The sequence below is a fragment of the Triticum aestivum genome, chromosome 3B, assembly GCF_018294505.1.
Source record: "Triticum aestivum cultivar Chinese Spring chromosome 3B, IWGSC CS RefSeq v2.1, whole genome shotgun sequence".
Classification (NCBI taxonomy): domain Eukaryota; kingdom Viridiplantae; phylum Streptophyta; class Magnoliopsida; order Poales; family Poaceae; genus Triticum; species Triticum aestivum.
Genome location: NC_057801.1, coordinates 414,735,387 through 414,807,475, shown reverse-complemented (window position 1 = coordinate 414,807,475; position 72,089 = coordinate 414,735,387).

Sequence of the window (72,089 nt, the reverse complement as noted above, 5' to 3'; positions counted from 1 at the left end):
GGCTTGGTAGGTTGAGATATCTGCACGCACCCCAGAGTTCAAACCTCTCAAGGGTTTGTGGATCCCTTAATCCAACATTTGGCGCGCCAGGTAGGGGTGCGTCGGAATCTTCTACCTCGACTACCATATTGTCGGATTTCGGGTTCCGGCAGACCCTTGAGGTTCAAACACTGGGGTGCACGCAGAGATTCAACCCTCTACCGGCTCGCTCCTCGCCGAATCGCTAGGACCTAAACTACCAAACTGAACAGCACAAGAGACACAAGATTTATACTGGTTCAGGTCACCACTGTGGTGTAATACCCTACTCCAGTGTGTGGTGTGGTGGATTGCCTCTTGGGCGGATGATGAACAATACAAGGCAGAACAGCCTCGCGAGGGTCCATTCTTGGCTGGTGCGACGAACTGCTGGGAGGAGTTCAATCGCTCTATCTAGTGGTTTTTTAGTGAGGATCCCGATTGCTAGATCAGGTCCAGATGCCTCTACCCTGGGGGTGGCTAGTCCTATTTATAGGCAAAGGCCCTGGGCCTCTTCCCAAATATTGAGCGGGAAGTGCGCCAACAATTGGCCATTTTGAAGGGGAACAACGGGTACACTTATCCTGACTAAAGTTGGTCCTCGCCTGTCAAAGGCTCTGGTGGTGACGCCGGCTTGGGCTCCACAATGACTTCCTTCCGGCTGTTGGGCTGGTCTTGGTCTTGTTGCACCGAAATGGACGCCTTTGCTTGATGCTCTCGCCTGCGCTTGCCCCCTTTGCACCAAAGAGGAAAGGAGGACACTGCGCGGGCTGGCGCCCGACTGGAGCCCTTGGTCGTCATGGCTTGCGTCATGGGCACCTCGTGAGGTACCCTGCCTTGAACTCTCCGCCTCCTTGTGAGCCAGCCTGATGAGGCCGTGCCTGAAGAAGCCCCTCATCGTCCGCCCCGCGAGGCTTGGCCCCTCGCGAGGGTCTTGAGCTTGTGTTGATGAAGATGGGCTGTGCTGGGCCTCCTTTGAGCCACGCCGCAGGCCGCAGGCAGGCAAGTCTGGGAACCCTCGTTCCCAGAACGCCGACAGTAGCCCCCGGGCCCATGGCGCGCCTGAACTTGGCCGAGCAGAGAGGCGAAAGGGCAAGTGCGAAGCGTCGCGGGCCCTAACAGCCTGCGGCCTTGGGCGCCGCGTGGTGGTTGATTGGATGTGGGCGCCTCTGCTTCCCCACGACGCCTTGGTAACCGCACGGATTCGACAAGTCCCTGCATGCAAAGCGGGTCATGATTACCTGTGATCATGGAGGTCGATGGTTGGACTTCGCTGGCTACAAGTTCGGAACGGCGCGCGCCCTTCCGGTCTATCCCTCTGCTTCTCCTTCCTGGGCCTTGCTCCGTCTTGCTGCAATGGCTCCGATCCGCCGGTTCTCTGCGGAAGAGAAGGGAAAAGCTCCCCAAGAGGATCCTGACCCGCTTCCCCCGAAGAAGCGGCCTGCCCTCTGGCGTCAGGGCGAGGGCACTCGCCAGGAAGCGTCAAGACCCTGGTGTGAGCGGCCACCACCAGGGTTCCCTCTTCCCTTGTACGCACACATTGGCGGCTCTGAAGGAGTCGATGCGGAACGCCACGAGCGGCGTCGCCGACGACGCCGGCGGGTCACGAAGGTGTGCGCCTTCCCCCCTGGAGTCCACGCCGAGGGCTCCTGCCAAGAGTTCGTGCTTCACGCCGCCACGCCTCCTAAGTCTTGGATTCGTCTCCCTCTTTCTTCGCCTCCATTGTCTGGCGGGGGGAACCCCTCGGGCTTTGGCTGCAGCACGCCGGCTGCGGCACCCTCGCGACCGGGGCAGAGGTCGCGGTCGTTGCCCCGGGCGAGGTCTTCATGACTCGTGGCTGGGGTGAAGTCGCCCGGGTCTGCAGGACGAGGGGCGCCCTCATGATCCATCTGGAGTACGACGGTGCTTCGGTGATGTCCTTCAAGGTCTTCGATGCGGAGGGTCGCCGGCTGGAGTGCTGCCCCGGGAGAGGCGGTCAGGACCCTGCTGCGGCGAGACAGAGGCCGGCCGACCGCTCCCTTGTCCGCTCCTCAAGCGACGGAGGCGCCGGAGGATCCAGTGACTCCACCGAGCTCTTCGCGACTCCGGAGACGAGCGACGACAGCTACATGCCCCCGAGCCTACACCGTTCCCGGAGCAGGGCGGGCTCGTCAGGCCGTCGCCGCCTCTGATCTGGATGGGGTTGGCGTCGGTGCTAGACCGCCCAGTGTTGATGATGGCGTCTGCCGCAATGCCCCCTGTAGTTAGGACTCCTTAGGATTCGCGCCTTTTGTTCCTACGAGGGGCCAAGAATATACCCCATGGGGGCTTGTAAGATGTTTGTAGCTCCGTCTGTCAATATGATCCTTATTTTGAAGCGGTGCGAGATGCTTATTCCGTTTTAGCTTAGTTTCCTCCTTTCAAACCTCGCGAGGGCTTGGTGCTCTGTGCCGACAGGTCCCAGTCCTAAGGCGGCTTCAGCCATCGCTGGTATGCCAGGTCGCGATGCCGTGGTCAAGGCCAGGAGGTGAGCGGCCCGAGGTCCGGTAAGAGCCCCTGAGTCGCGATGCTCAGGAGGTCCCCCTTAGCGCTCAAGCAGCCATCATTCGGTGAGGAAGGAGAGCGACGTTGCTAACACGGGATTGCACTTGGTGCGGGGGCGGTGCTGCGATAACCAATGCTTCCGGAAAGTGACTTATGTCGAGGGTCAGAAAAACGCTTCCTGGTGCGGCGCTAGATCCGTGCCTTGGCCGATGTGAGGTTGCTTGCCGACGCTCCTTGGAGGGACCCTACAGGCTCATCACAGAAGGAACGAGCGTTTGTTGCGACAATCGATAGTCAGCCGTTAGTTGCTGTGGAGGGGCGTGAAATGCCTTGCGAGGTGTATTGGGGTACCCGTGAGCCAGCGCGGGACTCACGGGGCCCTACCTCAAGGCGGGTTGCGCCTGGCTCTGGGCCTTATCTTCGAGTGTGTTCCTGCAAATTTGGCCAGATGCCGGTGCTCTATGTCTTCCGGTCCCGGCTCTCGGGCTGGTCTCAGCCGTCGCTGGCATGCCAGGTCGTGATGCCATGGACAAGACTAGAGGGTGAGGGCCAGAGAGCCAGTAGGAGCCCTGAGTCGCGATGCTCAGGCACCCCCCTTTAACGCGCAAGCTGGGTTAGATGGCGAAACTCTACGTCCTCGGGTCCCGGCTCTCGGGCTGGTCTCAGCCGTCGCTGGCATGCCAAGTCGCGATGCCATGGACAAGACCAGAGGGTGAGGGCCGGAGAGCCGGTAGGAGCCCTGAGTCATGATGCTCAGGCACCCCCCTTTAACGTGCAAGCTGGGTTAGATGTCGAAACTCTATGTCCTCGGGTCCCGGCTCTCGGGCTGGTCTCAGTCGTTGCTGGCATGCTAGGTCGTGATGCCATGGACAAGACCAGAGGGTGAGGGCCGGAGAGCCGGTAGGAGCCCGGAGTCGTGATGCTCAGGCACCCCCCCTTTAACGCCCAAGATTCTGACACCCAGGAGAGAAAGGCACCAAATAACAAGCATGGTGGATCAAAAGCATAGTCCTATGATAAACGCAAGAAGGGTACATGCCATTGGGTCAGGCCCGAGCGGCTTGGGGATGATGCAGCCCGAGGGGCACCCCCAATAAGGTAAGTAAGGACATGAAATAAAAGGGATACATGCCACAGGGACGGACCCACATGGCCTAGGAATAATGCGGCCCTGAGGGCGCTCCTAGCCAAAAATGAAACTTAAAAGATGTCACCTGATGATGTTGGGGACAAAGGGGTGTCGGTGTAGCAGACTCGATGGGCTGCGGGAGCCGATCCTCATGAGTCCCCAGGCCCAGGGGCCTCTGGAGGCTCTGGAGGCGCTGGCGGCTCCTCGCGGGCCATCTCCATCTCCGACAGGGCTGCGGCACGCCTGACCTCTTGAGCCTCCAAGATGGCCCTCATGAGACACTGGTGCGCAGCAGCCGCGTTCGGCAAGCCGTAAGGCATGCACACATAGCTGTGGGGCGGACCCTCGCAACGTCCCACTCGCGAAGGCCAGAGGCACTCTTGAGACGCGGCTCGGTTGAGCCCCGGTATGTCGATGCAGACGCGCAGCCCACCATCCTCGCCTGGATGGGGGGCCACATCAGGTAGGCGGCGGCTGCCTCTCATGACCCTTGACTCCTATAACTCCCGAATGGCCTTGCTGACGAACTCCTGAGGGTTTGGCCCTCCTTGCCTTGCTCCTTCTTGAGGGAAACGTGCTTCGAAGCACGCCTCCACGTGGTGCCCAAGCGCCTCCCTCATGACCTTGGCGAGGTCGGCGGCCCTCCAGGGGAGAGTCCCTGAGCCCTGCCTGAGGAGGGCGCCAGGCGTGCTTCCCTATGCGATGGAAGGAGGCTCCCCCTGAGCAGGCGCGGGCCCTGAGGGACCTGCCTCCTGAGGGGCCGGGCTGGACGATGTCTTCTTCTTCTTGGGGGCGGCCTCAGCAGGCCTCCTGCTGCCGCGGTCTGGGTCTTCCAGTGATGCGGCCTGAAAGGCTCGCTCCAGGGAGCACACTGCGTCTCTCTCTTCGTAGGGCACCGTGATGACCCCGCCGCTTCCTAGAATCTTGAGGACGTTGTAGCCGTGGTGGGTTACGGCCATGAACTTGGCCAGCGTCGGGTACCCAAGGATGGCATTGTACAGCAGGCGAATGTGGGCGATGTCAAAGTCGATGAGCTCGGTGCAGTAGTTGTCGCGTGCCCCAAAGGTGACAGGAAGGCGGACCTGCCCGATCGGGACCGTGGAGCCGTCGGTGACTCCGGAGAAGGGCTTGGTTGGCTGAAGCTGACTGTAGGGCACTTGAAGATTGTTGAACTTTTCCACGAACAGGACGTTGAGCCCTGCCCCGCCGTCGATGAGGGTCTTGGTGACTAGCACGTTGCTGATGATTGGGGAACAAAGCATCGGGAGAACTCCGGCTGTGGCCGCACACTTGAGTTGATCCGCTGAGCTGAACGTGATGGCGCATGCCGACCACCTGAGAGGGCGCGTGGCCTCGAGCTTGGGGAGGACTGTATTCACTTCGCGGGCGAACTACTTGAATATGCGCTGAGAGGCTGGGGCTTGAGCTCCGCCCAGGATGCAGGCGATTGCGCGCGGTTCCTGGAAGCCCCCAGCCCCCTCGTCCTGATGACGGTCTTCATTTCTCCTTGGTTGCGGCGGCAGCGGAGGGAGGCATGCGTTCCCTTGCGGGCGATCCTCGCGAGGCTGATCCCTCCAGCCTCCCTCGTGAGGCGGGTCCTACCAGCGATCCTCGCGAGGTTGGTCGCGCCACCCTTGGCGCGGGCCGCGGTCTTCCCAATGTCCTGCATTCCTTCCTCCTCCTCGGCCGTAGCCCCAGTCGCTGCGGTCGGGACGTCTGCCGACCCTTAGTTCACACACGGCCCGGAGCTCTTGGCATTCATTGGTGTTGTGGGTGTGGAGGTCGTGGTACACACAGTACCGACTGCCCTTGGAGGATTTGGGCTGATCTCTGCCCCGCTTGGTGTCTGGCTCGGCCGCGAGTACGGCTACTCCCTTGCGCTTCACGTCCTTGGCCTTGGGCTTATTCTCTTCAGGGTCTGCGGTAGGCAGCTCGAGGAGGGAGAGGCGCCCCTCCTCAGCCCTGGCGCACTTGGTCGCCAAGTTGAACAGCTCCATGGAGGTGCACAGGTCTTCATGCATCGCCAGCTCCTCCTTCATCTTGACGTCGCGCACGTCGTCGGAGAAGGCTGAGATGATGGCCTCCTCCGTCACCCTGGGGATCTCGAGGCGCGTGTTGTTGAAGCGCTGGATGTACTTCTGCAGGGTTTCCCCTGGTTGCTGCTTGATACGGCGCATGTCGCTCACGCCGGGTGGCCGGTCGCGAGTACCCTGGAAGTTGGCGATGAAGCGGGTGCGCATCTCATCCCAGGAGGAGATCATGCCTGGGGCCAGATTCAGGAGCCAGGTGCGGGCTCCGTCCTTGAGCGCCATGGGAAACCAGTTCGCCATGACCTTTTCGTCTCCGTTGGCAGCCTCGATGCCCAACTCGTAGAGTTGGAGGAACTCTGCAGGGTCAGCCGTGCCGTCGTAGCGAGGAGGGAGGTCTAGCTTGAACTTGCTGGGCCACGCGACGCTGCGCAGCTCGGAGGTGAAGGCGCGGCAGCCCGCCGTGGCCACAGGGGGCCTTGGGCGACGGAGAGCTTGGTCCTGCGGGTCCCCACACGCCGCGGCTGGGGACAGCGCAGGGTCTTGACGTGCTGGAGTAGGGAGCGCTCGGGAAGCTTCTCGAGGGCGAGGGACTTCTTGGCAGCTCTTCTCTTGCCGCGCTGGCTCCTGACGGAGCGGGTTCCGCCCAGGGGCCGCGCACCTTGGGGCCAGGGCGCCTTCTTGAGGGGGAGGTGGCTGAGGCGCCCCAGGAGCTTCATTGCCCGCGCAGGGCGGGGTGCAGTGCAGCGAGAAGGACGGCGCGGGGGCACCTCCGGCAGCGCGGACGAGCTCGGCGAGTTGGTCAAGCCATTCTTCATAGACGTCGTCGATGGGGCAGTAGCGCAGGAGCTCGTTTGCCATGATGAGTGCAGCTCGGGCCTCCATGGCCGCGCGGGGCACGCGTGACGAAGAACCAACGGGGGTGAGCGAGGGCGTGGCAGTGCGGCCGTCCCGCCTCATGGATGGATGCTGAGACGATGCTTGCTGTTCGTTCCCCGCCGGGCCGGTGGCGGCGTTGACGACAGGTGACGGGGAACGACGAGGGCGCCCGCCGATGGGAGCCGTCTGGGCGACATGGGAAGGGAGGGCGGCTCGACGCTCGGCGCGAGCCCAACGAGCGTCAGACATGGATGCGATGGTCGGAGAAGAACGAGACGATGGAAGGCAAATTCCGGCGCACCCCTACCTGGCGCGCCAAATATCGGATTTCGGGTTCCGGCAGACCCTTGAGGTTCGAACACTGGGGTGCGCGCGGAGATTCAACCCTCTACCGGCTCGCTCCTCGCCGAACCGCTAGGACCTAAACTACCAAACTTAACAGCACAAGAGACACAAGATTTATACTGGTCCAGGCCACCATTGTGGTGTAATACCCTACTCCAGTGTGTGGTGTGGTGGATTGCCTCTTGGGCGGATGATGAACAATACAAGGCAGAACAGCCTTGCGAGGGTCCGTTCTTGGCTGGTGCGACGAACTGCTGGGAGGAGTTCAATCGCTTTATCTACTGGTTTTTTGGTGAGGATCCCAATTGCTAGGTCAGGTCCAGATGCCTCTACCCTGGGGGTGGCTAGTCCTATTTATAGGCAAAGGCCCTGGGCCTCTTCCCAAATATTGAGAGGGAAGGGCGCCAACAATTGGCCATTTTGAAGGGGAACAGCGGGTACACTTATCCTGACTAAAGTTGGTCCTCGCCTGTCAAAGGCTCTGGTGGTGACGCCGGCTTGGGCTCCACAATGACTTCCTTCCGGCCGTTGGGCTGGTCTTGGTCTTGTTGCACCGAAATGGACACCTTTGCCTGATGCTCTCGCCTGCGCTTGCCCCCTTTGCACCAAAGAGGAAAGGAGGACACTGCGCGGGCTGGCGCCCGACTGGCGCCCTTAGTCATCATGGCTTGCGTCATGGGCACCTCGTGAGGTACCCCGCCTTGAACTCTCCGCCTCCTCGTGAGCCAGCCTGATGAGGCCGTGCCTAAAGAAGCCCCTCATCGTCCGCCCCGCGAGGCTTGGCCCCTCGCGAGGGTCTTGAGCTTGTGTTGATGAAGATGGGCTGTGATGGGCCTCCTTTGGGCCATGCCGCAGGCCGCAGGCAGGCAAGTCTGGGGACCCCCGTTCCCAGAACACCGACACATATTGTGTCGCTGACTCCGATGGCGGGCGCTCCTCCATCGGCCCAGTCGACACGCGCTCCCGAAGAAGCACCGGGGCTGCACTGCTTCACCCTCTTCCTACGGCAGGTGCAGTGGTTGCCCAAGTTCTGACCGGAGTTACCGCTGCGTTACGATGGCGCGGCGGATCCGACCGCCTTTCTTCAGGCGTACGAGGAGGCAGTCTAGTCGGCCGGTCGAGACAACAAGGTGAAGGCCAACTGGCTCCCCGTGGCCCTCGTAGGTGCACCACGTGTCTGGTTGCTCAACCTGCCAGCTTCTTCTGTGGCCTCCTGGGAAGTGCTGTGCAACCTCTTCCTCGCCCACTACACGGCACCGGCGCTGCTGGTTGTCGCAGCTCTCCTAGGTGGCTCGTAGGCACCACCCTTCGACCGCCACATCAAGAAGTTCTACCAGCAAGTAGGCGCCACTCAGGCGGGCTCCGGGGCTCCCCCAGGCTGGGCGGCGCCCAAGGCCGACCTCACCTTCAACCCAAGGATCGTCCTGCCGCCACGATGGGAGCAGGCGTGCTCCCAATGCTTTGCACCCCCACCATCTGCCACGTGGCAGTCACCAGAACCCACATCGACGGCGGAGCCGGTCTCAACGTGCTCTCCCCGGAAGTGTTCGGCCTGCTGCACGTGTCGCCCATTCGGCTCCGCCCCTCCAAGCCTTTCTCTGGGTCGGCGGCTCCTCCACTAGCCCCCTGGGGTAGATCTGCCTCCCTGTCACCTTCGGGGCCCACGACAACTACTGCACCGAGCTCATCGACTTCGACATCGCCAGGATCAACCTGCCGTACAATGCTATTCTGGGGTACCTAGCATTGGCCCAATTTATGGCTACGACTCACCCTGCGTACAACCTCATGAAGATGCCCGGCAGCAATGGTGTCCTCACGGTGGCGGGGGACACCAAAGGCGCACTGTAGGCCCTCAAGCTCGCCTTCAGATCAGCCACGTCCGTGCTGCCCGACAAGAAGGGGGGTCAGGAGGCACCAGAAGCGGCGCCGGCCAAGAAGAAGCAGTTGTTCTCCCAAGACTGAGCCAAGACGAAGCAAGTGCTGGTCAGTGAGGATTGGGCAGCCAGCGCCACCTTCACCATAGGGGCTGGCTTCCCTCGGGACCAAGAGGAGGCATTGATCAGCTTTTTGCGAGCCAACAAGAATGTATTCGCTTGGGAACCCAAGCACCTTGCTGGGGTCCCAAGGGGGATAATCGAGCACCACCTGAGGGTATGCCCAAACGTGCGGCCGGTGAAGCAGAAGGCTCGCCGTCAGTCCACCGAGAAGAAGGCATTCATCATCTAGGAAACCCGTAAGCTACAAGCCGCAGGGGTCATCAGAGAGGTACGATACCCTGAGTGGCTGGCAAACCCTATCATAGTCCCCAAGAAAGGAGGGAAGGAACACATGTGTGTCGACTTCACCAACCTCAACAAGGCATGCCCGCAAGATCCCTTCCCGCTCCCTCGCATCGACCAGATCGTCGACTCCACTGCTGAATGCGACCTGTTGTGCTTCCTGGATGCCTTCTCAGGCTACCACCAGATCAAGATGGCCGTGGAGGATGTGGAGAAAACGGTGTTCCTCACCCCTTGCGGGGTGAACTGCTACACCTGCATGCTCTTTGGGCTGCATAATGCCGGGGCAACCTTCCAGTGACTGATGCATATCGCCCTAGGCTTGTACCTCGGGAGGAATGCAGAGGCATATGTTGATGATATAGTGGTGAAGTCTCGGGAAGCCGGAACCCTTATAGGAGATCTGGAGGAAACGTTCGCCACCCTGCGCAGGGTGGATCTTCAGCTTAATCCCGAAAAGTGTGTGTTCGGGGTTCCCTCCGGGAAGCTACTGGGCTTCTTGGTGCCGCACAGAGAGATCGAGGCCAACCCATAAAAGGTCAAGGCGATAGAGGACATGAGCCCCCCACAGACCCTGACGGAGATGCAGAAGCTGGCGGGCTGCGTAACCTCACTTGGGCATTTCATTTCCAAGCTGGGGTAGCGCGCCCTCCCGTTTTTCAAGCTGATGAAGAGGAAGGAGCCATTCGAGTGGACCCCAGAGGTGGACGCAGCCTTCCAATACCTCAAGAGATATTTGACCAGCCCGCCAGTGATGGTGGCATCGCGCCCTCTCGAGCCCTTGGTGCTCTATCTGGTAGCCACCCCTCACTCGGCCAGCGCCTCCCTGGTGGCGCTAAGGAAGGAACGCCCGATCAAGAAACCTCAGCAGGATGCACAACCATCGAGCAAGGCACATCACCCTCAGGACGATGCGTCCAGGGCCTTGGCCGACCCAGTAGTCGACATTCCTCCTGAGGCCACGGTTGACCCGGCGGCTACCAAGTCTCCCGAGGACAGGCCTCATGGGGCTATGGAGGACCCGCGCCCTCGTGAAGAACAAGACTCTGCTGATGCTTCCCCCTCTTCGAGCACCATGTCTACTTCGTCAGCACGGTACTGAGGGAGGCCCGGGTGCGCTACCCCATGCCTCAAAAGCTCCTGCTCGCACTACTAGTCGCCTCCAGGAAACTGCACCACTACTTTCAAGGCCACCCCATCAAGGTTGTTTCAGCGTACCCGCTGGAGAGGGTACTCCGGAGCCCGAACGCAGCCGGGCGAGTTGCTGAATGGAACATCGAGCTTCAGGCATTCAATCTCGAGTTCAGCACCACCAAGGTCATCAAGGGTGCGGCCCTCGCGGACTTCATGGCGGAGTGGACTGACGCTCCCTACCATGGAGTAGGCGAGGACTGCTCCCTCCTGCCAGGAGATGAGGAGCCGGACGGATGGATCATGTACTTTGACGGGGCATTTGCACGGCAAGGCGCAGGAGAAGGGGACATCCTCATTGCACCCACCAAGGACAAGCTCTGTTACGCGGTGCAACTTTGCTTTCAGTAGGGTGAGAAGGTCTCCAACAACATTACATAATTCGAAGGCCTGCTCACCGGACTCAGGGCTGCGGCCGCACTGGGCGTGAAGCGCCTCACCATCAAGGGCGACTCCAAGCTTCTCGTCAACTTCTCCAACAAGGAGCACACGCCTAAGGACGAGCACATGGAGGCGTACCTAGAGGAGGTGCGCAAGATGGAGAAGCAGTTCATCGGTGTGGAGCTGCAGCACGTGCCGCGCGGAATGAACAAGGAAGCGGACGACATCACCAAGAGAGCCTCCTGCAGGCTCCCTCGGGAGCCAGGAGTGTTCGAGGAGCGGCTCTTCAAGCCATCTATGACCCCTCATGCCACGACTCCACCACTGCCTCAGGAGGAACTGCCACAGGCACCCGAGACGGGCGCCCTAGCCTATGGTCACCCCTCGGGAGCCCGCCTGCTGCTTGCACTCGAACCTTAGGAGGGGTGCTGGACCGAAGAGTTCAAGACGTACTTGCTTCAAGGGACCCTGCCAGAGAAGGAGGAGGACGCCGAGCGCGTGGCCCGTCAGGCCACTTTGTACTTCATCAAGGATGGTGAGTTATATCGCAAGAGGCCCAATGATGTTTCGTTGCGGTGCATCTCCAGGGAACAGGGGCTCGAGCTGCTAGCAGACATACATGGCGGGGACTGCGGGCATCATTCCTCGTTACGCACTCTGGTGGGCAAGGCATTCCGCAGCGGTTTCGACTGGCCCACCACGCTCAACGACGCTGCAGAGTTGGTGCACTCTTGTGAAGCATGCCAGTTCCACGCCAAGCAGATCCACCAGCCCGCGCAGGGCCTCCAGACAATCCCGCTCACATGGCCATTCACAGTCTGGGGGATGGACATCTTGGGGCCGTTCCCTTGGGCGCCAGGGGGCTACCGATACCTCTACGTCACCATCGACAAGTTCACCAAGTGGGCGGAGGTAGAAGTCGTGTGCACTATCCCATCTGAATCCGCCATTAGGTTCCTCAGGGGAATCGTGAGCCGGTTTGGGGTCCCCAACCGCATCATCACCGACAACGGCTCGCAGTTCACAAGCAACCTTTTTAAAACATATTGTGCTAACCTTGGAACGCAGATATGCTACGCCTCAGTAGCACACCCATGAAGCAACGGCCAGGCCGAGTAGGCTAACGCAGAAGTCCTAAGGGGCCTCCAGACCAGGACCTTCAATAAGAAGCTCGAGGCCTGCGGCAGGGGCTGGCTCGATGAGTTGCAGTCCGTGCTGTGGTCCATCAGCACCACCACGACCAAGCCAACGGGAGAGACGTTGTTCTTCCTCGTCTACAGAGCAGAAGCGGTTTTCCCTCATGAGGTCAAGTATCGCTCCACACGGGTCCTGGCGTTCGACAAGGCGCAACAGGGCACCACGCAGGGGATGGATCTCGTGCTGGGGGAGGAACTCCGCTGTCAAGCCTCGCTCCAAGCGGTGAGGCACTAGCAGGCACTGCGGTGGTACCACTGCCGCAGCGTCCACTCCAGGACGTTAGAGGTGGGCGACCTCGTCCTAAGGCGGGCGCTCTCCAGGGAGGGGCTGCACAAGCCCTCTCCCAAGTGGGAGGGCCCATTTAGGATTGCCCGTGTCTCCAGCCCTGGCGTCGCGCGCTTGGCGACATAGTACAGGGTCCCCATCCAGAATGCCTGGAACATCCAGCACCTCCGGAAGTTTTACCCCTGAAGAAAGGCTCCGGCCTGTGAAGCAAGGCTCCAACCTATGAAGGTCTCCACTCGTGACACTCACGTAATAATGAGTGGGGATGTACACGCCCCGGAGTCTCTTGAGTCGCCCTGGGGCCTCATTGGGGCTCCCTCCCATGTCTTAGTGGTCGCACTTAGCTCAGCGCTGGTGAGAAGACTAGATTAGGTGCCGAACACGACTGTTCATTTGCTTTCCGAAGTTGCTTGTAGTTTTTTAGTAACATTTAAATGGATTTGGTATTTCCGAGCTCCGGTTCCTCGAGGTGTTTCCCTCTCCTGAGCTGTTTTTGGCCTAAGGGCATGAGAGAGGTGGCAGTTGCCTGTCACTTCTTCTCGCGCGCCTCGCGCGTGGGGCTAGGCAGGTGTGTGTGTGTCAGGCCTGCCCTTGTGCACACGCATCGCGCCGAATCTTGGTGTTTTGGCTTCATCCTCGCAAGGAGCCCTAGATCAAGCTCACGGGCACTAGCACCCCTCATGCCCGTGCCTCCCGGGCATCGCGACGCTGTGCGTCAAGTCCGAGCTAATCTATGGCAGGGGGCTCACAAAAGAAGGAGTGAGCTGCTCGTCAGCCTTTTCTTTTTCTCTTGAGAGCAGCCCTGCAGTGGCTCCGTGATAGCTCTTGAGACCCCACGCCCCCCCGAGAAGGGGGCCCCATCGTGTACCTGAGGCCAAGTCCTCACGAGGCGGAAAACTGCTACGCACATACCAAGCTAAGTTATCCTACCCTAGCCTATCCAAGTCACAAACATCACAACACAACATCAAGATAGCAAGCATAGCATAAAGGGCATAACTGCCATAGTTCATTACATGCCCCCGTGGGGTACATCTTCTTTTTCGAATTACAGGAGAAAGGAAAGGCTAAACAAAGAGGACCCGAAGGCGCACGAGCTCGGCACCAGCGTCGCATCCTCCAGCAGCGCCTCAAGGTGGCCCGACGCTTCACCAGTTCTCCCATGGGTGACCTGGGGCCGTCGGCCTTGATTCCAAGTTTGCCGGTCCCCGGCCTCACATCGGGCTCCTCTCTAGCTTCACTGGGGTGCCGCGGCGAGATGAACCACCGGCGTCCTCAACCCGAGCATGACGACGTGGGGGCCGGTCGTAGCCGCCACTACTCGAGCTCTCATCCGAGGAAGAGCTGCCGTCACGAGAGGAGGAGCGCGCGTTGCCAAGGCCAAGCTCGCCGTCGTCACCATCGTTGTCGCTGCCATCCTCCGGGCAGCACCCCACGAGGCGACCGTACTCCCTGAACACCCTCACAGAGAGGGTCGCCAGGGCATCATACTTAAAGTGGAGGGTGCACCTTCTGCCCAGGCCACGCGCGCGGGCGAAGGTCTGCCAGCCACGGGTCAGGACCACGCTGTCGGAAGCGGTGACCTCGGCCCTGATCCATGAAGCTCTGCTACAGCACCAGTCAGCCTACAGCAAGAGGCCATTGAGCCCCGAAGAAGGAAGCTCGCTGGAGAAGAAGTGCGGAAGGTGGAGCGAGGTGCCGGTCGGGCTCTCCGACCACACCACGAACTCTAGGAGCACATCCAGCAAGGATAAGCACGGGCGAGGCGGGCGCACGACCACGACACGCCTCCCTTTGTCATGGGGGCTGCTCCAAAGCTGGCGTCCCCCACCGCTGGAAGAGGTGCCATCGCAGGTGCCAACAGCAGCGCCGCCTTTGGGGGTGTGTGCCCGCGCCCCCTGGGAGCCGCCAGAGGAGCCGCGGGGCGCTTGCGAGGACAGCTGTGGCCCCTCTTAGGAGGTGGAGAGGCTGCCCCCTCCTTAGAGGCCTTCCCCTTCTCGGCCGCTCAAAACCTCCTCGACGACGCCATGGGAGCAAGATGGAGAAGAGAAGAAGCAGACGGGAGCAAGACAAAGGGGAGATGGGCGAGGGGCTCTGCCTCTCCCTCACATCTATAGCCAAGGAAGGCCAACCGCTGGCCTCCATGACCCCGTGCCATCATGACCTTCTGCATGCCGCATCATCCCGTCAAATCGAGCAGTTATTGAGGCAGCATGGGGAAGCGGAATCACCCATGTCCCATCAATCGCCACGCGTCAATAAGGCCGCATGCGGTTAGGTCCCGCGGCGCTCCGCACTTGCCCTTTGTCTTCGCCTGGAAGCTGTCGGATTTCGAGATCCGGCAACCCTTGAGAGGTTCGAACTCTGGGGTGCGTGCAGAGATCTCAACCTGCCTAGCTTGCCTACTCGCGATCCTCCCTAGCCTAGCGCGTCAAGCTCACAGAGACACCAAGACAAAGAGATTTATACTGGTTCGGGAGACCGTTGTGGTGTAATACTCTAATCCAGTGTGGTGTGGTGGATTGCCTCGAGGGGCTATGGATGAACTAGTACAAAGGATAAACAAGCCTCAGGAGGTGAGGTGTTCTTGAGCTGGTGTGGTGTTCTACTTATTCTGATTTCGGTCTCCCCTCTTTGGTGGTGGCTAAGTCCTATATATAGTGGCATTGGTCCTCTTCCCAAATATGAGCAGGAAGGGATTCCACAATAGTGGGATTTGAAAGGGGACAAGTAGTACAGTCTATCCTGACAAAAGTAGTCTTTGCCTGCAAAAAGCCTCTAGTCGTGACGCTGCGGTGGGCTCGGTGATGACCTCCACCCTGCCATCCTAACGGTCTTGGTCTTGTTGTACCAGAATGGAAACCTTTGGCTGATTCCTCAGGACTCCGCGCCTGTGGCTTGCCTCCCTTGCACCAAAGAGGAAACATGCGCTCTGCGCCCGCCTGGCGCCCGCCTGGCCTTGGTTGTCATGGCTCACGTTAGCTGAGCCTCATGAGGTAGCTGCATAGAAATCTCCGCCCCTCAGGAGCCCTCCTGAGGAGGCCAACTCCTTCGGGGGTCTTGGCGTCGTCCGCCTCGCGAGTCTTGGCCCCTCGCCAGGGTCTTGTGGTGTTGGTGTTGAAGCTGGGCCATACTAGTCCATCGATGGAGCCACGTGGTGGGCCGTAGGCAGGCAGGACTAGATACCCCCAAGTCCAAGATGCCGACAGTAGCCCCCGGGCCCAAGGCATGCTCGGACATGGCTTCCAGGCGAAGCCAAAGGGCAAGTGCGGAGCGCCGTGGGCCCTAACCGCCTGCGACCTTGATGATGTGTGGCGATTGATTCGACGTGGGCGACTCCATTTCCCCAAGCTGCCTCAGCAACTACTCGACTTGACAACTGCATGCTGCATGTAGAGAGGATCATCATTACTGAAAATCGTGGGAGGCCAACGATTTACCTTCTCCCGGCTATAAACGTTCGAGCGGGTGGAGCCCCTGCCCATCTCTCTTTTTTCTTTCTCCTGCTTGCTTCTCCTCCTCTCCGTCTTGCTCCCAGGCGCCGATCAGGAGGTTCTCTGCAACAGAGAAGGGGAAGGCTCCTAAGGAGGGGCCGGACCCTCTCCCGCTGAAGAAGCGGCTCCACCTCCCTAACGATGCCGGTGCGGGACGAGAGGTGGCCAGGCCTTGGCAATCGAGGCCTCCGCCTGGCTTTCCCGTCCCCCTATACGCCCGCGCTCAGGGTGAAGGAGTGCGCCGCCGAGCGGCGCCTCGCGAACATGGCAGGGCCGCCATTGCCTCGCCGGCCGCACCATGGACCCACGCTCAGGATAGCTTGTGCGAGTTCGTGGTGTGGGCGGCGATGCCTCCCAATACTTGGATCAGACTCCCGCGGTTCTTCGCCAGCGAGCTGCCTCCATGGGGACCAGTAGAGCTATGGCTGCAACACGCAGTGTGCAGCAGCCTAGCTATCGGAGCTGAGGTCGAGGTGGTGCCGTCTAGAGACGTCTTCATGATGCGAGGATGAGGCGAGGTCGCTCGGGCTTGCCGAGCGGAGGGATCCCTCGCGATCCAGTTCGAGTACGATGGCACGGCCACATTGTTCTTCAAGGACTTCAACGAGCAGGGCGAGCGGTTGGAGTGCTGCCCCGGAGGACACAACTCGAGGGATGCTGTGATGGGTGCTGGATATGCTGCTGCCCCATTCAGCGCTTTGTCCAGCAGCATCGACGACTCCTGGGAATCCAGCGACTCTCCTGAGCCCAGTGATTCTCTGGAGTCGAGCAACGATAGCAACATGCCACCGAGCTCCCGCCGAGGCCGGAGTGCTGCTGCGGCTGCCACCCAGCGTCGTTAGCGACACCGTAGGGCCCTTTAGTTGTTTCTCCTGCGTGAGATGAAGATCAGCCCCCGTGGGGCTTGTAAGGATCGGGATGTATTTAATAGTATCGCTGTGCCTTTCGACTTTCTAATGGATGCGCGTATTCCAGTTCGGCTGAGTCCCTCCCTTTTCTTTTTCCTACATAGCACGACGCTCTACACCGATAGGACCCACTCCCCAGGCAGGCTTCAGCCGTCACTTGTATGCCAGGTCGCTATGCCGTGGTCAAGGCTAGGAGGTGAGTGGCCCAAGGTCCGGTAAGAGCTCATGATAGACGATGCTCATGAGGTCCCCCTTGGCGTGCAAGCAGCTGTACAGAAACTTGAAAAGGGGAGTTGAACCGCCCAAGTGGAACTGCGGGGCGAGGCGTGTGGAGTTGAAACTAGTGCCATAGCGAGCCGAGACTTATCTTTTGCAGTCTGAGTCCATCGGAGAGGCAATGCTTGCTGTCGCGCCTGTGGTGCCATCAGGCGCAGCCCGTCTTGGCCACCCTTCTACCTTGCTTGCCAAGGTACTCTACGTCCTCGGGACCCGGCCCTCGAGCGAGCTCAGCCCCGCTGGTATGCCAGGTCGCGATGCCATGGTTAAGTCCAGGGGGTGAGGCCTCGAGAGCCAGTAGGAGCTCCCGAGACGCGATGCTCGGGAGGCCCCCCTTTAACATGCAAGCGACTCGCGAGGCTAGACGGTGGTTGTCCGGGCCGACCTTTGGCTCATTTCAGGGTGAATCTGCAGGTTAGATGAAAAAGGAGGCTGAGAGCCCCAGGGGCATGAGACAGAGGCATCGAGGACCCTGCGAGGTGGTGTACGCGAGGCAGGCCGTGAACCAAAGCTCGATCCCCGGGTTTGTCAGCGTTGCAGGGACGGATCCGAGCACAAGCACAGTGCCGACGTGAGTATCGTGCAATGATGTGGGAATGGCGTTAGTCAGAACGCATGAGGGGCGTGAGGCTGTGGTCACGAGGTGACAATCATAGATAAATTCACAGGAATGATTAGAAAGACCAGGTGAATGCAAAATGCTATATGCCGTAGGGACGGACCCACATGGCCTGGGGATGATGCAGCCTGAGGGGCGCCCCCAAGCTGAACAAACTAGGGAGATGTCACATGATATTGTTGCTGAAGATTTGTTGAAGTAGCCAAAAACGCGTGCTGCTGAAGCCGCTCCTCATGAGTCGCTCCGGTGCTGAGCCTCGGGAGGCTCGGAGGAACTGGAAGGCTCCTGGAGGTGCTCCTCCATTCCCGCGAAGATTGCCTGGTGCCTGGCCTCTCAAGCCGTCTAGGTGTCCCTCATGCAGTGATGGAACGCCTAGCTGCGCCCGCCAGGCCATAAGGCATGCAGACGTAGCTGTGAGGCGGTCCCTCGCATCGGCCAACACGAGACGGACACATGAGCTATCGATACGCAGCCCTGTTGAGCCCGGGAATGTCGATGTAGATGCGGAACTCCTTACCCTCGCTAGGGCAGTGAGCTCTGCCTCACGGCAGCCGATGGTCGCCTTGCAGAACCCTTCCTTCCTGAACCTCCTCGATGGCCTTGCTGATGAACTCTTGAACGCCTGGTGCCTCACGCCTGCTGCCTTCTCCTGGGAAGCATGCTCTGAAGAGCGCCTCCACATGGTGCCCGGGTGCCGCTCTCGCGACATTGGCGAGATCTGAGGCGAGCACCGCTCTTGCGACATTGGCTAGATGTGAGGCTCTCGCAAGGAGAGCCCCCGAGCCCAGCATAAGAGGGGCGCCGGGCGCGCCTTCCTATGTGATGGGTGAAGGCGCTGCGTCCGGAGACGCGAGACTCAGCGCTGTGTCCTCGTGCGATGCTCCCTCACGAGACCTCTGGCCTAGCTGCAACTTCTTTGTCTTGGGCGCGACATCAGGAGGGAGGGCACCGTCTTCGTCTTCTGGGTTCTCAATTGCTGCAGCCTGGAAGGCGTGCTCGAGGGAGCACACTACATCCTTCTCTTGGCAGGCGACTATGATGATGCCGCTGCTCCCTGGCATCTTGAGAACGTTGTAGCCATGGTGTGTGGCCGCCATAAACTTGGCCAATGCTGGGTACCCTAGGATGGCGTTGTAGGGCAGGCTAATGTCAGCGACGTCGAAGTCAATGAGCTCAGTGTGGTAGTTGTTGCGCTCGCTGAGGGTGACTGGGAGGCGAACCTGGCCGATGGGGTGTGTCAATCCGTCAGTCACTCCTGAGAATGGCTTGGTGGGGTGCAGCTGGTAGTATGGCACCTCGAGTTTGTCGAACATCTGGATAGAGAGAACATTGAGCCCTGATCTACCATCGATGAGAGTCTTGGTGACGGTCACGTTGCTGATGACGGGGGAGCAGAGCATGGGGAGCGCGCCAGCTGTGGCCGCGCACTTGAGCCGGTCTGTGGGGTCGAAGGTGATGGCGCACTTGGACCACTTGAGAGGGCGAGTTGCTTCAAGCTTGGGGAGCGCCGCATTCACCTCACATGCAAACTACCTGAAGACACGGTGGGAAGCTGGGGCTTGTGAGCCACCTAAGATGCAGGCGATGGCCTGTGGCTCCTGGAAGCCCCCAGCCCCCTTGTCTTGGTGGTGATCTTCGTTCCTTCTCAGAGGTGGAGGCAGAGGAGGCAAAGATGCATTGCCCTGAGGGCGGTCATCACGAGGCTGCTCCCTCCAGTTGCACTCGCGAGGCTGGTCCTGCCAGCGGGCCTCATGAGGCTGGTCGCACCACTCCTGATGGCGGATGCGTCCATCCCAGCATCCTCCACCTCGGCCACCTCTGCGATCGTAGCCCCGATCATTGCTCTTGGGGCATCGACCGAGGCGCCCGTCGTGGAGAGCCCTGAGCTCCTGGCAGTCGCTAGTGTTGTGGCCGTAGACGTTGTGGAAGGCGTAGAACGGTCGCTTGCCCTTGGATGAATCGGGGTGGTCGCAACCACGCTTGGTCTCTGGCTTTGCCAAAAGTACGGCTGGCCACTTGCATTTTGTGTCCTTGGTCTTGGTCTTCTTGTCTTCTGGATTAGCACCAGGGAGCTCGAGGAGGGAGAGGCATCCCTCCTTAGCCCTTGCACACTTGTTCGCCATGTTGAAGATCTCCAGAGCAGTGCAGAGGTCCTCGTGGATGGCTAGCTTCTCCTTCATCTTGACATTGCGGACACCATCGGTGAACGCGGAGATGATGGCATCGTCAGACAACTTGGGAATGTTGAGGCGGACGTTGTTGAAGCTCTATATATACTTATGCAGGGTCTCTCCAGGTTGCTTCTTCACGCGGCGCGGGTCGCCCACGGCCGGCGGACAGTCGCGAGTGCCCTGGAAGTTGGCGATGAAGCGGATGCGCATCTCCTCCTAGGAAGAAACCGACCCCATAGTCAGGTTCAGGAGCCAAGAACGCGCGTCATCCTTGAGGGCCATTTGGAACCAGTTTGCCATGATCTTCTCATCGCTGTTGGCCGCCTCGGTGCTCAGCTCATAGAACTATAGGAACTCGACGGGGTCTGTGATGCCTTCGTAGCATGGAGGCAGGTCAGGCTTAAACTTGCTCGGCCAGATGATTTTGCGGAGCTCCGCTGTGAATGCGCGGCATCCTGCCGTGGCCATCGGAGGTTGTCGAGGGGGTAGAACGTGGTCCTGGTGCACGCGCACCACCACATCCTATGGCGGCTCGCGATCTTGGTGCTGGGGTGTTGGAATCATGCACACTTGTCCTTGGGGACGTTCCACCACCTGGCAGCTCACGTCGTCCCGAGCACCCCACTGCCGGCCATCGTGGCCATCACCCGCTCCGCCACCACGGCCCGAAGGCTAGAGGTGGTGGTCGTGGACGCCACCCCATCGTCAGCCGCTAGCCCACAGTTGACTGCCTGGGTCATCACCCGCTCCGACACCGCCGCTCGAAGGCGGGAGGCAAAGGTGGATGTCGTCACATGCGTCAGTGACCTTGCGCCCTACACTGAGTTCCTGCGGGAGGAGGAGGAGCGCCTCATCAAGCATGCAAAGAGCCTTACCGCCGCCGTGGCCGCGGCACACGCCGCCTCAGAGGCAAGAAATCAGGAGATCTACAAGGAGAACTACCGCTTCGAGAGGGATCATCTGGAGCGTTAGTGGGCATTAGAGCTGGCGAGCGTCGCCGAATGTGCAGGAGCGGCAGGCACCATATTGCATTTGTCCAGCTCGTTGGTAGGCTCCTCCTCCTTTGCCTCTTAATGAGCGTGCTCGGCAGAGGAGAGGCTGCCGGAAGTAGTACAAAGCCCCTCTGTAGTAGTATTTAGGGGCAATTTTGTTTAGTTCATCTGACTATAGATGTGGTGGAACTGTACAATGTACTTAAAATTACCTAGTATATAAAGTAGAACTAGCTATTTCAGTACATGGTTGGCAACAATTGGGGAAAAGTTTGGTCGGTTCAGCTATCGAGTTGAACTGTTTGTATAAATTAAGCACGACTGCTTAATCTATGAATGAAATCTATGCTTAGTTACTCAATTTTAGTTGCAAAAATTAGATAGTGCTAGTGATTTTTAGCTGCATATTTTGACAAATCGCAGTGTTACAAGGTTGACAAATGGCAATGTTACTAGATCAACAAATGTCAATCTTTCAAGTTTGACAAATGGCAACATACCCAATATGGCAGATGCAAATCTTACCAAATTGTTTGTATGTGGTTGCACACGGGTCATCCAAAACAACTGTTTGCATTGAAGAGATGCACAAATCCTGCTCTCGCTTTGCATACGGGTGTTCTTTCTAAAACGTTTGCAATCAAGAGCTGCACAAATCCTTCTTGGCACATTTTCCCTTGGCTTCCTGGGGAAGCTATTGGTTTGCACATAGGTGTTCTAACTAAAATGTTTGCGATCGAGATACAATATTAAACCCAAGAAAAAAATCTATTTTCGGTGGCGGAGGTGGCGTGTCGCGCCGTCCTTGTCATTGTCGTCCTCCAGGACACAGTTGTTGAAGTCTTCAAGGCAGCACAAAATGTTCTTCACTTGTAAATCAAACATCATGTCGTCGCGCGATCGACGGGCGGGGCATGGGAGGACGGCAGCTGGCGGTGCTGAGAGGTAGCGGTCGACGGTGACTTTCCATGCTGATGAGGGGGGCGCGCGCACGGGCACAGGCGTGGCGGGTGCAGCCAAACGCACGGGGACCGGCGCCACGGTGGGTGGAGGGGCATGCACGTGCACGGGCACGGGTGCTGGCGCTGGTGCTGGCATGTACACGAGCTCGCGCGGGTCCGCGGAGACCTCGGTGACGCCCGCGGCTTCCAGCTCTGCGATAGTGCTCGGCGACCAGCCCGTCAATGCTACGGGGATGGTCGCTGGCGCGGGTGCGGGAATGGGAGCTGGGACGGGAGCGGGGGCAGCAACAGTTGCGGCCAGCTCGTTCTAGGCCATGTCCATGAGGACCCATTCCTCCTTATTTTCTATCTCCTTCGGCTTGGAGTCGCCTTCACAAAACTTGAAAACTAGTGGCAGATGATCCTTCTGCGCCATGGCGTTGCTGGAGGTCTGTGGGTGGGAGGGGAATGGGAGGTGAACAGTAAGGCCGCCCGTATTAAGCAGCGGCTCGGGCGCCATTAATGGAGAGGAAGGCAGGCGGCCATGGAAGTCAAAGGGCTCGATTCCCAGTGAGCCTGCGCAGCGTACAACTCGCACGCTTCCCGATAAGCCTGTGCATTGGAGGACAACTTGCACGCCTCTCGGTTAGCCTGTGCATCGGACTGCACTCGCATGCCTCCCGTTCAGTTAAACAGCTGTCCGCAAGGCACCTCCTATAGCCATTAAAACCAAAACACGTGGCGTCATGTGAATGGTTAACATAACACACATGATTTGAACTATAGAAACGTTTGCGATGTTAGAGTGGGCTATTTGTTTGAAAATGCCTTTGTTGGTTGTTATTCAAGTGCTTCTTCTCTCAAAATGGACACGAAAAATACCACATCATGTCAGGTGCCATTCCATGATAGCATGCCAAGTTTCATGAATTTCAGACGAGTTTTGGATTTGCTAGAATTGAAAAACAAAGTATCTCAACATTTTGCCGGCAATCAATAGGGCCCTGGTGTTTGAAATTCATTCCCGTTTCTTGCATGGGACCTAAGCATGCACCCAAGGACAAAGATTTGATTTTGCAACCAATTTATATGCACTGGAGCATGTGCATGTAGTTGAAATTTGAATTAAAATGCCTAGAAAACCCAGTTAATATATAAAAAATGTCCAAACGAATCCCAAAATATTGCAAAATTTAACACAACACTCCTATTGTTCTATGTTGACATTAGAAAAGTTTCGAAAGCAATAAGAGGCATCGGATATCATTTCATCCCTGAAGGTGGGACGTTCCCTAGAGAAACCATCAGGCTTGTTGTGAGAAGCTCTGGTTTGTGAGAAGCTTACACCCAAACCTACCCCAAATGGGACAAAAAAATTACCGCGACATGTTGATGCCGCTCCATGATAGCATGCCAAGTTTCAGAATTTCAGACGAGTTTTGGATTTACTAGAATCTAAAAACCAGGAATCTCAATGTTTGGGGCCAAGTGACGGTGGCAGGGTGTTTGAAATTCATTCCCATTTCTTGCATGGGACCTAATCTTGAAACCAAGGACACAGATTTGTATTTTCAATCAATTTATATGTAGTAGAGCATGTGCATGTAGTTCAAATTCGAATTATGCACATAAATGCACAAACTCAATTAATGCATAAAAATGTCCAAATGAACCCCAGAAAATCCCAAAAATTGACACAACACTCTGGTTGTTCTATGTTGACACTAGAAAATTTTTGAAAGCAATAAGAGGCAGCTGATATCATTTCGTCCCCAAAGGTGGGACATTCCCTATCGAAACCATCATGATTGTTGTGAGAAGCTCTGCTTTGTGAGAAGCTTATACCCAAACCTGTCCCAAATGGGAAAAAATTACCACGGCTTGTTGATGCCGCTCCATGATAGCATGCCAAGTTTCATGAATTTTAGATGAGTTTTGGATTTACTAGAATTTAAAAAACCAGGAATCTCAATGTTTGTGGCCGAGTGACGGTGGTAGGGTGTTTGACATTCATTCCCATTTCTTGCATGGGACCTAAGCATGAAACAAGGACACATATTTGAATTTTCAACCAATTTATATGCATTAGAGCATGTGCATGTAGTTCAAATTTGAATTATGCACATAAATGTAATGAAAACTCAATTAATGCATAAAAATGTCCAAACGAACCCTCAAAAATCCCAAAATTGACACAACACTCATGTTGTTCTGTGTTGACACTAAATTTTTTTGAAAGCAATAAGAGGCAGTGGATATCATTTCGTCCCCAAAGGTGGGACGTTCCCTACCGAAACCATCAGGCTTGTTGTGAGAACCTTTGGTTTGTGAGAAGCATATCCCCAAACCTGCCCCAAATGGGACAAAAATTTTGCAACGACATGTTGATGCCGCTCCGTGATAGCATGCCAAGTTTCATGAATTTCAGACGAGTTTTAGATTTACTAGAATTTAAAAACAGGAATCTCAATATTTGCGGCCGAGTGACGGTGGTAGGGTGTTTGGCATTCATTTCTATTTCTTGCATGGGACCTAAGCATGCAACCAAGGACACAAATTTGAATTTTCAACCAATTTATATGCATTAGAGCATGTGCATGTAGTTCAAATTTTAATTGTGCTCATAAATGCATTGAAAACGCAATTAATGCATAAAAATGTCAAAATGAACCTCAAAAAATCTCAAAAATTGACACAACACTCCTGTTCTTCTATGTTGACAAGAGAAATTTTTTGAAAGCAATAAGAGGCAATGGATATTGTTTCGTCCCCAAAGGTGGGACGTTCCCTACCGAAACCATCAGGCTTGTTGTGAGAACCCCTGGTTTGTGAGAAGCATATCCCCAAACCTGCCCCAAATGGGACAAAAAATTTACCACGGAATGTTGATGCTGCTCCATGATAGCATGCCAAGTTTCATGAATTTCAGATGAGTTTTGGATTTACTAGAATTTAAAAACCAGGTATCTCAATGTTTGCGGCCGAGTGACGGTGGCAGGGTGTTTGACATTCATTCACATTTCTTGCATGAGACCTAAGCATGCAACCAAGGACACATATTTGAATTTTCAACTAATTTATGTGCATTAGAGCATATGCCTGTAGTTCAAATTTTGAATATGCACATGAATGCATAGAAAACTCAGTTAATGTATAAAAATGTCCAAGCGAACCCCAAAAATCCCAAAAATTGAAACACCACTCATGTTGTTCTATGTAGACACAAGAAAATTTTGAAAGTAAGAAGAGGCAACATATATTATTTCGTCCCCCAAGGTGGCACATACCCTACTGAAACCAACAGGCTTGTTGTGAGAGAATCTCTGGTTTGCGAGAAGCTTATACCCACACCTGCCCCAAATGGGACAATATTTTTACCACGGCATGTCCTTGCTGTTCCATGATATCATGTTAAGTTTCATGAATTTCAGACGAGTTTTCGATGTACTAGATTGTTAAAAGCATGTATCTCAATGTTAGCGGCTGAGCGACAGTGTCGAGGTGTTTGACATTCATTCTCATTTCTTGCATGTGACCTAAGCTTGCAACCAAGGACAAACATTTGATTTTGCAACCCGTTTTTATGGACTGGAGCATGTGCTTCAATTTTCAATTGTGCACCTGAAATGGCTAGAAAACCAATTTAATGTATAAAGTTTCCAAACGAACCCTGAACAATTCCAATTATTTTACAACACACATATAGTTGCATGTTCACTGCAGATAAAAGGTCTAGCAATTCAAACACCATCCATTGCCGCTGTGGCCCCATTATGTAATTCAAATAAAAATTAAAAATCAAGTAGATCCCACACAGTTTATTACCACCAACCGTGTGAGATGCAGTACAAAATATCCTGGAGCACCGTCGGTGTATAGTATGCCTATGGCTTACGCGAGAAGGTGCGTCGGCTACAGTCCACAGCCGGCGTGTCAAGCACAGTAGCTCGCTCCTCAAATACCATTTCACTGTTCAATCATCGCAGGTGAAAGATGGGGACGTGGACCCGAGTCATGAGGGCAACTCAGCAGCCCACTCATACGAGAGCGCGGCCACAGCCGCAATGCGCATGCTAACAAGGTGCATGAGCGTGGCCGCAATCTGCGACTGGGCGGCCAAGGCAGCCCAAACGGCCGCTGTTGCTTCTCAGGTGGCGGCAGCAACATCTGCCTCAGGGATAGCAGTTGGAGAGAGCAGCGCAGCAGCTGTCTGTTCCACAGCGACGGCCTTAGCCCTGATGGAGGCCGCCCACACCCAGCTCGTGGTGGTCACCGACAAATCAAATGAAGCTTCTCCGACAACGGTCGGCAACCCACGGTCGAAGAGTTGGCAATTGCCAAGAGCGTTCGAGCAGCCGCCCGTTCCTCCGCCGCATACCTTGCAAACAGACGGAGCCCGTCCAAGCCCAGATCGCGGCCACCCACGCCCAGCTCGTGGTGTCCTTTTCCAAAGAGATGGCGAGATGCTTGCCGAATATGGTGTGATGGATGCCATGGAGCTCCTTCCCCAGGAGACCGTCGGGCATGAGCTGGACATGGAGGAGGCAGCGGAGATTGATGAGCACCAGCCGTAGTAGTACTCTTTGTTTTGTTTAATTAAGAGCGATGGTCTTTAATTTGTTAGAGTAATGTTTAAGCCAGCTAGTTCTGTCTACTTGCTGAACTTGCTCGATTAAGAAGTGTGGGTGTCCTGTAGTCTCCTTTGTGTACCCAAATTATGCAATGACATGGATGAGCACTGTAACTAGGGAAATTGGAACCAAAAATTTTGACGTTTAAACTCATCACACACGAGTTAAGCTATCTGAATCGTTTGTGATGTTCACATATCTTACACAGTTTGAATAAGGGACCGTGTCTGATGACACTCTACGCGGCAGTTTTTCGCTGAAGCGATTCCAAATTTTCATCTTCCGCGGAAATATCTACCTCCCTGCTGTTGAGATCTATGGGTCGACTGCAAATTAAAATTTCCTACGTGCGGAACAACCAAGAACATGCTACGGGAGATGGGTCATAGATCGTTACCACTAGACGCGCAGTGCCGTGCAACGGAAGAAGAGTTGGGGCAGCGCATCCACGTGAATCGTCTCCTCCTCGTCCGATGTTCCTCGAACAATCGGTCGTCCGATACCACGTACAAGTTTGCCGGAGCGGCACAAGTGCACCGCCTCTAATGATATCCGCGCGTGCAGGAGGAACACCGTGCGACGGATTGCTAGGTCCGATCACGCAGTCGGCAGCGAGTGGAGGTGGCTATTCGAACCACATGACAACCCTAGTGACAACACCGAAGAGATCCACCACATGAGTCTGCTGCACCTCCACTTCATATAGGCGTCCGTCACGGGCTCAAGACTTGGGCCTCGCACGGACCCTAAAGCCCACAAGTCTACTTGGCCACAATACGAATACAGCTCGGATCACATCCGACCTGTGTCCTCAGATATGTCCTCGTAGGTTCCTTCCCTTAAGCGCGCGACCCCTTAGGTTTAAGTCGGCTTGGTTGTAGTTCGGATCACCTCCGAACTGCATGGTTGGTAGCGGCCTCTAGCAAGGCATGTCAAACACCAAGCAGACCATGAAGCTGGTTAGGCGAACTTGTACATCATACTTATGTTCCCTTTTCCACACGATATATGTTGACGGGATCAAGGCGAGTCTGTCATCCTTGTGGTAGCTCGACCTCTTTCTCGTTCGAGTGATGCCGACCACTATCCGGATTATCTCATAATCCTTGTCGCATGGCCATGCTTATCCTGGTCGGATCACACAAGGGGCTCAGAGTATATCTCTCCTGATCGGAGGGGCAAATCCCATCTTGCTCGACCACGTCTTGCAGCATGGGTCTGGACAAGCCCGAAACCTACCTTTGTAACTATCCAGTCACGGAGTAGCGTTTGGTCGGCCCAAAGCAAGTCTGTCACCATCCCAAGTACATGGGCAGCTTAGGTCTTAGGACATAGAATGTATGTTGTACTAGAGACTCACAGATGACATATCAGTGCGTCTCATAGTTGGTCTGTCCGACTCGGACCTTATCTCGACTCGGATCCGACTACGTCGAACCCGACCAGACCTTTCCAAGTCCATATTATCCGGTTAACATCCAATGCTCCATGGCTAGTGAGACAGAGCCATCGACCGTGTCATATGCTAGTGATGCGGAGCATCCTTCCACCATACCCATGGACTCTACATCAACACATCCAATCCCACATGGACCCATGACAAGAGCTAGAGCACGTGCTTTGGAAACCGAGGTGAACTCCTTCCTACTAGACTTGCATATGGACACAAATGGAACATGTCTACTACCTCACCAAAATATGCTATGCCTCCTTAGGTATGAAGTGGAACACCAACAAGAAGCTCACGAGCATCCCCAAGGAGAAGGAGAACCACCCCAAGGCCATAAGGAGCAAGACGGAGTGCAACCACAGCAAGACAGCAAGTCCCAGGTGACCCCGTGCGCACGGGCCCCCGAGACCCCGTGCCCACGGGCTACACAAGAAACCGGCGCTGGAGCACCCCGTGCGCGTGTACCGTGCCCACGGGACCCCCGTGCGCACGGGCCCAACTTACCCTGTGCGCACGGGCCTCCCAGGATGGGCGGCTGAGATGGCTTCTTTGGCTCCACTTCTTCTCCTTCGACCCCAAGCCTATATATTCCGTACCTAGGGCCATGTTTAGGGTTAGCAAAGTATTAGATGAGATCTTGGTGAGCTTTTCTCCATTACCTTCCCTCTTTGAGGATCAAGACCCCATAGGGAAGATCCTTGAGGATTTCAAGACCGCCATTGGGAGAAGACTATCACCAAGACCCCTCTTCCTTTGGATTTGGGATGAACTTTGCCATTGTATCTTTCCTTTGATTGTGTTTGAGACTTGTGGATCTTGTGTTGTTACTCTAGTGGATGTGTAATCGGGAATTGTTGGAGTGATTGTCTCTTTGTGTTCATCCTTGTGTTCTTGGTGTTCTTGTGATTTCCCTCCTTTTTCCCCCTCCAAGTGTGAAAAGGTCCTTCCTAGGGTTCTACCCTACATCATATGGTATCATGAGCCACGTTGATTCACATATTGGAGTCATTACCTTCCACTTTCTAGCTTGATTTTGTTGTTCTTCGTCCTAATCCGAAAATCCCCACCAAAAATAACACCAAATTTTTTTATTGAAATTTGTTGATCTTGTGAGATTTGGTTGATTTGATCCACGAATTTGGTGTTTGGCAAGTGGATCTACACCTCCACCATCATCCCCACCCATCCCCCACTGGAATTTGGCCAAAAACTTGCAATCACCACAAAATCACAACAGTTCATCCGCTCTCGGGAGACCCCATGCACACGGGCCATCGGGACCCCGTGCACACGGGACCCCGTGCACACGGGCCTCACTTACCCCGTGCGCACGGGCCATCCAGAAACTTTCGGCCACTTTTCTGTTTTTCTTATTTTGTTTCACCACCACCTCTCGTGTTCTTCCGCACCTTTCCACGTGTTTGTTGAGTGTTCGGTTGCGATTTCTCTTGTGTCCTAAGGTGTTTCGGCTACTTAGGCGCAAGTTGGTATCATCATCGCCGCCAATCATCGACTCGGAAAACACTTCGACTTCGACATGATCATCTTCAACCGTAAACAAGGACGGTAACCTCGACGACAACTTGTACTCCCTTGCCATTAACTTGATAGCTTCGAGCCATTTTGCGTAGCTTACCCATCGAGACTAGCTTGTTGAGTATTGTCGGGCCACGTCTTAGTGCACCATTTAGTCTTCCGTCCATCCCGTGCATCTACTACTTGTTACCTCGTTGTGTGGCTCGCATATCAAGCATCATGGCATAGAGAAAAAAAAGCTTTTAAGCAAAAGAAAAGAGAAGCAAAGAGCTTATAAGCAATAGCATCGAGCCTAGCATACGTGCATCATCTTGGTAACCACATACATAAACATACTTGGGATAGTGAGACGAGTAGATTCTCTATTAGGTTGGTGCACTAGCGTATCTAGCCCATTAGTGCACTCGAGCTAGCGTCTCTCTAGTATCCGTACGACAAGAGCTTTTCCCGTGTTTCGATGTCTTTGAGCTCATTCCTTGGTTGTGCGGATCCCATTTATCTTCCGTGTGTGTGTTCCTCGTGTTATCTTGGGAGGTTGATCTATTTGTCCTATTTTCCATTTGTGAATCTTCTCAACTTTATCAACATCTTGACTAACATTTGCTTGAATTATTTGTGCCTTTCCTAACCAAGCTCCTCCATAGACCATTTACGTGTAGGTGTGCAAAACAATTCCCGGTACCAATTCCCCTATTGTAACATCATGTGGGATCTAACTTGTTACATCCACAACCTTCGGAAAAGGTAACTTTGGTTTTGTTCTCTCATTTTCCTACTCGCCACCACTTTCTTATGATGGATAGGCCAAGTTCTTCTACCAATCCACTCTTCATCGAGCAAGACGACGACATGTCATCCTTCGTCACCAAGAGCCACCTCTTTGGTGCACAACGAGCTCTCCATCAAGAGCAACAAGAATGAACGACTGCATCGACAACCTCGCCACCGACTTGCGACTCTCCGAGCAACGTACACGCGACTACTTCGACAACAATCTTGACGCGCACAAGCAAGAGAACGATGCAGGAATGGACGAGATCCGAGCTTTGTTGGTCAACCGGCCTCCTTCAACTTCTTCCTACTCAAGACGGAGCCACTCAAGTCGACACTCCGATGACACCTTCTATGGCTCAAGTACACCGTCATCGAACATTCTTCGACGAGCCGCGCGTCAAGACCGTCATGCATCTCGCGACCTGATACATGTCAAGCATCCACAAGAGCAAGTCGATGAGCAAGTTCCTCGTCCTCAAGCAAACCAAGTCGCTTTTGCTCAAGCTCAAGAACGACAACGTCTTCGTCGTCAAGAAGAAGAAGAACGAGCGCGTCTATACCAAGAGGAACAAGACGCCGAGGCTCAACGTCTTCAACAACAACAACGAGAAGCACAAGCTCTTGAGGCGGAACGTGCCCTTCAAGAATCATGTCGAGCCATCGCCAACCGCAATCGCAAACGGCGCAATCAAGAGGAAGCCCTTCGAGAAGAAATACAAGAGAGGAACTATCAGCCACGTGTGCACCGTCAAGTTTCTCAAGCTCCTCCCCAAGCTCATCAAGCTCCACCTCAACCTCAAGTGCAACAAGAGCGACACCAAGTGGAACAAGTGCTTCAAGACCCTCCTCCACACCAAGAGCAACATCATGAGGAACGAGCATTCGAGGACTTTCCAAGGCAAGAGCAATATCGCTATCGCTACCAAGATGAAGAGCAACGCTATGGAAAACTCAAATTCACAATGCCCAAGTTCAACGGAAGCAATGATCCGGAAGAATACCTCTCATGGGCATTGAAGGTCGACAAAATTTTTCGTTTGCACAACTATGAGGAAGAGAAGAAGATCGCAATGGCATCACTTGAGTTCCAAGACTATGTGCTCATATGGTGGGAACAAGTCCTCGAGCGCCGAGAAGCAAGAGGTGACCCTCCAATCACCACTTGGGCTCAAATGAAGGATGTCATGCGAGCACGATTTGTGCCCACCTACTACAACCGTGATCTCTTCAAGAAGCTACAACTCCTCAAGCAAGGAACAAAGAGTGTTGAAGAATACTACAAGGAAATGGAGATAGCCATGATTCGAGCCAATGTCAAGGAAGATGATGAGCAAACAATGGCACGATTCTTGAATGGACTCAATCATCCCATCAAGAAGATTGCCGACTTCCAACCCTACTCCAACCTCATCGTGCTAGTGCATCAAGCGACCAAGGCGGAACGTCAAGTGCAAGATGACTTCAAGTACGCCAAGTACTCATCCAAGACATACGGCTTCTCCAACAATCAAGCTTCAACAACTCCTCCAACATCTACTTCAACCAAGCCTTCTCCAAGCAACGATGACAAGACAACATACAAGAAACCTTCGTCAAGTTCAAGTCGTCTTCCTCCTACTACAAGCAACTACAAGCCGTGTGCTTCTTCCTCTACTCCGACCGATGAGACCGTCAAGACAAGTTCAATCAAGTGCTTCACATGTGGCGGCCGAGGCCACAAGTCCTTCCAATGCACCAACAAGCGCACCATGACCCTCAACGACGATGGCACCTACGACTCAATGAGTGAAGATGAAATGGAAGCTATTGAGCAAGTGGCTATGCACCGGCGCGTGAATGAGGATGAAGATGATCAAGTCTTTTGTGATGAAGATACGATCCCCGCCCTCGTTGTCTCCAATTCTTGACACTTCAACATCAACAAGAAGAAGAACAACGATGACATATCTTCCACACCAAGGCCGGCATCAATGGAAGGTCTGTCAAGGTCATCATCGATGGAGGTAGTTGCCACAACTTGGAAAGCGAAGAAGTATGCTCCAAGCTTCAATTGGTCAAGAGGAAGCACCCGCACCCCTACAAGGTTCAATGGCTAAGTGGCTGCGGCACTATACGAGTTGAGCATACAGTACAAGTATCCTTCAAAATTGGTGCATATGAAGACACTTTGGAGTGTGATGTGGTCCTAATGACCGTTTGCCACCTCCTTCTTGGTCGACCATGGCAATTCGACCGTGGTGTCATCCACAATGGGCGTACCAATCACTATAGCTTCAAGATGAAAGGAAAGGAATATGTGCTACGACCCATGTCTCCTAGTCAAGTGATAGCCGACAAGCAAGCCACCCACCATAGAGAGAAGAGTGAGAAAGTGAGCCACCAAAACATGAGTGAGAGCAACAAGCCAAACTTGAGCGCCTCTTCGCCTAGAGAGAAAAACCTCATACTATTTGCCACAAAAAGTGAGATGAGAGAAGTGTGTGAGAACCCATCGAGTGTGATGCACTTTGTCCTTGTGTGCAAGGATGGATAACCGAAAACTAACACCACTCACGAGCTACCTTTGGTGTTTCAATCTCTTTTGCAGGAATTTCAAGATGTTTTCCCCAATGAGCTACCTCCGGGTCTACCTCCTCTACGAGGCATTGAGCATCGAATCGACCTCATCCCCGGAGCGCCACTTCCAAACAAAGCTCCATACCGTGTCAATCCCGAAGAAACCAAGGAGATTCAACGGCAAGTACAACAACTAATCGACAACGGTCATGTACGTGAAAGCTTAAGCCCTTGTGCCGTTCCCGTTATACTTGTGCCTAAGCCCGATGGAAGTTTCCTCTTGTGTTCCGATTGTAGACCTATAAATGCTATCACCGTTCGCTATAGGCATCCCATTCCCCGCTTAGATGATATGCTTGATGAACTTAGTGGAGCCAACTTTTTCTCAAAAATTGATCTTAAAAGTGGCTATTATCAAATCCACATACAAGAAGGTGATGAATGGAAAACTGCTTTCAAAACAAAATTTGGCTTATACGAGTGGTTAGTCATGCCTATGGATTTATCGGAGGCTCCCGATACTTTTGTGCGTCTCATGCATCATGTACTTTGACCTTACATTGGAGTCTTTGTTGTGGTTTACTTCGATGATATTCTTGTGTTTAGCAAAACCATGAAAGAGCATCTTGATCATGTTAGGCTTGTTTTGCAAACACTTCGCAAGGAAAGTCTTTATGCCAACATGAAAAAGTGCACATTTGGTGTTGACAAAGTGGTTTTCTTGGGTTTCGTTGTCTCTTCCAAGGGTGTCCATGTTGATGAAACTAAAACTGAAGCAATTAAAACTTGGCCCCAACCCACCAATTTGCAACAAGTTCGAAGTTTTCTTGGTCTTGCGGGTTTTTATCGTCGCTTTGTGAAAAACTTTAGCACTATTGCCGCCCCTTTGCATGCTTTGAGTAAGAAGAATGCTCCTTTTGTTTGGGGATCTTTGCAATCAACCGCTTTTGATGAGCTCAAGTCTTTGCTTACTCAAGCTCCGATTCTTGGTTTGCCCAACTTTGAAAAAACTTTTGAGGTTCATTGTGATGCAAGTGGTACCGGAATTGGCGGAGTTTTGATGCAAGAAAAACAAGCAATTGCATATTTTAGTGAAAAACTCTCTGGTGCTCAACTTAACTATCCCATCTATGACAAAGAATTGTATGCTTTAGTGCGTGTCGTACATGTTTGGGAACATTATCTTAGACCTCATGAGTTTGTCATACATACCGATCATGAAATGCTTAAGTACTTAAAAGGTCAAACTAAGTTGAACAAGCATCATGCCAAATGGAGTGAATTTATTGAATCTTTCCCATATGTGATCAAGTACATTAAGGGTAAGGAAAATGTAGTTGCCGATGCACTTTCACGCATATGCACGATTGTCACTAAACTTGAGTTGAATGTTATTGGCTTTGAGCACATAAAAGACTTGTATGCTAGTGATCCATCTTTTGCACCTCATTATGCTAAATGTTTGACGCATACATCTTGGGAACAATACTACATCAAGGATGGTTATCTTATGAGAGCTAACAAACTATGCATTCCCGAGTCTTCTTTTCGTTTGCTCCTTTTGCAAGAGGCTCATGGAGGCGGACTCATGGGACACTTTGGACGCGACAAGACTTTCGCCACGCTCTCCAAGAACTACTTTTGGACCAAGATGTTCCGCGACATCTCACGCTTCACCACCCGATGCTCTACATGTCGCAAAGCTAAGTCCAAAGCTCAATCTCATGGTCTTTACATGCCACTTCCTATTCCTTATCAACCTTGGGAAGACATTAGTATGGATTTTGTACTTGGCTTGCCTAGAACTCAAAATGGAAAGCATTCCGTGTTTGTTGTTGTGGCCCGATTTTCTAAGATGGCACATTTCATTCCTTGCAACAAGATAGACGATGCTTCACATATTGCAAATCTCTTTTGTAGGGAAATCTTGCGCCTCCATGGAGTACCAAAGACAATCGTCTCCAACCGTGACGTCAAGTTCTTGAGTTACTTTTGGAAGACTCTATGCGCCAAGCTCGGAATCAAACTCTTGTCCTCATCCGCATACCATCCTCAAACCGACGGCCAAACGGAGGTGACGAACCGGACACTATCCACTCTACTTCGTGTGTTGATCAAGAAGAACATCAAGGAGTGGGAGGCATGTCTACCCATCGCCGGGTACGCCTACAACCGTGCAAGACATTCGACTACTGGCAAGTCCCCCTTCGAGGTCATCTACAGCTTTAACCTATTGTCCCCATTGGACATTCTACCTCTACCTCTACAAGAGCGCACCAACATGGATGCGGGTGCATGAGCAAGCTACATCAAGAAGATGCATGAAGATACAAGAAACATCATCGAGCGCCAAGTACATCGACTAGCAACCAAGCTCAACGTCAACAAACAACCCATGATCTTCAACATAGGTGATCTCGTGTGGCTACACCTTCGCTAGGACCGCTTCCCCACCGAACGCAAGTCCAAACTACTACCTCGAGCCGATGGACCACAGCAAAACAGCAAGTCCCAGGTGACGCCGTGCGCACGGGCCCCCGAGACCCCGTGCCCACGGGCTACACGGGAAACCGGCGCTGGAGCACCCCGTGCGCACGGGCGTGTACCGTGCCCACGGGACCCCCGTGCGCACGGGCCCAACTTACCCCGTGCGCACGGGCCTCCCAGGATGGGTGGCTGAGATGGCTTCTTCGGCTCCACTTCTTCTCCTTCGACCCCAAGCCTATATATTCCGTACCTAGGGCCATGTTTAGGGTTAGCAAAGTATTAGATGAGATCTTGGTGAGCTTTGCTCCATTACCTTCCCTCTTTGAGGATCAAGACCCCATAGGGAAGAATCCTTGAGGATTTCAAGACCTCCATTGGGAGAAGACTATCACCAAGACCCCTCTTCCTTTGGATTTGGGATGAACTTTGCCATTGTATCTTTCCTTTGATTGTGTTTGAGACTTGTGGATCTTGTGTTGTTACTCTAGTGGATGTGTAATCGATAATTGTTGGAGTGATTGTGCCTTTGTGTTCATCCTTGTGTTCTTGTTGTTCTTGTGATTTCCCTCCTTTTTCCCCCTCCAAGTGTGAAAAGGTCCTTCCTAGGGTTCTACCCTACATCAGCTAGTCTAGTTGGCTGCGCGTCCACAGAGCCCTTTCGACTAGGGACCTTTTAGGACAGTCATCATACAATGCATAGTCCCACAAACAAGTCACGTACTTGCTGATACACATCATTGATAATGTCCAAGGACTATCTTTATTCATAAACACATAGGAAATATCATCATACATGATTGCCTCTAGGGCATATCTCCAACAGCCTCCCACTTGCACTAGAGTCAATCAAATAGACATCAAATGCCCATATCTCTAACGTGCCCCTCATGGTTGGGTTGTGGAAGTGGCTTAGTCAACGGATCTGCAACATTTGCATCCATGTGAATCTTGCATAACTCTACATCACCATTCTTTACGATCTTTCGTATCAGGTGATATTTCCGATCTATGTGTCTGACCTTGTGGTGATTCCTCGGCTCCTTGTCTTGTGCGATGGCTCCAGAATATCACAATAAAGGTCCAACGGTTTCACCGAGGCTGGGAAAATACCAAGATCATCAAGAAAATGCCGGATCCAAACACCTTCCTTTGCAGCTTCACAAGCCGCAATGTATTCAGCTTCTGTGGTAGATTCGGCCACCGTATCCTGCTTGGAACTCATCCAGTGCACTGCCCCTCCATTCAGGACATACGCGAATCCGGACTGTGATCGACAATCCCCTCGGTTGGTTTGGAAACTAGCATCGGCGTAACCCCTTACGACGAGCTCTTTCTCACCTCCATAAACTAGAAACATCTCTTTAGTCCTTTTTAGGTACTTCAAAATAGTATTTACTGCTGCCCAGTGACTCTCACCTGGGTTTGCCTAGTATCTTCTTGTTAGGCTTATCGCAAAAGCAATATCAGGCCTTGTACATATCATGGCATACATGATGGAACCTATTGCCGAGGCATACGGAATCCTACTCATCCTGCTTCGCTCATCAGATGTCGAAGGACTTCGAGTCTCGCTTAGCCTTATACCATGTGAGAGTGGCAAGAACCCTTTCTTAGCCTCACTCATGTTGAACCGCTTCAACACTTTATCTATGTACGTGCTCTGGCTCAAGGCGAGCATCCTCCTTGATCTATCTCTATAGATCTTAATACCTAAAATATAGACTGCCTCACCAAAGTCCTTCATAAAAAACTTGTCATTCAATGACTCCTTGACCAAGTTTAGTATCGAAACATCATTTCCGATCAGTAGTATGGCATCCACATACAAGATCAAAAATACTATCGTGCTCCCACTTAAGTTCTTGTATAAACAGTGTCCTCTTTGCTTTTGATGAAACCGAGACCAGTGACGACCTCATCAAAACAAATATTCCAGCTCCGAGATGCTTGCCTCAACCCATAAATGTATCTCTTGAGCTTGCATACCTTACTAGTGCTAGTCGGATCGACAAAACCCTCGGGTTGTATCTTATACACGTCCTCGGTTAAATTTCCGTGAAAGAAAGCCGTTTTGACATCCATCTGCCATATCTCATAATCAAAATATGCAGGTATAGCTAGTACGATCCTCACCGACTTCAGCATCGCTACCGACGAGTAAGTCTCATCGTAGTCAATTCCTTGAACTTGTCCATAACCTTTAGCGACAAGCCGAGCTTTGTGGATCTGAACATTTCCATCCATATCGGTTTTCTTCTTAAAGACCCATTTGCAACCAATGGTAGTTACGCCAGGTGGAGGATCAACCAACTCCTGGACTTGATTCTCATCCATGGACTTTAACTCGGATCTCATGGCCTCCAGCCATGCATCGGAATCTGGGCTCACCATCGCTTCGGCATATGTGGCTGGTTCGTTGCTTTCTAGCAACAATACATCACACACTTTGCGCAATCTTTCTGACCTTCGTGGTTCTGGTGCCGCTTCCACTGCGGTTCCCTGACTAACTTTGGTATGATCTCATTATCAGCCGAGCTGTACCCGAGTGGTCCTCGAATTTCTTCGAGTCAGACCATCCTCCCACTGGCCTCCTGACTGAGAAACTCTTTCTCAAGGAAAACCCCGTTCCGAGCAACAAACAATTTGTTCTCTTCACGGTTGTAGAAGCTATATCCCAACGTTTCCCTCGGATATCCCATGAATATGCATTTATCCGACTTGGGTGTAAGCTTGTCTGACATAAGTCACTTGAAAAATGCTTCACAACCCCAAATCTTTAGAAAAGACAAACTCGGACTCTTCCCGGTCCACATCTCATTTGGTGTCTTGTCTACGGATTTTGATGGTACCCTGTTAAGTGTGGAAGCTGCGGTTTCTAGAGCATATCCCCAGAATGACAAGGGTAAATCTGATTCGCTCATCATAGACCGGACGATGTCCAACAAGGTCCTATTCCTCCATTCTGACAAGCCGTTTCTCTGTGGCGTACCCGGAGGTGTGAGCTGAGGTACTATACCTCGACTTTTTAGATGATCATCAAACTCCTGGCTCATGTACTCACCTCCATGATCAGATCACAGGAGTTTTATAGTCCTGCCGAGTTGATTCTCAACCTCGTTTTGAAACTCTTTGAACTTTTTAAAAGTTTCCGACTTGTGCCTCATCAAATAGATATATCCATATCTACTCAAGTCGTCGGTAAAAGTCACGAAGTACTGATAGCCACCTCTGGCAGTTGTGCTCATTGGACCACACACATCACTATGTATAAGTTCCAACAGCTCGGATGCCCTCTCGCAACTCTTTGCAAAAGGAGACTTAGTCATCTTGCCGAGCAAGCATGATTCACATGTCTCGAACGACCCAAAGTCGGACAAAGTTAGGAGCCCATCATCATCGAGCTTCTTCATGCATTTCAGACTAATGTGTACAAGCCGGCAATGCCAGAAGTATGTCGGATTTATCTCATTAGGCTTATGCCTCTTGACATTCACGTTATAGACCAGTTCCTGTTCTAGATTCAATATAAAAAGTTCATCAACGATGGGCGCATAGCCGTGGAACATACCATTCAAAAATATCGAACAACCATTGTCCTTTGAATTGAATTCATAACCTTGACTCATCAAACATGAGGCAGAAATAATGTTCCGACTAAGTGCAGGAACGCAATAACAATTATTCAATTCCATAATGAATCCGGAAGGAAGCTGGAGCTGCACCGTGCCAACCTCCAACGCAGCAACTCTTGCTTTGTTGCTGACCCTGATGTCAATCTCCCCTTGTGCCACACACCTAGTTCTTACCAGCCCCTGCATCAAGTTGCAAATATGAACAACCGATCCAGTATCAAATACCCAAGAGCTACTAGGTATGTCAGCAAGGTAAATGTCTATAACATATGCAACAAGTGTACCTTTGCCTGAAGCAGCATTCTCGGCCTTCTTGCCATGCTCTGCAAGCCACTTGCTACAGTTCCTCTTCCAGTTACCGGTCTCCTTGTAGTGATAGCAAACGGTCTTCGAGTCCGGTCCATACTTCAGTGCAGCGGAGGAGGTTACCGTCTCCGTGCCCTTTGCCTTAGCCCTTTTCTTGGACCAACTCTTCTTGAACTTAGCCGATTTCTGCACCATCAACACTTGATGCGTGCCTTTTTTAATATCCTGCTCTGCCACTTTATCATCCCATGCAATTCAGTGAGCTTCTTATCCATGCCATGCATATGATATTTTGAGATGAACGTCCCATAGCTGGGCGGAAGAGAACACAGAACAGCATCAGTAGCTAGCTCATCCAAGAGCGGGAAGCCCAAACGATCCAAAGCTTGCACATATCCGATCATCTTGATCACATGTGGGCCCAGTGGATCACCTTCCTTCAGCTTACAATCCATCAAGGATCGCCAGATGTTGAACCTTTCGGTCCTAGCATGTGTTTGAAACATGCTCTTGAGACTCTCGATCATATCGTAAGCCTCAACATTTTCGAAATGTTGTTGCAAATCAGGCTCCATACAAGCCAGCATCAGACAGCTGATCTCCGTTGATTCATCAACGAGTTTCTGGTCGGCATTCTTAGTTGTGGCATTAGCATTATCGGGAGGTTCCTTTGGAAGTGGATCCTCTAGAACATGTTCCTTTTTATCGTGCTTGAGAACTATTCTCAAATTTCTATACCAGGTGGTAAAGTTTGTTCCATTCAGTTTATCCATTTCCAGAATTGATTTCAATGCAAAGTTGGGTTGAGAAGGTGGTGCCATTGATCTACAACAGAAAATATATAATCACTAAGCAATGTGTTTATGTAGAGTAATTCAAGCCTAAACAAAAATACTCCCACTGAAGTCAGCATCCCTCCGCAAACTCTCAGTGATTCAGGATCCGACTAGTGCATGCGACTAGTGAGCTTTACCAACACTACTAGCCAACATACCTATCCGCTAAGCAACTCCTTGCTAATCGTATCTCTATACGACTCCTGTCGGTTGGGAAGGTATCTCATACCCCGGCTCCCAACCTTCTTTGCCACAAGGCCCAAAACTATTTTGATAGCCTTGTCAAGTTAACCTGATGCAGTGCATGTCCGTGTCTGACATGAACCCTTCAGTTCAAGGACACCCAGCAGCACCCCAATTTTATGAGCCCACTACTAGATGTACTTGACGTGCGAAGGTACAACATCGGGGATGGTTATTTGCTTGATATTCATGAGGGATCATTCTACCATTCTAACATGCATAGAAACAAAGAAGCATAACAATCACAAATAAACATATTGTGAAATAGTATGGCTCCTTCATGGACGTTCTTCCAGGTCGGCTCCGACTCCGATGACCATCTACGAACTCCATCTTGTTTGTCACGCCGGGACGCCAAGCCACCAACCTGATCTCTATTATCCAACTACTACAACTAGTAATGAATTTTAAATAGAGTCACAAGTCGACACGCAGGTCGTTATACAATATAATGACAGCACTTTGGCTCCTGCCGGCTGACAAACATGACACGCAGGCCATGTATAAATTACACACATGCATCACATACACATGACCCATACTATTCACATCAAACCTGCAAAACAAAGTTATGCATAGAATCGTATTCTACTGGTTTGTGCGTCGGGTATGAAATACACGGCGCTACGCTCATGGCGGTCCCGTTGGCGGATACCGACCAGTAGGGGTAGGTTGTATCACGACCTCATTGACTCCGATCATCAGAAAACATAGCCTCTTCAATCCCCATGTGCAATTGATCTCATCAACCGTGCATATAGCCGATCTCATCAACGACAACAGATCTCATCTGCTGCCTCCACATATCTAATATGCATACGATCTGAATCCAAATCCTATAGCAGAGGCTCTAATACCACTGTTGAGATCTATGGTATGGTGCGTCGACTGCAAATTAAAATTTCCTACATGCAGAACAACCAAGAACATGCTACGGGAGATGGATCACAGATCTTTACCACTAGAGGCGCAGTGTCGTGCAGCGGAAGAAGAGTTGGGGCAGCGCGTCCGCGTGAATCGTCTCCTCCTCGTTCGATCTTCCTCGAACAGTCGGTCGTCCGATCCCAGGTACAAGTTCGTCGGAGCAGCACAAGTGCACCGCCTCTAACGGTATCTGCGCGTGCAGGAGGAACACCATGCATTGGACTGCTAGGTCCAATCACGCAGTCAGCAGCGAGTGGAGGTGGCTATTCGCAACACATGCAAACCCTAGTGACAGCGCCGAAGCGATCCACCTCATGAGTGTGCCGCACCTCCACTTTATATAGGCGTCGGTCGCGGGCTCAACACTTGGGCCTCGCACGGACCCTAAAGCCCACAAGTCTACTCGGCCACAATCCGAATACAGCTCGGATCACATCCGACCTGTGTCCTCGGATCCGTCCTCGTAGGTTCCTTCCCTTAAGCGCGCGACCCCTTAGGTTCAAGTTGGCTTGGTCGCAGTACAGATCACCTCCAAACTTCATGGTTGGTAGCAGCCTCTAGCAAGGCATGCCGAACACCAAGCAGACCATGAAGCTGGTTAGGCGAACCTATACATCATACTTCTGTTCCCTTTGCCACACAATATATGTTGTCGGGCTCCAGGCGAGTCTGTCATCCTGGTGGTAGCCCGATCTCTTTCTCGTTCCAGTGATGCCGACCACTATCCGGATTATCTCATAATCCTTATCACTTGGCCATGCTTATCCTGGTCGGATCACATGAGGGGCCAGAGTATATCTCTCCTGATCGGAGGGGCAAATCCCATCTTGCTCGACAACGTCTCACAGCATGGGTCTGGACAAGCCCAAAACCTACCTTTGTAACTACCCAGTCATGGAGTAGCGTTTGGTCGGCCCAAAGCAAGTCTGTCACCATCCCGAGTACATGCGTCAGCTCAGGTCTTAGGACATAGAACGTATGTTGTACTAGAGACTCACAGATGATATATCGCTGTGTCTCATAGTTGGGTCTGTCCGACTCGGACCTTATCTCGACTCGGATCTGACTACGTCGAATCCGACCATACCTTTCCAAGTCCATATTACCCGGTTAGCATCCAATGCTCCATGGCTAGTGAGACCGAGCCATCGACCGTGTCATATGCTAGTCTAGTCGGCTACGCGTCCACACTGCCTTTTCGACTAGGGACCTTTTAGGACAGTCATCATACAATGCATAGTCCCACAAACAAGTCATGTACTTGCTGATACACATCATTGATAATGTCCAAGGACTATCTTTATTCATAAACACATAGGAAATATTATCATACATGATTGCCTCTAGGGCATATCTCCAACACCCACCCCCTCCCCCTTACCAAAAGCCACATTTCCCTTGTTTCCGCCTTCCTTTCCAAGTTGAAACCTTCACTCCTTGCTTGCAGCGCCGCCCCCCTCACCGGCGACCCTCCTTCACGCTGCTCGGCCTCATCTATCCAGGCAGGTAATCCACACCAGACCCTCATCCTCCTCCTCCTTCCACATCCCACATGCCTCGACCATCGACGCGACACCTTCCATGCAAATCACCGACCCATCCACAAAATAAGCACCGACCTAAGCCATGGTGCATGCAGTATAGCCAGGAGCTCAAGGAGCATTTGGCAGTGGAGAAGCAAATCGTGGCCGCACGCGCGGATGAGGTCGCGATGGCTACCATTTGTGACAACCCCCAGATCTTGGAGGAGCACCTTGCCATTTGCTAGTTATGCCGGTTAAGCATGCTCGGTTTACCCGTTGCATGTGCTACTCCTGCCTTTCCTTAACAAATTCTAGTGAATTGTGCTATCTAATTTTACCATGCAATCTGTTGCTCATGTGTATGTGTTCTATATGTCGTGCAGTGTGGTGCTCACTTATTAACTGTTTGGTTAATTAGTTGTCATCTTCAGGTAACTGTCTGGTTCAATTCTACAAATGTGATGTTCAATTCTTGAGGCTGCAATTTTTTATTGTCTTCCATGTGAGAAATAAATTGAATTTATCTTTACAAAATACATGAGAAACGAATACTATTGCTATATTCCCAAGTTGTCAAGCATGCTTGGTTTGGTTATACATTGTGCAATGTGGTGCTCAGTTAACGTTTGGTTCATTCGTGTTATGGTGTTCAGTTAACTGTTTGCTTCAATTCTGCAATGCGATGTTCAATAGTTGTGGGTGCATTCTGTTATTGTATACCATGTGAGAAGTAAATCGAATTTGGCTATACTAAATACATGAGAAACAAATACAATTGCTATATTTACAAGTTGTTAAGCATTCTTGGTTCGGTTTACTGTCTAATCTTCTATTAGGAGTATGTTATATTGTGCAATGTGGTTCTCGGTTAATGTTTGGTTCATTTGTTGTGGTGTTTAGTTAAATGCTTGGTTCAATTCTGCAATGCGATGTCCAATTGTCGTGGGTGGAATTTTGTATTGTTGTGCATGTGAGGAATAAATCGAATTTGGCTGCACTTAATACATGAGAAAGATATACAAGTGCTATATTTCCTAGTTCTTAATCATGTTTGGTTTGGATAAATGGATTTTCCATGTGGCTTGAATTAATCTAATGAATCTGCAATGTGCTTATTTTTCATCAAGATATTTTACTGATAGCATGCGAACCCTTACTTAACCTGATGACTAACTACCTTATATGTGTTGCAGGGAAACAATGGGAAGCACTGAGGTTTACAATCGAGGTTAGCACGTACATGGTCTATTGTCTAATAGCACATTATTGTGCAATTGCAGGAACCATTCTAATATTTAGGTTTTTAACAATTTGGTCTTGCACATGTAGGTCCTGCTATCAGAGGTTTTGACTCACTTTTCGACCCTTTTTGTATATGGGGAAATGAGTTGTCCATGAATATATATCAAGTCAAGAAACTCAGAAAGATTGTTAGGATAAAGAAATTAGCGACAAAAAACAACAAGATCTTTGTCTTCACAATGAAGCAGACATCAGTTCACTACAAGATGGTACTAACTATTATACCTTGCCTTTTTTTATTCCTTTGCCCCATTTCCAATATAGAGAAGGATATTTATGCACATCCTTGTTTTTAGGCCTTTCCAAAGCAGTTCACTAATGATTACCAGTCAAACCAACTCTATGGTCAGGAGGCGAGGAAGGTTTTTATACAACACCCACAGTTCAATATTGAAGTGTTCCTGAAGAGGATGAAGGATGGACGATCAATCATCCATAGGCAGTGGCCTAAAGTTGCAAAGACCTTCAACATCAATGAAGGCTCAATATTCGCCTTCCGCTTCAGTAGTTTTCCCGGTGGGATGCATCTGTCTATGTACCGTCTATGATGCTAATTTTAAAAGGTTCTAGATGTTGCATGTGAAACTTGGTGCCGGTGCAGTTGTGTAATGGGGTAGCTGAGTGGTGAAGCTATATCATGTTGTACTCTGATGTATTTCAATTATGAAATCTTGCTTCCTTAAAATATGAATGAAATATATTATGTGTTTAATATGAATGTCAATTAGATTAATAAATGGATTATTAATAATATGTCAATTAGCCTGCTAATTGGTTTTTGCTATTGCAAATGGTTATTGAGAAAATATCATGGGCGATGACCTAAGGCAACACACATAGTTTCTAGGCGTAAACCGTGTTGGATCAATGAACAATCAGACACGACATTCTCTTCAAAACTGTTTGCGTTAGGCCACCTTGCACAAACGTTTACTGCATAAAAATTGTGTGTGATGGATAGCCTTTCCCGCACAGTTTGTTCTATGCACCGTGTGTGATGCATTCAATAACGCAAACGATAAAATTGTTAATATTGTGAGTGATGGGAATGCTAACACAAATGATTTAACGGGGAAAATTGTGTGTGTTGTACCTACAAACGGAAATGTTTTCCTTGCAGCGACTGTGTGGGATGTATATACGAGCGGAAACGTTTCGCGGGGACTGACTGTGTGGGATGTACTTACGGCCTGAAATTATTTCGCCTGTATAATCGTATTTTTAGCACTACTGTACGTATAACCGTATTTGTTCGCTCGCCGGTCGCACACAACCTCATTTTGCCGAGCGTGTGTGCCAGGAGAGCATATCCCCGACGGTTTCTGGGTTGTCTGGGAAGGACCCCCCTATCGCCCACACTCACTAGGTGACAGTTCCGAACGCCGTCGTGGAAAGGGGTTTAAACCCGTTTGTATAGCACCGGAGCGTAACAGTGACAACAGAATGGTAAGGTTTTCGCTTGATATATTGGGACAAACTGCAGGTTTACTCTCGAAGTGCACATGTATCTTGCAGATCTCGTCAAAAGAATACTCCTGCTCAGACGAAGCACATTAGATCCTCATTGCCCACGCAAGTGTGGGTTATGAAAAAGAACTAATCCTCTCTTGCAGATATTATCTCAGGGATTCCATTCTCTTATTCTTTATCCTAAGATTATTGTTGGTGCTAGTTACTTGTGTTTTCATTTGCTTTCTTTGTTCTTTGGTTCGTTTGTGTTCTGTCTGTATATCAACTCACTCAGAGCTCTGTGGTTATGTGTTATTTCTCGTATTGGCTGAGTGATTTGATTTGGACCCTGTTATCCCTCTATTCTTCCTCGTCCATTCTACGATGTCCATCATAAACATGCAATTTGACGTGAAGAAGATTTCTCTCCAATGTCCTTGATCGCGAATGAAACCAACTTTGAACTTTAAACAATTTTTGGCATTTGCCATTCTTCAAACCCTTCGATGTTCTATTTAGTTTATGAGATTTTTGCAAGAAATAGTGGCCACGGCCCACGATCTCCACGATCGTGATCTCGTCTGTTGAATGTGGAACGTCCCGTGTTTGTCAGTTGTCGTGGAATTGTCACAGCAGATGTCCTAGTGTGAGGACTTAGTCGTGGAGCCATCGCAACTAGGTTAGCTTAAAGGGGTTAAACAGGACAAATGACACAGGGAGTTTATACTGGTTCAGCTCCTTGCGGTGAAGGTAAAGGCCTAATCCAGTTTGAGGTGGTATTGCTTACGTCTCGATTACGAGGGAGCGAATCCACTTGACCTAGCTTTCGATCTCTTGTTTCTTGCCCTAAACCCCCATCGGGTCGTCCCTTTATATACACAGGTTGACGCCCAGGGGCTCACGGAGTCCCAGCCGGCTCATAAACAATGTGTCCGGCTCGGTGACTAATTATACTTGCCTTACAATATAAGTCATGCACATATGGCGGTTTACCCCTACAGGTCTTAAGTCGCCTTTGGGCTCTGGGCCCTTAGTAAGTTTGCTTCATGAACGGCCATGTTCAACATCTTCATGGGCTTTGTATTGATGAACCGCCATTGGTATAACCCAGCCCCTCCTGGGCGGGTCATACCCAATAGTCATATCCCCAACATTAGGCCCCAGGTTGATTTGAACTTGTCATGTCAATCTTCAACACTTAGAAAAATCCTTCTTCATTTATTCTTGCGAGATCTTATATCCCACCATGATGTCACCTCCTACGATTGTGGTAACACGCCGTGTGTACCTGTCATTAATATTACACAAAGCCCAAATCTTAATAAATCTTTTCTTTTAATGAAACTCTGAAAATTGAGGTGTCTGCGCCGTCACATATCCATTTTTTGGTCTCATCGATTCTCGCGCATGCCACTTATCCTTCCAGCCTTATAAATAGGGCCAGGGGTCCGTGTCACTTTCCCCCCTTGACTCTTCGTCTGTCTTCAACCTCTCCCTTGCGACGCATCAGCACCTCTGCACACCGCCGTCACCGACCTCATCGACTTCCTCGACCCCGGCCGCGGCATCGACCTAAACGGGACCAGAGAACTATGGTGCTTCTCTGTTGCCCAGCGGATCCGGTAAGCTCATTATCTTCTCCACCATAGATCTCCATTAGGGTTTCTGTCGTTCTTATAAGTTCATCATCGTTCTTGATCACACCACTGTTCAATCCTCACTTTGATCCAAAAATGGCCTTTAAAATATGCAGAATATGTTTCTATCCTTTCTCTTAACCACTGAACATGTCTCCTAGATGCAGAAATCTCGCCAATACATTAGCTCTTCTGTTGCTGCAATATTAGGTTTTAATTTTATTTTCTTTTCTGAACAGCATCAGATCCGAAATTGCCTGCCCCAACCTGTGAAACCTGTTTATCCAACACTTAGCAGAATTTTTCTCTTGATAGATCTTAAATATCAGTATTGTCATGGCGGCTTACATCACCAGTTATAACTAGTCATATGTCATTAGTCCCCATTTAAGCCTCCAATATAAATATTTGTTGCAGGATTTATCTCTGTCTTAACAAATCAACGTAAACCGCCAATATTCCTTTTAGGCTTTTCTATTACGATGCCGAAGACAATTACCTCATGCAATTGGGTTCCTTCTATTGTCACCGAAAATACGCTGAAGGACTTTGTCAAAATCAGCTATTTACCAGCAAAAGATGTCCTGCATTGGCGCGCTCCCAAGCCAAATGAGAAAAAACCTGAGCCGCAGGATGGTGAGATCATTGTTTTTACTGATCATATGAACTGGGGCTTCTCACCGCCTGGATCCAAGTTTTTCCGAGATGTTCTGCACTTCTTTCAACTGCATCCCCAAGACATTGGACCCAACTCCGTGTCAAAGATCTGTAATTTTCAAGTATTCTGTGAAGTAAACCTTCAAGAGGAGCCCAGTGTTGAACTCTTCAGGGAATATTTTTATCTGAACCGGTAGAACAAATTTACCAATGGCCCCATCTTAAAACTTGGCGGGGTCTCAATTCAATGAAGAAGAGACGCTATCTTCCCCTATGCTCACCTGCAAAGTCACCCCAAAGATTGGAACCAGACATGGTTTTATTGTAAAGACACCTCTCCGGCTTACGAGAATCCACTACCGGGTTATCGTGTCCAGCGGCTCGATCCAAAATATCATCTTCCCAAAAAGCTTACCACTACTGAACGTGCCAAGCTTGCACCCACTATTGCAAAAGTCAACGCCCTGCTGGGAAATGGGTTAACCGGAGTTGACTTGGTTTGGTGTTGGGTTTCCTGGCGAATCATACCCTTGATCCGCTGATCCGGCTTAATGTGCACTTATACGGGTGGTGCAAAAGATCCACTGCACCACAGCTTTGTGTGCTTAACTGATAATGAAGTCAATGAAATGACAAAGACCCTTTTGAAAGAGAGCCTGGAAGATTGCAGCAAAGTGGGATTGAATCCTTTCTGCAAACTTGACCCGCCACCAGATGTGAGTCTCTAAATCACTTATGTTACATTATCATTCAAATGTTCCATTAACTGAACTTTGATGACTTTCACAGGCTGAATCCGACTTCTGGTATAAAGAATATGACCATGAAGCTGCCAAGAAAGTGAGGGCCAGAGTGAAAACCGCCAAGAGAACCACCAAGAATAATAAGAAGAAATAAAGCGCTTCCGAGATGTTTGAACTATACGACAGCTCTGAGTCGAAGGTAGCCCTTGATTCCCTTGGATCCTTTTTCAACCATCTTATTGACACTGATTATCATTAGGATGACATGGGGGGCAGTCTAGTGGTCAAAGAAGAGGTAACTATTATTTCCTCCGACTCAGCACCTTTGCCAGGACAGAAAATTCGACGGGTAACCCGAAAAGTAAGCTTTTCACACCCCTTAGCTCATTTGGATCCTCACTTTCTTTTGAAGCAACAGTAGCACAAGAACCGGCGACAAACTCGGACCAACGGAGGTGAAGAGTTATCCTCCGGCTTACCAAATACTCCAGCTCCACGGAAACATCGAAACAAGGTCCTTCCAAATTTAAAGTCTTTTTATCCTCTGGCGGGTCTCATTCACTAGCCACTTAATTCTTTGGATTCAAACTATCAGGAGGCTCCTCGCTCCTCTTCCGGCGACTCATCACAGACCCAGCTGTCGGCTTTCAAAACTGCCCCTGGGTAACAACAATTACCTATTATTTTCTTCCTCCTTGGGCTCTTATATTTGTACTAACCTCTCATAACCCATGTAGTGGAAAGGCAAAAACTAGCAAGAAGGAAAAGGTGATCAAGCCGGATGAAGACCCCAAAGTCCATGAACCAGAGCAGCAAATTCCAGCATCTGATGCCTCTGTGCCACAACTAGAAGAGGCTCTTCATGATGTTCCACCAGAAATTCCTGACATTTCCGGTGACTAGACAAACATCAATCCTTTGAACACTGAATCATCAAGCCCAATTAAACTATCAGGAACACAAGCCGACAATGTTATCATCACTAGCACCGACTTCCAAGAGCCAGGAAAACCTACTGTCTTGGCCAAGCACTCCGCCAAAGAAGAATCTATTGAAAAGCAAAAAGTGAGATTTGACATCACCAACTATTCTCAATTGAGCATTAGTGAAGTACTCTCTGGTTATCTCAATCAAGTGCATACCAGCCGCGATCTTGAAGTTGATATGGTGAAGCAGATGCATCAAAAATATGAGGTAGGAATTCCTGCTTTAATAAGTTATGCATATCCTGTCAGCCCCCAAGTCTACTATGTATGATAGGATTGAATATGTTATAGACTTAGAATAACCATGAGTATAAATAGCATCCTTGGTAGAATCCTTCAAAATCCGGCTTTCACCATCCGAGTTAAACCGGGTCTTTAACAATTAACACTGTATTCGTAGCCCCCAAGGGCCGGTTTAATCAGCATGAATGAACCGGTACTGTTCACCATTGTTTATAAATGAAAGATTACTTGTGTAGCCCCCATGAGCCGGTTGTGGTTGTTTATGGCATAGCCGGGTCATCATAAAGTAGTAAAGAAATGCGAGCAATATGCATTAGCCTCCAAGTGCCAAGTGCTCTTGCTTGCAAAGTGCTTGGGACTTGCTCATATGTGACGTTTGTATGAAAATTTTTTCTGTACCCATTAGCCCCCAAGTGCCGAGCGTTGTTGCTTGCAAAAGGCTTGGGACTTTATTTCCGTAACTCAAATAAGAACATGATTTCAAATCTGTGCATATGCAGGACACCACTGCTCAACTTCAATCGCAATTGGCTGAGGTGAAAACCTGACTGGAGCACCAAGAATCTGAGACCCAGAAAGCCAACTCAAAATTCAAATTTAGTCTGGATGAAATAGAAAAACTGAAGACCAATTTTGATGCTGAAAGAACCGCCTGTGCTGAAGAGAAAGTTGCTCTGACGCAGCGGGTTGAAAAAGCGGAAGCTGCTCTTCAAGAGGTGACCACTAAACTTACCGGTTTAAAACACAATATATCCCAGATGGTTTCTGCTATCTTCGGTAAGTATTGTTGCTAGCATCATAATGAATCTTATCTTTTATGTCATAAACTATCTCTGATCCATCGGCAATTGTTACACAGGCCCTAGAAGCAGCAATCTTGGTCAAGAGATCACTACAAAAAAAATACACTTCCGTGATGATACGTGTTTGTCACATAGGTCGCGTTTTCTGTCATGCATGTACATCCATGACGATTTTATGACAGAATCAAGATAGTCATACCTGTGCTGTCGTAGAAGTGTTCCATGACATTACCAAAATTATCATCACGGAAGTGTCCACTTCCATGACGATAAATCGCATGTCACAGAAGTGCTTTCGTCAAGGGTGACCGACACGTGGCATCCACCGTAACGGAACACCGTTAAGCTATCGGGTTGGATTTTGGATCCGATAACCCGTTAACAACCACGACCAATGCCGATTTTCCACGTGTAAAATTCTCATTGGCTGACGGATCCACGCGTCAGCTCCGCGTTGGCACAGGTGTCACTCATCCAATGGTCGAGATGGGCCTATGATATGTTGACACATGGACCGGCCCAAAAGTGGCCCACAAAGCTCAAATGGGCTGGCCCAATCGAAGGCCCATAAGATTTAGCAGACCATAATGGGCCAGCCCAGCTAAAGGACCAAAAAATTTATCGGACCATAATGGGCCAGCCCAGCTAAAGGCCCACATGATTTTGCAGACCATAATGGGACGGCCCAGCTAAAGGCCCACAAGATTTTGCGGACCACAATGGGCCGGCCCAGCTAAAGGCTCCCAAGATTCTGCAGACCATAATGGGCCGGCCCAGCTAAAGGCCCAACATTCTCTGTCAAATCGGCCCATCAACAGCCTGTCCTAAACTTGTCATCAACGCGGCCTATGGTCACTTGTGGCCCGTTAACAGTCCGTTAAGTAATTGGGCCGAATTACGGCCCGGTGTATTTCTGGCCTCTTAAAGGTTCGGCTTCATTTGGACCCATCTACAGGCCATCAAAACTTTCGGCCCATAAACGACCGTGAAGGATTTGGGTCATATTCGGCCATGTCTGACATTCGGCCTCTTAGAGGCCCACTATAGATTTGGGCCACTTTCGGCCTGTTGTCATTTTCGGCCTGTTAACACCGGACGTAAACCATGGGCCATATGTGGCCCAATGTCATATCGGGCCCATTAACGACCCATATAAAAATGACGATATTCTAGCCCGACCGAAGTTCCGGCCTGTTAAAGGCCCGTGTATTAGGTCGGCGCATTTATGGCCCGTCCAAATTTCAGCCTGTCAAAGATTCACATCGTAAATGGGCCACCATTTCGGCCTGCTAAGTCCAGTGGGTTATTTGGCACAATCACGGCCCAATCTCACTTTCGGTCTATTAAAGGCCCATGTTTTTTATGGGCTCAAGATATTTACTCCTGTAAATGGCCTATTTTTACTGAGGGCCCAAATTATGTTTAGGCCTGTTAAAGGCCCACTATTGGCACAGGCCTACCAGAAAAATATGAAAGCTTATGCTGATTTAGGCCCAGATATTTTTAGTGGGCTACATACCAATTTCGGCCCGTAATCGTTTTTAGCCCAATTGGAGTGGGCCCAACGAATGTTGGCATGTTGGGCTCCTACGAAGCTTTCAGCCGAATACATTACTAAGATAAACCTACACTATACAAAAATAGCGTCGTAATTACTGCAGCCTGTGGAAGCATCATAAATGTTGTATCACAACAAAACAAATTCCAATCATACAACAAAAGGCCTGTTGGCATAAAGTTTATAGTCCTTCCAGATAAAAGCACCATCAGATGTATAGAAGCACAGATCATTTGACCTAAGTGCTAATGTTTCAGGCTGTAGAATCTAATGGAGCAGCACGATCTCCACCTTTTTTCCGCCATTGCTCTTGAACAACGAAGCGAATGTCTGATAGTCTGGTTTCAAAACCATTCATATCTTGCGACATTTCTCAACCACTAATCTTGTTTCCGAAACAACGTCCATTAGGATTGGAATTGTGTCTGGAGCACAGATATATTACTCTGTCTAGCAGGAAGATTTTGTTTAGTAGGCAATTTGGACGAGGTTACCTTGACAACCAACCCAGAATTACGCAGGAAGGTGCCTTTTGCACTGTTAGTGGAGAGATAGTGACGCACTGCAGCAAGAGGTGACATTGTGCATGTAGTAGCCTCGTCACCTTCAGGTGGTTGTGGCTGTTCAATCATTTGTTCCATAGCTTCCTGAAAGTTTGAACTTGTAGATTAGTGTACCAGACAAGTTACTAATGAGACAAAAACAAACAAAGTAGGTTAAACGTTTATACATAACTTATTTTGGTGAACTACTGTAATACATTAGCATGTATTGTAGTGCCAACTACATAATGAAATCACTTCCGGAACAGATGTCCATGTAGTATGCCTATTGTATTGTCTATTTCCTCACATTCGTTGACATCTAAGGATAAAGAGACATGGTTTAAAGTAGGATGAACATAGTATGACATCATTCATATCATGGGAAAACAGATATAAAACAAACAGGCTATTTTATCATTGTGTGCGCACATGAACATAACAACTAGATTACAGATCAAGACCAAAAGAATATCCTTCATCTCTTTTAAACCATGTAAGGTGAAATGATACGTTAAGACAACTGTGTATAAAAGTGAACAGAGTAACTGACATTGGCTGCAAACCAAGTAGTTAAGTGAACACATCACAGTACCAATCAGTTCAAGGCAAGAGGAGTAAGGACTTACAACAGCGGCTTGAACTGGTGTGCTCATGCCCTTCATCTTGCTGGTGTGGCAATCCTTGAAGATTTGCATTGCATTCGGTTCAGGTTCTTTTTGGTCCGCACGGGCTTTCCTCTGTATTTGGAACAAGTCAATATAGATACGATAATATGGCACAAAAAAAGAAGGAAGTAGCAGCTATTTATAAGAGCCTCGCAGTGTGCAATATAGCTACGAGATCCTGTTGTCTGTTGGAATTTCACTTTAGAATGGTTGGTTTTGTTCTTCAAACATTTAGCCTAGAAGAAGATACACTTGTAAGGCACATACATAAATACAAGTTCAATATGTGGTCTGATCAAATACATATAGCCTACCTGATACTTTGGATCAGACCAGTGTTTAACGAGGGTTGTCTAGTCTTCATCTATAATATATTCCACTGGAGATGTTTGGGCGATTTCATTGTTAGCCTTGCCTTCAAAGTGAGATTTTCTAAGGTGGTACCGATACTGTCGCAGAGCAGACTGAAAATCATGAGTGCATGCTTGTTTAGTTGCATCATCTTTCGGATCCAACTTGAACCTCATCTATTGAAAAAATAATGTGAGTCTTATTAGGAGGAAGCTAGAAAGTATGGGACAGAGCAAGACAATATTAATAATTTCAATGAATAACATTACTTACAGATAAATGGTCAAGGAAGGTGTTAAACTGGGTATTGTCTTCCTCATTCCTGTACTGGATCCACGTTGGGAGGATACGTGCATTACACCTAACATCAATGGCTGCCTCTGATACTAACTTGGCTGACTCTGTAGCATCAAATGGCCTTTTTAATCCTGCCTCAAAATGGATCTCCATTCTTCCTCCTTTAGATTTTGTTAATCTGTCAAGCATTATCCCTGATGTCTGTTTCCGCTTGCGCCATGGTGCTAGTTCAACAACGAATATGGAAAGTGTTAGTGTACATCAAACTATGAGAGTACATATAAAGGAGCATGCAACTGCAACTTGACTCGGTCATTTACCGTCTTGGTGTTGATGCTCATGAGGTTCATCTGATCTTGCCAAGTCCTGTTGTGTCAGCAGTGCTTCGGAAGTAGTGTTAGGTGTGAAGGCAGCTTGGGAACTGGCTAGTTCTGGAGCAAACGAACGAGTAACTGGTTGAGCTGCTGGTACAGTTGAAGCGGATGCTGCAGCTGGTGGAGTAGGTGATACTGTGTTTGTAGATTTAGCCACTGGACTTGGACCTTCTACTGCACTATAAGTACCAGCAGAATCTCGAGAGTAGAACCTTTTTCGTTTCACTCGACGAGTAGCAGCACTCCCTACTATATTATTTTCCTTGCTTTTTTTAGACTTTGCCATGTCAAGTTGTACCCACAACACAAAAGAATAAAATCACTCTTCAAAACTCATTGATGCATGATACAAACAAGCAGTACTTTGAAGTAAGAAAATCGTATGAGGATGGAATATGTAAGAAAAATAGGACGACATGACATATTCACAACTACGATGTGCAAACTAAGCAGAAGGATTTTCAAGAAAATAGAAGTAATGCAAGCTAGACACCATATGAAAGATGGAACCAATATTACTCTGCCAAGTCAAAAGTGTCTTGTCATAAGTGGCAATTCGAAAAATTAGAAGCAGTACAATGTAGAAATCAATGCAAGATGCAACCACTATCAAACTGCCATGTTAAAAGCGTCCAATCATGAGTGACTGATGCGGGATACACAACACTAGTACTTTGATGTAAGAACATGGTATGATAGATAGATGCAGTGTATTCTAGACAAAGAAAGCCATGTCATATGCACACGTATAACGTATAAACTCAGCATGTACAATTTAATCAAAATAGAAGAAATACAGGCTAGAAAACATATGCAACATGAAACCACTTATCACACTGTCAACTTAGAGCAAGCACCTGTGATGGTGGAGTATGGGAGATGAACTCATCATGTAGACTTGGGACTTCAACTTCATTAGCAGTAGCAGTGGCAAATCTAGAGAGTCTCTGTTTGCGTCGGTGCGGAGGACCACCAACATCCCCTAACTTACTCTTTTCCTTCCTATTTTCTGATATTACCTTATGAAGTCAAAACCACTAGAATATGAATAAAATTAGCTCTGCATAACTGGTTGATGCATGATACAGACGAACACTACTTTGAAGTAAGGCAAGCGCATGATAGGAGGGTGGAATATATACAAAAAAAGACAGTGATTCATATTCAGACGTACGATAGGAGGATGGAATATGTATGAAAAAACAGTAAGCGGAAGGCATTTCAACAAAATTAGAAGAAATGAAAGCTAGGCACCATATGAACATGCAACCAATATCACTCTATCAGGTAAAAAGTGTCTCGTCGTAAGTGCCATTTCAAGAAATTAGAAGCAGTACAAGCTAGAAGACAATGCAAGATGCAACTTACATCAGAGTCCCAAGTTAAATGTGTCTTATGGGTAAGTGATCGTTGCAGGTATAAGCTGTAAGCTACGCAGATGCAATTCAACATAATCAGAAGCAATACAAACTAGACATCATACGGAAAACGCAACCACGTATAACAGTTCCAAGTAAGAGCAAGCACCTGTGATGGTGGAGTAGGGGAGATGTGCTCATCATGTACACATATGTTTTAGAAACAGGAACACGTGTCATATTCACAGGCATTATGTGTAAAGTAAGCAGATGCAATTCAAGTTAGAAGCAATACAAGCTAGAAATCATACGCAACATGCAACCACATATAATAGTGTCAAGTTAGAGCAAGCACCTGTGATGGTGGAGTAGGGGAGATGTGCTCATCATCTACACAGCTACGTTGACTGTCCAACCTTGTGTTGTCTTGCGAATCTTGTTGGGAGGATGGCGGAGTAGAATCTGTAGAGACCCCCTGTTTGAGTTGCTCCGAAGGACCACCATCATCCACTGCCAGACTAATTTCCTTCAGCTGTAATGATTTTGCATTGTGAAGTCAAACCGATCAGGAAAAGGAATAAAATTCGCTCTTCAGAACTCATCCATGCATGATACTGACGAACACTACTCGGATGAAAGGCAAACACATGATGCGAGGATGGAATATGTATGAAAAACAGGATGGTGTAACATATTCACACCTATGATGTGGTAACTAAGCAGAAGGCATTTCAACAAATTAGAAGCACTGCAAGCTAGACACCATATGAAAGATGCAACCAATATCACTCTGCCAGGTTCAAACTATATGGCGTTTCAACAAATTAGAAGCAGTAGATGCTAGCATACATATGCAAGACACAACCAATATCACAGTGGCGACTTAAAGGTGCCTTATCATAAATGACTGATGCGGGATATGCAAGAATAGTAGTCTGATGTAGAAACAGGAACACATGTCATATTCACAGGCATTATGTGTAAAGTAAGCAGATGCAATTCAACAAAGTTAGATGCAATACAAGCTAGACATCATACGCAACATGCAACCACATATAATAGTGCCAAGTTAGAGCAAGCACCTGTGATAGTGGAGTAGGGGAGATGTGCTCATCATCTACACAACTACGTTGACTGTCTAGCCTTGCGTTGTCTTGCGAATCTTGTTGGGAGGATGGCGGAGTAGAATCTGTAGAGAACCTCCATTTCAGTTGCTCGGAAGGACCACCATCATCCAATGCCTTGCCAATTTCCTTCAGCTTTATTAATTTTGCATTGTGAGGTCATACCGACGAGAAAAAGGAATATCATTCGCTCTTCGGAACTCATTCATGCATGATACTGACGAACACTACTCTGATGAAAGGCAAAGTCATGATACGAGGATGGAATATGTACAAAAAATGGATGGCTTGACATATTCACACCTATGATGTGGTAACTAAGTAGAAGGCACTTCAACAAATTATAAACACTGCAAGACACCATATGGAAGGTGCAATCAATATCACTCTGCTAAGTTAAAACTGTCTCGTCATAGGTGGCGTTCATCAAACTAGAAGCAATACATGCAAGAAATCATATTCAAGATGCAAACCAATATCGCACTGCCAACTTAAAGGTGTCCCATCATAAGTGACTGATGCAGGATACACAAGAAGAGTAGTTTCATGTAAGAACATGGTGTGATATACAAATATAGTATGTACCAAAAACAGGAAAGCGTGTCATATTCACATGTATCATGTGTAAGCTAAGCAGATGCAGTTTACACTAACTAGGAGCAATACGAGCTGGACACCATATACAACATGCAACCAGATATCACACCGCCAAGTTAGAGCAAGCACCTTGGATGGTGGAGTAGGGGAGCGGAGACTTGGATCTTGTAATGCACTATCAGTACAAGGAGAATCAGTACAGATGCTCCGTTTACGTTGCTGCAGAGGACCACCATCATCGCCTTCCTTACTCTTTTCCTTCCTCTTTCTTGATTTTGCCTTGTCAAGTCAAACCCACAAGAAAAAGGAATAAACTTTGCTCTTCAGAACTCATTGATGCATGATACTGACGAACACTACTTTCATGTAAGGCAGCCGCATGATAGGAGGATGGAATATGTATGAAAAATAGGACGGCGTGACATATTGACATGTATGATGTATAAAGTGTAAACTAAGCACAAGGTGCTTGAACTTGTTAGAATCGATGCAAGCTAGAAACCATATTAAAGATGAAACCAATATCACTCTGCCAAATTAAAAGGGTGCCCTAAAAATGTATTTGACCAAATTAGAAGCAATACATGGCAATAGGCTAGAAATAATATGCAATATGCAACGAATAAAGGTGACTCATCGTAAGTGATTGATGCAGGATACAGAAGGGAGGTAGTTTCATGTAAGAACAAGGTTAACACATAGATGTAGTGTGTACCAAAAATAGGAAGGCATGTCATATTCACAGGTATAGTGTGTAAACTAAGCAGATGCAATTTCACTACAAAAAAAAGACACATCCGTGACATTTTGGGCCGAACGATTTTTTTGTCATACATATGACACTTCTATGACGATAATTGTGACAAAACCCGGTATCATCATAGATGTGGAGGGCTCCTACTTCTATGACAAAAAATCATGACAGAAAATGGGCTTTTCGTCCTGGGCGGGCCGGAGACGCAGCTGCATGACATTCTTTGGGCCGTCCATGACGTAAAAAACTGTGGTAGAAGCAAGGGGGAGGAAAATTTCGGGGAGTTGCCGGTTACGGTGGGAGGTCGGGGGCGGAGCGATGCGCATTTCTCTCATACGTACGCGTGTGTGTGCGAGGTGTTGGATCTAACTGAACCCGAGCGAGGCATTGGGCTCTAACTGAACCCGAGCGATTGCACTGCAGGCTACGCGTTACTGAACCCGAGCGATCGATCGATGGCTGTTAACTGAACCCGATGGAGCGATTCCTTCGTTACTGCTGCTAACTGAAGCCGATCGATGCTGCCTCTGGGATGAACAGTGAGTGTTGCGGGGGGGGTGGATGAACAGTGAGAGGTGGCATTGCCTCTGGATGAACAGGAACCCGTGGTGTGGAGGGCTGGATGAATAGTAGACGGTGGAGGGGTGGCCGTGGAGGGGTGGTTGAACAGGACCCCGTGGTGTGGAGGGCTGGATGAACAGTAGACGGTGGAGGGGTGCCCATGGAAGGGTGGTTGAATAGTAGCTGGTGGAGTAGCGCGCCGTGGAGGCTGGATGAATAGGAGCTCGTGGAGGCTGGAGGAGGTCGACGGTAGCCCATGGAGGCTGGAGGAGGTCGACAGTGGAGATAAATAGTATCCCGTGGAGTCCTGTTTTGCGGTACGCCACACCCCTCCCCCCTCGTTTCGACCGTAGTGCTCCAACACAAGTCCGTTTCGTCCATTTTGCGATACGCCACACCCCTCCCGATCGACAGGACCCTCGTTTCGACAGTAGCGCTCCAACACAAGTCCGTTTCGTCCGTTTTGCAGTATGCCATACCCCTCCCGATCAACAGGACCCCCGTTTCGAACGTAGGAGGTCCATTTCGTCCGTTTTGCGGTACGCCACACTCCTCCCGATCAACAGGACCCCCGTTTCGATCGTACGAGGTCCGTTTCCTCCGTTTTGCGGTACGCCAGGCCCCTCCCGATCAACAGGACCCCGTTTCGACCGTAGGAGGTCCGTTCACTCCATTTTGCGGTACGCCAGGCCCCTCCCGATCAACAGGACTCCGTTTCGAACGTGGCCGGTCGAACACAAGGCCGTTTCCTCCGTTGTGCGGTACACTAGGCCTCGTTTCCATCGCCTGTTCCGTCCAAGCCCTCCCGATGAACACGACCACACATTCCGTTCTGACCCAGCCAGTTGGCTCCCCATGAACACGATGACGACGTTGTTTCTTCGTTCCGGCCCAGCCATGTACGTATGCGCGAGTAGGCGTTCGAGACCCTGCCCGTATGTACGTGCGTGGCCGTATTTTCTTTCTTGCACCCTCACCGCTGTACGTACGTGTACGTGCGCGCCTCTACTACGACCAGTATGTACGTAGACGTTCGCGACCAGAATGACAACGCTACGTACGCTCCAACCAGGTGGGTCCTGACTGTCAAGCACTTCCTTGTGTGCGAAGATGTAGCTGGTGGGCCCAACAGTCAGGGGGGCGAATCGTTTTTTTGCCCGGACGCACTTCCTTGCGTGCGAAGATGTAGCTGTTGGGTCCCAGCAGTCAGGGGGGCGAATCGTTTTTTGTTTTGCCCGGACGCACTTCCTTGCGTGCGAAGATGAAGCTGGTGGTTCCCAGCAGTTAGGGGGAAACGTTTTTGCATGAAATACGGTGGCCCATCCGGTGGGTCCCCGCTGTCAGGTGGAGGAATAATTATTTTGCGCATAATAAGGAGGCACTTCCTTGCGGCCGTCATGGACCCAGCTGTCAGCCTCTCCACGCACAGTACTCTTCCGATGGAAGTCGGTCGTTGACCACATTGACCATGCTGCGTCGAGAGCACCACGGCGGTGGACGGCGGCAAGGCCTAGGAAGGGGACGACGCACAGCCGGGGAAGACGCAGCAGTGGATGCCCACGCGAAGAGGAGTACGAGGGTGAGGCTGCCGTCGCTGCAGAATAACAGGGGGTGTGGGTGAGTAGAGCGATGGCCTGGCCAGCGGTGGGAGTAGTAGGGGGCGGTGAGGCCTCCGCGGCATCACAGCCGGCCACGGGAGGCAGGAGCACGCGGCACGACGGACGCTGCTTTGGGCGGCTGGAGCACGAAGACCAAAGGTTCAAGAAGCACTACGGCCGTTGGATGGACATCGTACGGTCACTGGAGCTAGAGTCGTTCATATTGACTAAGTTGACAAAGCCCTCCGTCCCCGTAAACTTAGTAGGCCCACAAGTCAGCCTCCCACCAAGGTGAGTCCGAGCTAGCAGGGGGGGTATTCATTTTTTTGTGCATAATAAGGAGGCATTCCGGTGGGTCCGAGCTGACAGCGGGGGGAACGTTTTTTTCGCGAAATACAGAGACCCTTCCGGTGGGTCCCAGCTATCAGGAGGAGGAATATTATTTTGCGCGTAATAAGGAGGCATTTTCCTGTGTGGGCCCCTACTGACAGCCTCTTCCGATGGCTGTTGTTTGTTGACCATGTTGACCTCGCCGCGTCGAGAGCACAAACGCGGTGGACAAGGGCGGGGCCCAGGAAGAGAACCACCCAGAGCCGGCGAAGCCACCGTAGCGGATGCCCATGCTGAGGGGAGAACAAGCGCTGACTGGTCGGCTGCAGGGTGAGGCTGACGTCGCCGGAAAATAACAGGATGTGTGGGTGGTTAGAGGGATGGCCTGGCGGCAGCACAGCCAGCCACGGGAGGAGGGAGCAAGCAATCCCGCCGGCGCTGGTCTGGGCGGCTGGAGCAGGAAGATCAGAGATTGAAGAAGCACGGCGGCCGTTGGATGGACATACAACAGTCACTGGTGTGTTGACTAAGTTGACAAAGCCTTGCGTACGCGTCAAAAAAAAAATTTAGGCAGCATCATCATCAACCTAGTAGGCCGAGAAGTCAGCCTCCAAATCTGTGGAAAACAGCATACAGCCCATTAGCCATTATTTTCAATAATTTACAACCCATTTGCTAATTCTTAAGGATATTTGAAGCTCATATTCTTTTTATTAGCATTACAGACCATATATTCTGGGCACTGCTAAAAAATTCAACGAAATTTTGCATATTTCGGTGGGGTCCGAACTCTTTTAATCACGAAATTTCAAGTCATGTTAAAAATAGTTTTCAAAAAATTATATCAAAATAAAATTCAAGAAACAATTCTCCGAAAACAAAAGAATGAAATTTAGAATCTTAACTAGCAAGATGCCCGTTCGTTGCACGGAACATGAAGATGCATTTGTATGAGTAGTTTATCTTGTGGGTGAAAAGATGATATTTTAATGTAATTTCCAGTTGGCTTTGGTTTTTATAAGAGTATAGAGTAGACAAAATCCTAAAAAAATTATATTTTAATGCAATTGCCGGTTGGCTTTGGTTTAAAAATTTACAGCCCATTTCTTACAACTTATAGCCCGTTTTCTGGGGAAGCCCATTTATTATCCCTCCTCGTCTTGAAAGATTTGCAGCCCAGCAGGGCTGAGAAAAGCAAGTAGGCCTCGGTTTTGGTATTCTCCAAAAAAAGAACAAGGCTAGCCAATTTCAGAAAGAAAAAAAATATCAACTGGGCTCGTCATGTGCTTAATAAAAGCGTAACCGTGGGCTAGACAGGCCACAGCCCACGCACAGCGCGCAGTTGAGCTCCGTCTCTGAAACTGAAAAACAACTGGGCGAGCTGCTGGGTCCCTGGTGTTATCCACTCGTTGTGTAATTTTCTTGTTTATTGACTTCATTGACAATGGCGTGGAACCTAGTTGTCAAACAATTAGGAGGAAGTATTGTTTTGGCTTGTAATAACGAGGCACCTGCTTGCGTAATGCAATAACCCTGGTGGGTCCCTATTGTCAGCCTCTCCACGTACAGTCATCTCCTGATTCCTCTTGGTTGTTGACCATGTTGACAACACCAGATGGCGGCGAGCACAGCGAGCTAACTAAAGCGAAGAATGACGGCAAGGCCTCGGACGGGAACGAACAGCAACCATGAAAGATGCGGCAGTGTAGTGGCAGGTCGAGGGGAGTACGAGGGCAACAACATGCAAGTCAAGCATACAAATGGTACAAAAAGCCCAAGGATTAGTTGTTCATCAAATTTTTAGACAAACCCAGATTGAACATGACAGTAACATCTAACCCAACCACTCTTTTTTGCAGTCACAAACAAATGGATCGGTCTGATCCATAAAATCAACATCCTATGCAAAAAAATTTATTTCAGGATATCTACAACTTATTGTAAATATAAGCCGAGCACGTTTAGAAGCCCATTTGTCCACCTGAAACTTCTTTTTTTGCTGTTCAACATGTTCGTCCGTGAGATATCTCTTGCTATAAAAATTAAGACTCATTGACAATAGTAACCTCGCGTTCAACAGGAAGAATGTGACAAAGCTTCTGTTTGCCTGGTTGGATGCATATCGTCCCATCGTTATTGTCCTCAAACGAATGTCATGAGAATTGAGAAAATCCTTGTGCTTATTATGCCAACGATTGGTTATATGTTTTTCTCCATGTGGTTCTCCCTAAGTAGACACGAAGATTGAAAACAGTTAAGGTCTGAAAAAAGAGTATGTCGAAAGAACGACAGCTGAACAGTTAATTCTAGTACAATATATACGGGCTTTCAATGTGCATGAAATCATCACCTCTATGTATAAATTCTCCAGAGATCAAAAGCATCGCAGCAAGCCAATAATTATGTCCAGATCAAAACTATACATTCTGATATATATGATCTTGACAGAATCCAGCAGCATTGATAGGCTATCAATGGACGAACTCTTCGTTGAGCATATAACATAATATTAGTACCCAAAGTGTACTCCAAGATGATATAAAACTTACGCGCACAAATGAAAAATGCAGCATATGATGACAAATGTGTAGATGAAAATATACGGTACCTGAAAAAGTGAGGAGCCAAACACCAACTCCTTGTGATTATTAAACGGGTCATGAATTACACCCAAGGTCTCCAGTTTGGGCACAGAGACGACAGTTGTTTCTGAAGGTGTATAACAACTATGAAGGAGCCACCTTTCAAGTGAAGGGGCATCTTCGATGATGAGCTGCTGTCCTTTAAAACAAATTCCAATGGTTTTAAGGTGAGGCGACTTTATTTGGAGACAACTGATACCAATTTCTATTCCCAAAATAATCAGCAAGCGCTCCAGGGCAGGGCAACTGGAGTGGATGATGCTGTGCAGTGAGGCCTCCGGCAGATAAACCACCACACGCGAAAGTTTTTTTAGCAGTGGGAGTCGAAGCATTTGTACCAGATCGTCTAGTAGATGGCACCGGGCGAAGGTGGCGGTGTGGAGAGAGGAGGAAAACCGTGAGATGGACAACGGTGGTGTGGGCACGAATTCTTGGTATGTTCGTGGTATGAAACTTTCGTGGTAATGGTAGAACTCAAACTGCTGGAGTTTTCCGAATTCAGGGGATGTCAGCCAAGCGTCCACCTTGCCGGGTATGGACAGTAGGTAGCTTGTCGGGATGCAGAGGCATTGAACGGGGCCCTGCTGGTGAGAAGAGACGATGGCTCTGATGAGATCAAATTCTGGAAGGACATATATCTGACGACATTCGAGATTGAGGGGCGCGGTGCGCCATAGAGGGCGCCACCGAGTTGAGAGGACTTGTGTGCGGCAGCAATCCTTGGTGGGGAGAAGCGAGATGATCTCCTCAAGGATGACGTCCGGGAGATCGCTGATGCGGTCCATCGGAGATTCTACCGGTTCCTCAGATCCGGGTGGGGGGGCTCGCCGCTTCTCCCCGCGCTACCGGGTGCGGGATCTACAACCGGTGTCGCCGCTTGCGGGAGCCTCATCTTCTTGGCACTGGGGCCAGCCGACTCCATTTTCCTTGTGGGCGTCGCGCCGAGCTCACGGCTTTGAGCAGAGTAGCCAGAGACGAGCCTAGTGGCAGTGTGAGTGGGGAAGAAGGGGGGCTGGGGATTTCTATAGGAGTGGAAGAAGAGGAGCAGGCGTTTTCTGTACGAGTGAGGAAGAAGGTGAGCGGGGTTTTCTAGACGAGTGAGGAAGATTGGGGAGCGGGGGGAATTGGGTGGGGAGACGAAAGCGGGAGAGCGAGCTATTTCTGTTTATAAGGCCATGCATGATTGGCCATGCCTGACTGGCCATGCATGCAGGATGCATGTGCCCGCCGGCCACTGCATGCGCCTGGTTTGTTACTAGGCCTATTTAATAGGGTCATTATGGAGTAAATTAAGGAGATTTATTTTCTCTATGTGCATCCACCAAATTAGAGGATGCGGTACTGGATGCAGACACTCACATTAAACTAACATTCAGAAGAACAAAAGTTCAGCATGTCTATGCATCTCAATGATTCACCATACTATAACCAATATACAAAACTGTGAGAAGGTGTGGAAATAAAGAAAATCGGTCGATGCTTCTCTGAGCAAAGGGCCTCCCTGCGCACGCATTAATTTCCTGGGCATGCTTGTTTCTTCTCAATGTTGCAAGCACTTTGAGCATGTTGGCAACTCCACAACTATCTAGCTGCCTCATCTTGCAATTGATGCTGACACATTTGCAGCAAACACATGAGGCAATAGAGATGACTCAACATGGGTCCATATTGTGCAGTTCCCCTGATATCCTATTCATTGTCCTGAATCTGAAAAGATAGGAAAACAGTAGCTATACTTAAACGGTGTTGCAAAACAGTAGCACATATCAATAGCTCGGCATGACAAAACACGATCATCTGGACGAAGGGGATACTGACCTGCCTGAGGAAGATTACATATAATTTCATAAGTCCTTGGTTGATTTCCACCTTCGGCTGCACTGCTTGTTTGCTCCTCCAGACATGACAGGATCGTTCCGCACTGCATTCAGCAAGTCAACGTACGAATAAGCTAATTTCATCTTGCGGTGGTCATTGTACCTAGTTACGAATGTAGGAATACCTGGAGCACCATGAGGTTAGCTGACAGCAGGTAGATGCAGCCATATAAATTTTGTACGGTGCTACCAAAATTGAGGTTTGTATCCCTTCCCGTTATGAGAATTCTTCTTGAAGTTGGTAGAATGTGACGGCTTGTTCTTTGCATCAAACTTGCCTTTCCCCTGAGATTTGTTCTTGTTGTTTTGGGGCTGGTTGGGCTGGAAGTTCTTCTGTGTACCATGTGGGCACTAGAAGCTCCCTCGGCGACCCGAGCACGTGTGTCTTTTGCTATCGCCTTCTCCTCAAAATCAAGAGTGCTAATGAGATCCAAAACAGAAAACTCATGTCTCTTGTTTTTCAGAGAAGTAGCAAAATCGTTCCACGAAGGTGGAAGCTTGGCAATGATGGTCCCAACAACAAATTTGTCCGGCAACACACACTTAAAGTACTCAAGTTCCTTAGAGAGTGACTGTATCTCATGAGTCTGCTGAACAATAGAGCACTGATCAGTCATCTTGTAGTCACAGAATTGCTCCATGACGTACAACTCGTTGCCAGCGCCCGAGGGCCCAAACGTGGCCTCGAGCGCAGCCCACATATCTTTGCCGCTGTCAAACAACATATACGAATCCACAATGGAATCGTCAAGAACACTCAGCAGGGCGGCTTTGAAGAGGGTATCCATGTTCTGAAATGCTTCCTGCTGTGTAGGATTAAGATCGCCCTCAGGCTTACCCTTAGTGGCGTCATAGCAGCACATGATCTGAAACCAATATACTACTCTTATGCGCCACCTTTTATATTGCACCCCCTTAAAAGTAGGCGACTTCAAAAGTGCAGCAAAACAACTCGGAGTAAATTTCCTGTGATCAGGTTTTTGGATTGGATTGTTGAATATATGAGCAATTTAGTATGAGATTTAATCCGAATCAGCAGTAAATAGATCATGACGACAATTGCAAACATCAAAGTAATGATGCGGACTAAACCAGGAGGACAGAATCACATACTGTACAGCGGGAGCAGAACCAATGTGGTTGATGTTGTCACTCATGTCATTGATGAAGAGGTTACCGAGGTCGGGGAAGAAGGCTGTCATTGAGGAAGTCGTCGCTGGCAGCAGTCACAGGAGTGTGCTCCCCAAAAACCTGATCGCCCCTCTCCCGTACAGGATCACGAAAGGCGGGGTTCGGAGGACTGTTGTCCCTTCTCGCGGTGCACGCCGGAAGGAGGGCTGGAGAAGAATTGCGTGGCGGCGCTAAGATCTAGAACGGCGCGAAACCATATGATACAGCGGAGGCTAGGGTAGAGCATGTCAGGTCGGAGTATAATAGTAGCCTTTGGCCCCCAAACCCCATGTCCAAGTCAATAATAGCTCAAAAAAAGTCAATAATAGCCCCACCAAGGTGTGCCTAAAAAACCGGGGTAATTAAGGCGTCCGTTAGTCCCTTTAGTATAAATACAATATCATTAATAATGGCCCCACCTTTTGTCTCACAAAGTAGAGTATGTTGGAGTACAACCGGCTACATGTTTACAATCCGCTTCTCTTCTCTCTCCTTCAACTAAGCACAAATACTATATTTAAATCCTTATAGCCTACTTATGTCATCTAATTATAGTAGTACTTGCTCTAAAAGTTACTATCCACTGTGTAGTCTGAAATGCCGGGCGTGCAGCGGGCGGTGCCCTCGGTCGGCGCGCCGCTTCAACGGCGGAAGCAGTGAGAGGTCGCGTCGCCCTGACTTGCCATCAATGTGGAGCGGCGGGCTCAGCTGGCGCCGGGCGGGAAGCGCGCGCGGGAGGGGGGAGGGGGTTTTGTTGGGCCAAGAAGGTGAGAAGCCAACTTGGGATCGGTCCGGACGGGGAAATATCATGTGCTCCCATACTCTGCATATGACACTAGTGTATGTTACTACTCCCTCCTTTCTGGTTTATAGAGATGTTTAGAGTAACATAGTAATATGTTACAGTACAAGTTACTCCCCACTATGACCAGCCTTGGCCTCTCCCAGTGCTCCACCATGTATAGCTGCTAAGCCTGCCACGTAGGCATAAAGTATGATGTGGCACCAATAAAATAAGCACCTATGCATTGAACACTTGAGTTACTAAGCCATTTAATGCACTTAGCACCTCATCTAAAGAGCATTAATAGTATAGCCAGCTGCTGGCTATAAGCCTACAGCCCATCTTATAGTCAACATGTACTACAAAGTGCCTAGGAGCACGTGCTAGAGTTGGCTCTTCACGAAGAGCCCGCTTACCTTCTCTCTCCTCTTCTCTTTCCTCCAACTAAGCAGAAATATACTACTGTTTATTCCTTATAGCCCACTGACTCAGCTCTATTGTACTTGCTCTAAGCACATCTAAGCACTTGCTAGCACCCCCTTGACTGTGGACCTTGACGGTGTACGTCACCTTGTGTCTCATAATTTTCCTCGTGGTCATATGAGTCCTAGAAGATCTCACCCACATCATCATTAGCATGCAGCCGCTTTGATAGACAACGTGCGTAGAAGGAGTAGAGGCGACTGGGGATGCACCACCACCATGTTGTGGGCACTCTGTATGTGCTCATGTGCGTGCAGCGTGCATGTTTTTCCATCGGTGCTAGCTCTAAGGCCGGGGTTGCGGTCGTCTTCGTCTCCGACTAGTAGTTGAGCAACGATGGCAAAGAGGTGTTGCGAGAGATGCGTATGCGTCGTTGCGTGCGAGCTTCGCCGTAGCACGACGAACCGGGCGTTGTTGCGGATGGCGCACGCCTCCATGCAGCCGAGTGTGTGCGCATGCATGTGTTATTCACATGCATTCTGCGGCCGAGCGTGTGTGCATGCACGTCTTGTGTACGTGCGTTGTGTGCTCCATGTTGTGCATGTATGTGCATGAGTTGGATCGGATGGAGTAAGTGTGTTCGCTTGTGTACATATTTTAGAGTGTAGATTCACTCATTTTGTTTCGTATGTAGTTCCTTATTGAAATATCTAAAAAGACTTATATTTAGGAACGGAGGGAGTATAAAACATCTTCAACTTAGCATCCTGATGTACCATTTCTAGTGGTTAGCAAAAAGTTCATGTTGTTTTAGTTGTTTATAGGTGGGCAGGCGGCAAAAAACATGGGAAAATGCACAAGGTTCCTTGCAGACGCTCCACCGCGAGGTTCCTTGCTCCTCCTCGGTCCTCGGGAATCTATGCTCTTCAACTCTTTTCTTTTACGTGAGCTTTGTTCATCCTTTTCCCAACACGTGAGACATCTAGCATCAAGGTGCACGTGTCATGCAAGAAAATGGAGATAATCAGATAAGCAGTGCGTAAGTGAGTCGTGCGGGGGGGGGGGAGCGGGGGGAAACCCTTTTCCGTAAGTGAGTCGTGCACCTTGATGGCACCTACGCAATATTTTTTCTCCTCGATGGCACGTGAATGGTGCACGTACTCAACGACGGAGCACGGGATGGTAGCAATGACATGGTCAGCCCTTTTTCTGGAGAGAGTACATACTACTAGTAAATAACTTTGATGTGTCCCGTAAACTCGGAGAACGACGAGAAGCTTGATTATGCCTTATCCCTCGCCAACGCGTGCGCGGTGGCTCACAGCACGAGGAGAAACTTTTGCTTACAAGTGGTGGATGTGCAGCAGTTCATTTGGTGTCAGATTGCCAGAAGCACTACTATAGAACCATCGACTTCCGGAAGAGGTGAAGAGCCAAGCGCAAGGTCACCTACTAACCTTAGGCTAGGCGTAGTGGGATTAACATAAGTAGAGGTATCTCCTTTTTTTGTTCTAGAAACAACCACACACGAATATCAAGGTGCTGGTTACGTAGAACAAATTTCCTGCAGTCCGTGCTCAGCACTCCTCTATCTCTCTTCTCAGCCAGCCAGCGAACGCGCGGAGCCCATCGTCTGTTTGCTCACATGTGGCCCCACATGTCAGGGAAAACGCAAGAGGACCCACTGAACCTGCACATCTTTCACCTCGACGTGCTGGTGATGAAAAACAAATCCAAGAAAGATCTTCGGTGGCTGCTATTGGAGTTACTCAAGAGTAGTAAGATTCTATTTACAGTTTAACCCAAGATGCACCTCTCGTGGCTTCAACTTATCAACTACCACTCTATTTTCTTTCATGACACGACCTGGATGCTGGATGTCCCACGTGTCGGCAAAAGGAGGAAGAACCCGACCAAATCTTCGGTTGTGCTCTCGGATTAGACTAGTTGTGCTAACTTAAATTTTTTATTGTGTACTCCCTCCGTTCCAAAATACTTGACTTCCATTTGTCCAAAAATGGATGTGCCTATATACTAAAACATGTCTATATACATATATATTTTGACAAATACTACCTTCGTCCGGGTTTATTGGTCCCCATTATATTTCGTGCCAAATTTTGACCATAGATTAAACTAACAAAATGTTTACGCATGTCACCAAACATTATATTTTTGAAAACTATGTTCAAATACGAATGCAATGAGATAATTTTTCTTGACATGCATTAACATTTTGTTAGTTAAATCTTTAGTCAAAATTTGACACAAACTACAAAGGGGACCTATAAACCAGGACGGAGGGAGTAGAATGGATGCAAGTTTTTGAATTGGGAAGAAGAGTACACCATATATTGATAGAGCGTTGGAGTTGGCCTTACAAGTGGGACTGCAGTTGAGGAAACCGACTATCGGCAAACCCCCAACTCGCCCGCTGTGCGATGGCTGAGTTAGAGAAATGATGAGGTTGAAGAGATTGCTCTAGCACGGACTCCAAGAAATATGGTGTCAGATGGAAGTCGTGCTGGTGGCGTGTGTTGTACTCCTGGACGTGAATGCTTGTTCTGGCCCATGCCACCCTACTACTCCTACTACTTACTATATAGTACTACTAGTATCGAGGATTCGAGGTGCTGGTAACGTATGGCTACAGTAAAAACACCCACATGACGCGTGAAGCATGTGAAGCTAGTACAAATAGTTTACTACTATTGTTGATGATTGGCCTCATCCGATAACCTATTGCAATGCACGTACAATTATGTATTCGGAAAATATTTTTTTGCCTGGCCGCACCACTCAGTCATAGAAGCAACTCGAAAGCCATTCATAAATTTAGTAAGTTTATCACAGGCATATCATTTTATTACATACAACAGGTCATCAACCCACATCGACAACGAGGATACATTATAAATACTAAAGTTTTCACCACACAACAAATAACAAGCAATGAATGAACTTCAACTCAACCATTCCTTGGCGTTGGAAACACTTGCTTTGAACCACAAGTGATTCTCTGGGACGGGGCATCTATTGTCGATCTCGAGACCAATGCAGTACTGATCATCCAGGCTGAAGCGGCCTACTATATCAGTACCAGGGTGGGGAACCACGCTAATGTCCGAGGTATAGACACAATTGCTTCTCATAAATGGTGCTAGTTACGTTGTGTCAACAGCAGTTGGATCGCCTTTCACCATCATCGGATAGTTTTGTCCAAGGAAGAGCGAGTTTTCTCCAAGACTAACAATTCTATACCAGGGAGAAGGTGTTGGTGCTAGCACACTAGTATCCATCCCGAATACCATGCAACGGGTGTTGGAATAGGTCCGGAGAGTGCGACCATGGGAGACTACACCTGCTTCCTTAGCAGTAACATCATCAGTGGGTTGTATACACACGAGAAGAGGTGATCCATCAGAATTAGTTGCCAGGCGCCAACGAGTATATGGGCGCTGCTCGTCCTCATGCTCGTGATCATCACAATCGTCATCTCCCCTTGGTTATAAAAAATTTCAAGTATAGGTACTGGAATTTTCACAGGACCTTGGAAACACAAGAAGAAGGTTAATTAGTAAGGGGATACTTGCTAACCCGCATGCTTGTGGATGAAACAATTATAATTACGGTGGAAGACAAACGTACCAAAATCATAATGATTCCATGCAAAAACAGTGCCACGAGTGGTGGCAGCAAACACAAGGCCCTCTTATTCAATTGCATCACAGTACTCATCTGTGTACAGAAACTGATTTTTGAGCAATGTCCATCGAGTCAAACCAGCAACGACGGTAACAAGCTTGTCGAAGATAGCAACAACTTCATAGTTGTTGTAATTCCAAGAGCGGGTGGGGACTCGAGAAATTGCTATCTTCCGTAGAAGACAGTCACCATGATTGTATTTGAATGTGTGTACAATACTAGTGTGCTCAAACTCTGGGCAGTCTGCTGAGACTTTTGGAAGTGGAACCCGGTCACGATTGTACACATTCACAAGTTCCCACTCGCAGTTGGACCCAATGTAAACAACCCAATCTCCATTTGCGCTTGCCCAGGCCTTGCCCTCAAGCGATGGCATCTTAACATCATACGTATCATTATCAAGCGGCATCAACTTGCACAGGGCGAGGCGTCCGTCGTGACGGCGCCGGTCATCAGGGTCACGGCGAAGAAGATAGGGGAGATCAAACCGTTCCTTGACTCTTGGGTTCCTTGTAATGATGTTATTTGTTGAGTCAAGAATGGGCTTGAATGAACCTGCCATGCTAGCCGAGGTGATGACATCGCACCGATCAATGAGTTCCTCCACCACATCATCTTTCAGATCGGGGCAAGAATAACGGGGTCGTTTCTGTCCTGTTCCCTCCATGGAGAAGACGATCGAACAATGGCAGAAGAAAGCATGAAGGGCTGAAGGAAAATGGAGGAGGGAGAGGAAGAGCGTGCGATAGCAGTTCCAAATCGAGAGGGAAAGGCGAAGCGTCGGTGGATGGTTGCCAGTTTGCCACGGTTCATGAAGGGGCGCCCCAGCCTACACGTCGGTTCGGAAATACTCCTACTACTCGCTGTCGTCTCACTGATATGTTGGAACGGGACCACATGTCAACGAAACATGGTGTGTAATTTCTCGTGCAAAATGCGATCTGGCCGCGTTGGCCCGAAGTGCCGCATTAGTTTTTTTTTTGAAAGTTTGCCGCATTAG